Source organism: Lepidochelys olivacea (genome assembly GCF_965140295.1).
Source record: "Lepidochelys olivacea isolate rLepOli2 genome assembly, chromosome: 12".
Taxonomy (NCBI): Eukaryota; Metazoa; Chordata; order Testudines; family Cheloniidae; genus Lepidochelys; species Lepidochelys olivacea.
Window position 1 is genome coordinate 35,412,831 of NC_140422.1, and position 71,518 is coordinate 35,484,348.

The 71,518-nt window shown below is 45.3% G+C and overlaps 2 protein-coding genes and 1 long non-coding RNA gene across 3 annotated transcripts; all 3 read left to right on the forward strand.

The window, feature by feature from the left end:
• Nucleotides 1–9,623: 9,623 nt before the first annotated feature.
• Nucleotides 9,624–43,424, forward strand: LOC311529061 (uncharacterized protein). The gene is made up of 12 exons (XM_084644736.1): nt 9,624–10,082; nt 13,272–13,406; nt 16,353–16,477; nt 24,077–24,145; nt 25,743–25,856; nt 27,179–27,294; nt 28,496–28,551; nt 32,132–32,184; nt 34,016–34,143; nt 35,425–35,581; nt 38,170–38,338; nt 42,886–43,424. Exons 1-11 carry the CDS (start codon nt 9,792–9,794, stop codon nt 38,312–38,314), a joined length of 1,389 nt encoding a protein of 462 aa, XP_084500862.1. The 5' UTR covers nt 9,624–9,791; the 3' UTR covers nt 38,315–38,338; nt 42,886–43,424.
• On the forward strand, nt 17,281–18,907 carry LOC311529063 (uncharacterized protein; the record flags this gene model as incomplete). The annotated part of the gene is made up of 2 exons (XM_084644738.1): nt 17,281–17,686; nt 18,275–18,907. 2 exons carry the CDS (start codon nt 17,281–17,283, stop codon nt 18,490–18,492), a joined length of 624 nt encoding a protein of 207 aa, XP_084500864.1. The 3' UTR covers nt 18,493–18,907.
• A 7,388-nt stretch (nt 43,425–50,812) lies between the features above and the next one.
• On the forward strand, nt 50,813–60,172 carry LOC311529064. The gene is made up of 3 exons (XR_014713760.1): nt 50,813–50,914; nt 54,732–54,808; nt 59,744–60,172. It is a non-coding gene; the product is annotated as an uncharacterized lncRNA (long non-coding RNA).
• The last annotated feature ends 11,346 nt before the right edge of the window (nt 60,173–71,518 follow it).

Here is a 71,518-nt window from a genome sequence, read left to right on the forward strand (position 1 = left end):
ACTCCATTCTTCTGCCTCCTTATAAGCAGTAACAGTGGTGTCATGACCTTGCTTAGATTCTCTGACAAGTCTTGTTAGTTGGAACTGATTTTCATGTGATACCATATTGATAATTAAATCATTCAGAAACAAGGTCTTCAGTTCCTGGAACAAGCAACCTAAGAAATCCAGAAACATATCTGACATCAGTGCATAAAGCAGAACAGTTCAATTCTGTTAGTTTCCAAGACATCTAAATATACTAGTAAGGGTTGGTGTCTATCTTTATGATGTATTGATACATGCATATATGATAGTCCAAAAAGGTGTAGATTTCTGTTAACTAAGAGATACCGAGAGCATTTCAAGCATCAGTAAGACTTGTGAAGCATTCAGGCCTAGGGTAATGGTGACAAAAGACCAATTGTTAGAAAGGAGATCAGTGAACAGTGTTGTATTTGTATAAAGGGCTCAACAGTTTGGCAAATGGCAATAAGTTTGTATTAATATTTTAAGGGAGTATGACCTTATTTCTTAGACCTTTGTATCTGTGGAAACTCAATATACCTGGGAGTTTCATTATTTATGTTTGTGAAGTCCAGAATGTATGTTTTTTTTGGTTACTATTGATTTGTGCATAATTACAAACAAAAATAATCAGAGCTGTTATTCATAGTGCTCTCAGTTATAGATTTTTTTTTTTCCTTCTATAGTGAATCATGGCTGCTCTGACACAGGATATCAGAAAGGTACGATCGTGAACCATTTAATCTTCTGACTTCCTGGAAGAGACTCTCTTTTTAGCCAAGTCTGAAGGTGAGAAGACAACCTTTGTGCTATAATCATCATATGTGGAGTGTATGGTTTAAAGTCAAGTCAGTGTAGCTTCATTGCCTTTAATGGAGCTATGCCAGTGGTTCTCAAAATAGGGTTGCCAGGACTAGCTTAGATTTGCTGGGACCTGGGGCTGAAGCCTGAGTCCCACCGCCCAGGGCCAAAGCATAAGCTCAAGGGCTTCAGCCTTGGGCGGCAGGGCTCAGGTTGCAGGCCCTCTGCCTGGGGCTGAAACCCTAGGGCTTCAGCTTTGCCCCCCCTGCCTGGAGCAGTGGGGCTTGGGCTTTGCCCCGCGGGCAGCGGGGCTCATGCTTAATTCCCCCCTCATGGGGTTGTGTAGTAATTTTTGTTGTCAGAAGGGGGTCGCAGTTCAATGAAGTTTACACTAGCAAAGGATCTAAACCCACATTAAACACTCAATTGTTCCCACTACTGTTTAGTTCTTGTCCTTTCACCTTTGATTTGATGTGTTCCATGCACATCTTCCAGAACAGACAGACTCCTCACATTGTAAGGGTGCCAGAGGATTATTATGTAGTCAGGGCTTGCTGTAGCTCTTAGTGAAGAGGATGACAAGACAATCAGTGACTTGAGCAGGCCCTAATAACGAAGGCTTCACAGGTGGCAATCACTTCTCAGTGGTGATATCCTGGGTCCTGTGCTTTGCCTTATTTGCTACTGTGTAGCAAAAGGTCAAACAAAACTCCCAGGCTCATTTATTTGAAAATAAGAGATCACTCATCCCTGCTCAGCTGCTTACAGGAGCTTGCACCTGCATGTTGACAGAGGGGAAATAGTGCTTCTCCTATTCAGGACCGGGGGGGGAGCCTGATCATAGAAGTTTCGGGTTAGAAGAGACCTCAGGAGATCATCTAGTCCAACCCCCTGCTCAAAGCAGGGCCAACCCCAACTAAATCATCCCAGCCAGGGCTTTGTCACAGGCAAGATAAGTCTTGAGAACTGCTTTAACTTGTGCCCCCTGTTGAGAGGGGCCCTCTGGGGCTTTGAAAGGATGCAGAATTGCAGCTTCATCCTGGCCGTGGCCCTTCCCACACTCTTCCAGACCATTCCAAAATGCCTCCAGGCCCGGGGGGCCACTCTGTGAAAGGGATATTTCATGTGGGGGGCAGGCGGAGAAGGAAGAAGAAACTACATCAGTTAGGCTGTTGCCCGAGGGCTAAAGTGGCCACATGACAACAATTAACAGACTCACACTGCTAACTGCAATTTAAGGGTTGGTCTAAGCTATGCCAGAGGCCACTTTGCCCCCACCCCCCCAGCTCCAGGATTAAGGGAAGTGGAAAGGGGTCTCAGAGCTACTATCTCCCTCTCTCCCTACCTCGGTTAGAAATGTGAGTTTGGCACCACTGCCGATTTGCCTTAGAGAGCTTTTTGTTTCTAGGCTGCCAATTATGACCCCATCTCAGTGACTAAGAATCTGATCTTTTTGTGGGCAAATTGTGTTAAGTATTTTTCTAATCCCAATAAGAATTGGCAATCCCACTCTCACACCCTCTGCAGTGGGGTCTTAAAGTGCTATGGCAGTAGCGGATCAATGTTCATTGGGCTGTGATACCTTCATGGGCCAAGACCCTGCCCAACGTTTATATGGATAAGGGTGGCTGCATTCATTTTTTAGGAGGGAAAGCTTAGTGAAGAAAGATACGAAGGGCCTGGTTCTGTTCTTACACAGGTGTAGAAACGGGAGTAATTCTACTGAAGGCAATGGAGTTACACTGCTGTAAGATCAGCCTAAGAAATAGCAGAATTAGGCCTTCAAAGCTGTTACCATATTCCATGCGAACTGATCTAGTCGTCTCAGCCCAGCACCCATTGGACAGTTGTCCACATCACAGAGCCATCACCACTGGCACCTTTGTTACTCTCACCAGCGGCAGAAAGGTTGGTCCAGTGGTTACAGCATTAACCTATGACTTGGGAGATATGGGCTCAATTCTCTGTTCTTCCACAGTTTAGATCACAGGCAAAAGTCTAAGTCATTTAGCCGCTTAGAGTCTCAGTTCCCCATAGGGATAATGGCACTACCCTACCTCATAAGCAGGTGGATAAGTATATTAAAGATTGTGAGGTACAGATACTATGGTTATGGAAGCCATGTAAGTATGAGTTATAAATTTTATGAAGGACTAAATGGGCTATGGAAACTAAACAAGTATTAAAGGCCCTTTTCAGGTTAAGGTTTAAGCATGTTGGTGGGGCAGCTCTCGGTTTATCTTCAGGTTAGTACAGCAGAAGACCTCAATCTGGCATCTACTGACTCCTTCATAGAGCAGTGGGTGCTGTGTGGGGTTTTCTGCTTAGTGTCCCCATCTGGTGCCCTGGTTTTAACCCGCACTCCCATTCCTGGTTTCTTTCTTCCATTTGCTGTCCCAAGAAATTAGTTGTGTCTGGTTCTGTGGTCCCTCCCGCAGGTGATGGGGCAGGCCTTTAATTTTAGATGGGCTCTGCCCACCTTTCCAGAACATCAATAGCAAGCACTCTTTACCAGCAGTCATTTCACCCCATCTGCTCAGAAAAATTATTATAGTTCTTTAAGAAAATGATCCAGAAAAAAAGAGGGGGGAAGCTAGACCCTTCAGAAATGTTAAATGTTCCATGACGCAGAGAAATTCTTCATGGATTTGAGACATTTAGTGTGTTTGAGGGAGTTGAGAGTCTTACCGGTTAAAAAAGAATAAAAACAGCAGCCTTAGCTTGAGCTATCATTCCTAAAAGAGTTGTCTTGAACGACATTGCTGGTGTCCATCCTGGAAATGGAGCTAGACCCAAACTGGAATCTGTCATTTGAACCCTATTGAACGTCGGAGGTTTCGATCAAATGGAATCCACGTCCCAAACACCACGGATTTGGGATTTCCAAAGTCAAAAATCCAGCTGCTGAGACTTTATAAGATAAATAACAAAGCATGGCCTCTTCTGCCTATCTCTGCTCAAAGATCAGAGATACAATAGACCAGGTAAACATAGAACTAGTAGTGGCTGAAAGCATTCCCAGGTTTATAAGAAAGGTAACAGGGTTACACTGACCTGGTTTGATCCTGCAGCAACCCCGCCTCAGTTCCCCCTCAGGTTCCTTGAAAACACCACTAGAGGCTCTCTTATGACCAATAATACCATTGCCTGGAGCTGGTTTGTTATCATAACTAGTTCAAAGTAATCCACAAAGTCCCAAAATGAACTTCAACACAACATGGGAGTTCATACTCAGCTCTGGCATCTTCAGTAGATGCTGGGGCTCCTCTTCAGTCCCAATCTGTTCTTGTTGAGCAATATATGTTGGCTAGCATATAAATAATGTGCATTATCTGCACCATAGATTTACATTGAGTACCAATGAGAACCCTTGAGTACAAATCTTGTAAGTGATATAGCCTAAACTGGCCTATACCATAATCCTGTTCACTTATGCCAAGTGTTCCATAACTCCTTGCATTTGCTGAAGTAAGCATTTGGCATAAGCAGATAGGAAACTTGCAAAAAAAATAATTAAGATTCATGGACATAGTTTGGGGGACACAGGAGGGGCACTGCCCCCCCAAAAGTGCAAGTAGGTACAGAATTTGCAAGGAAGTACCTTCATGGACCAGCACCTGGAATGTTAGTATCCAAGACAAAGATAAGGAGGAAAAGAACAAGTTAGGGAACTGGAACAAACTGATAGGCTAGATTTTAGTGACATGTAAAGAAATGTGTCACTTGTAAAATAATATAAATAATACCAGCTGAAATGCGTAACTTGGGGAGCACACCTTCTGGATAAGATGAATGCAACATCCCTGCACAGGACTGCTCTTCAGAGACTAGCATCATGTAGAACTTTTTTCTCTTGTATCATATTAATACACCTGACTGACATTGGTTATTTGGTCTCTTGAGTATATTACATAGTCAAACAACAAACCAACATGTGATCATACAATTGACTATACAATTTATCAACACTCTTCTTCAAGCAGCATCTCCCAGCCCATACTAGCTACTCTTCCATCAGTCCCTCTCAGGCCTTCCTGCCAGTACCTGGAATCCTTTCTTTCCCCAGAAGAGGATCCAAAACTCTCCTTGGGCCATTTCCTGTCTGTCAGAGAAGCCATCAGTAAACCCACTTTGCTACTTTTTACCAAGCAACAACTCCCACTCCTTCTATATTGGCAGGCTTCCCCAGGCCTGTCTTATCTACAACCAGAAGCCTGATTGGGTCACATGACCTTAATTTTTCTCACCTGGGGAGGAGGGATTTTTTTTTTTTTTTGAAACAGAAAAGAAGTTTATTGGTAACACTTACAAAATTACCAAAGGAAACAACTATGCAACAAAACAACGCTAACAGAAGGTATAACACAGCAGCTTTCAGGAGGGAGAAGTGTTCAGGCTAGCCTAGGCCCAGAGCGGGGGGGCTTCCTTGACACTCGTGGTCTTCCACCCTCCTGAGTTACCTGGTGGCCTAGAGCGGGGGGGCTTCCTCGACACTCGTGGTCTTCCACCCCCTCGAGTTACCTAGTGCTGCGCCCAGTGTCACCGATCCTCCCTCTCCTGAGAGTGCCCGGTAAGATGGGCATGGCTGTGGGGTGGGCAGTTTAGGGGTGGGGGGGGTGGACACCCATGTATTATAGGACGCCTCCTAGATGACAGGAATGATGGTATCCACAGCGGCAAAGGCTGGGGCTGGCGTCTCTCGCTCTTCCCCTCAATCAAAGGGTCAGACGGAGGGAACCGGACGGGGTCACCGAGCAGAGAACCCTGGACAGTGCCCACCGCTCCTCGAAAGCGTCAAGGGAGTCGGTGGACGCCGCCCTGGGGAAGAGGGATTGGCTGTGTCACAGGTGAGGCTGAAACTCATATCCCCTTAAAGAGCCAGCCGCCTTGTGACAATAAAGAATGCCCCCCCAGCTTTGCACTGAGACAGCAGTTTGACAAACCTTCCTCTGATCTACCTGGCTGACTGAAGGCCATAAACCCAACTCCTAAATAGACTGTGAACAATGGTGGGAAAGGAGGTGACCTTCAGCCCAGAATTGTGTGCAGCACCCGGTGCAATGGGGCCCCAGAGCTGATTGGCAGGCAGGGTGTTGCTGTAATGATATCACCTGGCCTGCACATATCAGAACAGGGGGTCTCTTGCCAGGCACCAAAAAAATTGCTCTGCCCCCTCTAAGGCAAGTCCCCCTTAGATTCTGGGGAGAGCTGCACTGGCAGGAGGCCCAGCTGCTGAGAGTCAGATCTGTTGATGTAGCAGGAGTGAGATCTCTGGGCCTGGTTTTGCTCTCTTGCCCATTCTCTAGGCTTCACGCCCTCTGCTCTGCAGAGCCGAGCTGAACTCGCCATTCCTGGTCCTCTGGTTCCTGGAGCTGTCACAGGACGAACTTAATAAAGCCAGGGGTTTCAGGCTATGAGATCACCTTCCAGTTCTGTGCTTAAGTGCATGGAGCCTGGTGTGTGTCTGTTCACACAATAGGTTACCCCTTGGACCTTTTGTTTGGGGCTGTTTCCCTTCATCTCCTCCCATGAGATGTGTGCTCCTGGCCCTGCTGCCTGGGGATGCTTGTTTCTGTTCCTAGGAGGGGTTAAAGAGGGCTCCCCTGCTCTTGTCTCCTAGCCTGCCCTACCTCTCCCTGCTGCTGTGGGTATTATGAAATCCCTCTTGTGAATGTTTACAGCTTGGCCTCTGTAGGCAGCTGCTAGCTGCGTATGTAGCAGTAAAAGAAAAAAAAAAAGACAATAAAGAACGCACGAGAGGAATTCTGCTCTACGTCCTCCAAATGACACTTTCACAAGCACCACCAGACTCTGGGTCCACTGTTTTATGTATCTCAATAACAAGATAGTACTATTGTACCAGCAAAGCTAACCAGGACAGCTTCAACTTAACTGACAGAGAAGCTCTTATGACATTGGGAAATCATGCCTGAGGTCCAGGCAGCCAGAGAAGCCTGGAATTCCCCTTCTAAATTCCTGCATATGCATGCATATTCTTTCTGGGAAGTGCACTGAGATCTGCAAGAATTCCCTCTGGAAAAATAGTTCTAACACTGACATCAAGCATCTGGGAACAAATAAAATAGCTAAGCAGCCCCATAAGGGAGATGAGTAAAATAAACCACGAAATACCATGTATTTCAACGCTGTATTTTTCACTCCATGCATCAGATGAAGTGGGTTTTAGCCCTCGAAAGCTTATGCTCAAATAGATGTGCTAGTCTCTAAGGTGCCACAAGGACTCCTCATTGTCTTTGCTGATACAGACTAACACGGAAATCTGTGCATCTGGTAGGTGCCTGCAAGGTGGAGCTAGAGTTCAGGAAAAGCTGCTGACCATGAATGGACTAGTGTTAGGATTGGGGCTGGTTGGTAGCCCCAGGCTAGGGTCTGGGGTGGATGATGGCCCCAACCTAAGGTTAGGCTTAGGGCCAGTTGGTGATATCAGGCTAGGGATGGAACCTATTAGTGGCCACAAGTTAGGTTTATGTGTGGGGCTGGTGGGTAGCCCTGGACTACAGTTCAGGCTGGATGGTGGCCCCAGGTTAGGGCTAAGGTTGGGGCCAGCTGGTAGCCCCAGGCTATGGCTGGAGACCAATGGTTATCCTAGGCTAGGGTTAATGTTGAGAGTAGACCCCCCAGTTCATACCAGCTCCTGCGAATTTGGAAGGGGAGAGAAGGGGGCATGAAGGAGAGAGAGAGTAGCTTTCCAAGCATTAAGGAAAGTAAAAAAGAAAGAGAAACCAGCAGGGAATTCAATCCAAATCCAAAAGCTGCCAAGAGTGGGCAGGGCTGGGTTTTAGGACTCCTTGGTAGTGGTGAGTAGCTGCAGAGGGACGTTGTGAGCTAGGATTTAGTATCGAGGGGTTGGAGGACTCTGCACAAGGAAAAGGGACAGGAGACTATAGTTGGGACCAAGTGTGTAACAAGAGGGTGAAGTGGAGCCAGTGGCTGAGGCCACTGCGAGTGTAGCCATGTGCATGCAGTGGTACTAGGGAATATCCAGGAGCTGGATCCTGCAGTGAAGTAAGTGTGTGTGTGTGTAGCCAGGGGCTGGATCGCGCAGCAGGGTGTGTGTGTGTGTGTGTAGCCAGGGGCTGGATCATGCAGTGAAGTGTTGTGTGTTGGTATGTGTAGCTGGATCATGCAGCGGGAAGTGTGTGTATAGCTAGGGGCTGGATCCTGCAGTGAAGCGGGCGTGTGTGTGTGTGTAGCTGGATCGTACAGCGAGGAGTGTGTGTGTGTAGCTGGATCGTGCAGCGGGGAGTGTGTGTGTGTGTATAGCCAGGGGCTGGATCCTAAAGTGAAGTGTGTGCCTGGGCGGGGAGGGGGGGGCGTGTAGCTGGATCGTGCAGCGGGGAGTGTGTGTGTGTAGCCAGGAGCTGGACCCTGCAGTAAAGTGTGTGTGTGTGTGTTTGTGTAGCTGGATCGCGCAGCGGGGAGTGTGTGTGTGTAGCCAGGGGTTGGACCCTGCAGTAAAGTGTGTGTGTGTGTGTTTGTGTAGCTGGATCGTGCAGCGGGGAGTGTGTGTGTGTAGCCAGGAGCTGGACCCTGCAGTAAAGTGTGTGTGTGTGTGTGTGTAGCTGGATCGCGCAGCGGGGAGTGTGTGTGTGTAGCCAGGGGTTGGACCCTGCAGTAAAGTGTGTGTGTGTGTGTGTTTGTGTAGCTGGATCGTGCAGCGGGGAGTGTGTGTGTGTGTAGCCAGGAGCTGGACCCTGCAGTAAAGTGTGTGTGTGTGTGTGTGTGTAGCTGGATCGCGCAGCGGGGAGTGTGTGTGTGTAGCCAGGGGTTGGACCCTGCAGTAAAGTGGTGTGTGTGTGTTTGTGTAGCTGGATTGCGCAGCGGGGAGTGTGTGTGTGTAGCCAGGGGTTGGACCCTGCAGTAAAGTCTGTGTGTGTGTGTTTGTGTAGCTGGATCGTGCAGCGGGGAGTGTGTGTGTGTGTAGCCAGGAGCTGGACCCTGCAGTAAAGTGTGTGTGTGTGTGTGTGTGTAGCTGGATCGCGCAGCGGGGAGTGTGTGTGTGTAGCCAGGGGTTGGACCCTGCAGTAAAGTGGTGTGTGTGTGTTTGTGTAGCTGGATTGCGCAGCGGGGAGTGTGTGTGTGTAGCCAGGAGCTGGACCCTGCGGTAAAGTGGTGTGTGTGTGTTTGTGTAGCTGGATCGCGCAGCGGGGAGTGTGTGTGTGTAGCCAGGAGCTGGACCCTGCAGTAAAGTCTGTGTGTGTGTGTGTGTTTGTGTAGCTGGATCGCGCAGCGGGGAGTGTGTGTGTGTGTGTAGCCAGGAGCTGGACCCTGCGGTAAAGTGGTGTGTGTGTGTTTGTGTAGCTGGATCGCGCAGCGGGGAGTGTGTGTGTGTGTAGCCAGGAGCTGGACCCTGCAGTAAAGTGTGTGTGTGTGTGTGTGTGTAGCTGGATCGCGCAGCGGGGAGTGTGTGTGTGTAGCCAGGGGTTGGACCCTGCAGTAAAGTGGTGTGTGTGTGTTTGTGTAGCTGGATTGCGCAGCGGGGAGTGTGTGTGTGTAGCCAGGGGTTGGACCCTGCAGTAAAGTCTGTGTGTGTGTGTTTGTGTAGCTGGATCGTGCAGCGGGGAGTGTGTGTGTGTGTAGCCAGGAGCTGGACCCTGCAGTAAAGTGTGTGTGTGTGTGTGTGTGTAGCTGGATCGCGCAGCGGGGAGTGTGTGTGTGTAGCCAGGGGTTGGACCCTGCAGTAAAGTGGTGTGTGTGTGTTTGTGTAGCTGGATTGCGCAGCGGGGAGTGTGTGTGTGTAGCCAGGAGCTGGACCCTGCGGTAAAGTGGTGTGTGTGTGTTTGTGTAGCTGGATCGCGCAGCGGGGAGTGTGTGTGTGTAGCCAGGAGCTGGACCCTGCAGTAAAGTCTGTGTGTGTGTGTGTGTTTGTGTAGCTGGATCGCGCAGCGGGGAGTGTGTGACACACACACACAGGCTCAGAAGCTGCCCTAGGAGGAGGGACCCAGCGCTGGATCCCCGGGACAATGCCCGACCTCCTCAGCCTGCTGCCGGCCGCGCTGTGCCTTTTCCTGGCCGGGTGGCTGCTGCGGCTCCAGCGCTGCCCCGCGGCCGGGCCGGGCGGCAGCTGCCGCCGCTACTCGGTGCCCGGGCGCGGCTTCCACCTGAAGAAATGGGCCCTGTCGGGGATTCTCTTCTTCGCCTTCCGCCGGCGCCGGAGAGAGCGCGGCGGCGGCGCCGCCCGGCGGGAGCCGATGGGCTCAGGAGCCGGCCAGGGGGCGCTGGAGCGGCTGCAGGGACTGGTCTGCCATGCCCATGTGAGTGCGACCCCTATATCCCCGCCTGCGAGGGGGTCCCCAGGGGGCTGGAGCTCGGCACCTCCCCGGGGATCGGGGGAGATGCGCAGGACTGGGACCAGCGCCTCCTCCCGGCAGATTTGTGGCTGGTGTGAGGCCCCATAGCTGCCTTTATACACCTGGGATCCCCACTAGTCTCTGGCCCGGTTCGGGCAAAGACGTTAACCATCCAGCTTTGGGTGTAGCCATTTTAGGCAAAACCATGTTGGTCATTACCTGAGTCCTGCTCCTCTGCTTCCCTCTGATTGTGTCACCCTCTTGTCTGCCCTGGGGTTGCAAGTTCCCCCCGGCAGGGATGCTTCTGTGTGTCTCTGCAGTGGGCAGCTGATCTCAGCTGGGGCTCCCCAACGCTTCTGTAATACAGATAATAAATGTTATGAAACCACTATTGCAGGAACTCCAACCAGAATAACATTGCAGGGCCAAGAAGCTAGAGGTGAGAAAGTGCAGGCAAGCTGGCAAGGAGGAAGGTGCAAAATAGCTAAAGATATAGGGCCACATCTTCATCTGGTGTAAATGGGCATCGCTTCATTGAAGTCAAGATGATTTACACCAGCTGAGGATTTGGCCACTGTCATTTTTTGGACAAACTTCTACCAATTTGCGACATTTTCTAAAGGTTTTGAGGAATCCAGAATTTCCTCTCTTTTTTCAAGCTGATTATCATCACATTGGCATTGTGTGTGGTTTTGATGGGCAGGGATGGTGTCCCTAGCCTCTGTTTGCCAGAAGCTGGGAATGGGCGATGGGATGGATCACTTGATCTACCTGTTCTGTTCATTCCCTCTGGGGCACCTGGCATTGGCCACTGTTGGAAGACAGCATACTGAGCTAGATGGACCTCTGGTCTGACCCAGTATGGCAGTTCTTATGTTTTGTTTTATTTTATTTTTTAAATAAAAGGCTATTTTTAAAGCTGGTGTTTGAGGCCCCGGGACACAAAGCAAGTCATGAAAATTGTAATAAGTGATATTGGATATGCGTCTTAAAGTAGGGCTGGAAGAACCCTTTGTGTTTTTTCCCATTCCAGTTCTGTGAAAGCCCTTTCTGTGGCAAGGACAGAGATCGCCTTCCAAAACTGTAGTCACTCTATGACCGGACAACACTCCTACAACAGAGTGGTCCGAAAAGTGGTTCAAACTGTAAGCTTCACCTGTCACCCAGCTTTGCCCTTTTCCTCTCGGACTGAGAGCAATGGAACACCTCTTCTAGAATGCTTCCAGAAAATCCCAGCAATGGTCCCGAAACTCTCTCTGCAAATATCTATTTTGACAGTCCAATGCACTCTGCTTTGCTCAATATAGGACCCAATTATCAAACTTGGCTACCTCAAGTCAGGCACATACATACATGCATATTTAGGTGCTTAGATGGGCATTTAGTCACCTGAAGTAAATATTTTTGGGCATTAGTCTGAGTACATTTTTCAGAGGCAGGAGTTTATCCACACCCAAAATGCACACAGAAGTCAGGTTATGCATGTGCAAACCTGATTTTTGAAACTGCATCTGGTGAGGGGTTGCACAATTTGTGCATTTATACAGCTGAATTTGAAAATTTGGGTCTAAGCACATAATAGAAGCATTAACATTGATCATTTGGACCCTTAACTAGCTGATTGGATTTTACTGAAATTAAATTCTAGCTTCCCTGTAAAACTGAATATTTTGCATACAGTTTTGAGCTACTGTCTCAACTTGACTCTGGGATAACAAGTAAAGCACCTGGATTTGGAACCACTTCACACTGGGGTTACTAGCAGTGCTATTTGCCAGCTGGGCCGATGTAAAGTCAGTCTGGGTTGTGACTCCAAATGCTTGGAGACATCAGGCATGCTAAAACACAGGAAGCACAAGAAGGCTTATGACGAGGCCTCCTTCGTGCTACAATAACACATACAATAAATAACCATTTGGACTTGAAATGTGTCAAAAATCATCAAAACAAAAAGTTTTGATGTTTCTAAAACAAAATTTCCCCAGCATTTTGGGCTGGATAAAAATTCTGAAAACTTGTCTTTTTTTGGTCTCAGTTTGGAACAAAGCAAAATGCCAAAATGTCAATTTTTTTGGCGAGTCATAAATTCCATCTTCTGGCCAGCTCCAGGTGACCACTCCCCACTCACCAGGCTACATCAGAGGAAAGGCACAAATGCCAAGTTGCTAAGAAAAGGAGTACTTGTGGCACCTTAGAGGCTAACAAATTTATTAGTCCTCCTTTTCTTTTTACGGATACAGACTAACACGGCTGCTACTCTGAAAAGTTGCTAAGAGGGAGGCTTTGTGTCCCAGATTGTGATATGGAAGTAATCAATGTTAAAAGGAATGCAAATGTGGTTGCCGATGCTCTGTGCAGGAAATATGTCAATAGTCAAGCACCCTAGTTACACCCATTTCTTTTAGGGGGAGATCTGACAGTATTCATTGCAAAACTAGCAATCTGGTTGATTTAGGACAATATCAGGCTTGTTCCAACAGACCACAATGCCAGGGTTTTCAGTCATGTTTTCCTTCTCCTACAGTTTCCTCTCATTGTTTCTCAACTCCCAAGTCAGCAAAAAGGAAAAAAAATAATGATCAAGGTCTAAAGAGCAAATAAATGGAACCATTGCACAATCAGTTGTTAAAGTAATTGCTGTGGAATGCAGAGATTATTTTTTGTCCATTTCTTAAAGAGACGTGTGGCCATACAAATATTAAAAGAGGAAGAAGTATTGACAGCTGATTAAAAATAGTGGACTGGGAGTGCACCCACTGACCAAGTATGACCTTTTGAAAATCTATTAACCTCTTGGCAGCCCTGTATAAATAGAAATGAGAATACTTACCTATTTGCCTGAAGTATTGAGAGGCTTAATATAATACATTGCTATTTTTAAAACACTTTGAGATGCTTGGTTGGAAGGGACTTGGGGGCGGGGATTGCAGGTGTTGACTAAAAGCAGTCTCTGGATCAAGTCCACTAGTGTCATTCTACAAAGGACTCACATTAGGAAAAAAGAATATCCTACATCCTTTGAGTAGAGGGGAAACTTAGCTGGGCTGATGATTTTTGACATGCATAATCACTCTTCCCCACATACCTCGCTTCCCGTTTTTTCTCGTTCTTTCTCTCAATGCTAAAGCATTTTTTCCCATTACCTTTCTGTAGGCCCTGGATTCAGTTTACTTCACTGGGTTTACAGAAACCGACAAGACTTTTGTGATCACTCGTCTTGGAAGACGTCCAAATGGGCTCTGTGAAATGTGGCTCTTCCTCCGAGTGGATGGAATTGGAGAGTTTGAAGTAAGTGGAGGGTGAGAGCAAAGTAAGAGGCTGGAGTTTTGGGGTAACATTCAAGGGTGATGTTCATTACCCATCTGGAATTTAATACTGAGGTATGACCCCAAGATTATTATTCTATTACCAGTGGTAATGCCTAACGACCAACCCAGAATGGGGTTCCATTGTACCAGGCACTGGACAAATGGAGAGTTGACAGTCCTTTGCCCCCAAAAGTTGGCAATTTAAATAGACAAGACAGACAGGGTGAAAGGTGGGGTGTAACGTACAAGCACAGTGAATAATGTGATGGTCGATGTAGTGGCCACTATGGATCCCTGAGAGACTGCTCAAAGAATGGACAAAAAGTAACTGAAGCAGAGGGGCTAAAGTTTTCTGCCTCTTCATAAACATCAACATCCGGAATTGTGTGCAAGACAGCAATGCTATGACTAAGGTCAATTACAGGTACCGTGTCTGTCCCTTTCTTCCCCCTCACCCTGTTCCAGTCTCTTTCCCCATCCTCTTTTTTCTCCATCATCCTTCAGCAGCAAAGGAGGTCTTACTAGGTCAGTTATGCCTCTGCTCCACAGTAGCTTTTTTTTCCAGTGGCTCTGGGAATAGCAGCGTGAAGCAAAATACAATCATGATCCTAGTTCATCCATTACTGGGTCATAAATGATTCACTCAGCTGTAGGGCACTACGCAGGAGGACAAGGAAAATGCACTCTTTCCATGTTCCTGCATTGAATGTAGCTGTTGCCATGCCCCTGAAGTAGTGTGTGATTGTGGATTAGTGAGAGAGGTTTGAACTAATGTCTTTGGTGGAGTTGACCTTTTTACTGTTCACAAATTTCCCACAAACTGCTTGTGAATTTTAAAATTGTGCTTGTAAGATTCCTAGGAACATATTTGTGCAATGAGCTGCATGCTCCTATTTAATCTGAGAGGTTGCTGACCTAAATCACATGGTAAGGTTACCGTTCTGTCATTGGGCAATTTACATTTTATAAACAAGTGCTTGAAATACGTGAGGTGTTGAATATTTCAGCTAAAGGACAAGGAACATTTTAGGGAGACACATGTAGGGCTACTTATTTCTTGCTAAAAACCATTAAATCTATTCCTAGGTGTGTGTTTGGGTTGGTTTTTGGTTTTGTAAATGACTGGATTCTTTCCTGACTGTGGAATAGAGAAAAATATAACAGATTTTTTGACTGTCTAGTAGACTACATATTTTAGTTTCTTTTGAGTATTTCTGGAACAAATGCCTTTATGCATTCCACATAAAGAATTATATGCACATGAATAAAAGTTCTTCTCTAAACATTAACAGGACTAAAAAGCAACAGTCCAAATGTTTGCAGAAAACCAAACAAGTTAGGAGCTAAATACACTTACTATTTTCATTATAGTAACACTGAGAACCACCAAGAGCTAGAAGAGCTTACAGTCTAAATAGATGAGATGGACACAGGGTTAGAGCAAGGAAGTATTATCATCCCCATTTTGCAAACTTGGAACTGAGGCAGAGGGAGATTAAGTAGTTGAAGTGAATTGAATCACAAGTGAGATTTAGCAAACAAGCCAATACATTTTCCCACTGTTTGCCGAGCTGCAGTGAGGGAGATGTATGTATAACCTGGACTCACTGCTCTGAGTTTAGCAGTTGCTAGGCCGTTAGGTTTCATTATCTGTTACCTGGCTAGTATTACCTGCAGTAAATACCTGGTGATTTGAACAGGATGGTATTTCAGACTCCGTTATGGGAGATGAAACTGAAGTCTTAAAACAGTGATTGAAAACTGCTGAGTGTTAGAATGAGTAGGTGCAATTGACTCATGGCTGGGACCATGTGTGTGCAATTGACAGAAACCCCAGTCTTTTGTAAAGCCAAAATATTGCATATAAAGCTATTTTTACGTGAGAGAGTGACAAGGGGAGGGACTCACAACAGATACAAATCCCATTGACACCAAGAGGTGTTACTTATGTGCGGTAACTGCAGAATAAGGTCCCTGGGTTGGTAAGGATTCTCCTTGATGTGTTCTGAAGGAGTAACTTCAAATAATAACAATTTCTTTACCAGCTGCATGGTCCTCTACAGCTCCTGCCATCTGCAACATTCCCCTTCCTTTACCACTGCCGCAACATCACCTCTTTCCAAATTTCATGATAAAACTATTTTTTCTCCCTTTCCCATGCTATTTAATTTTTCTGTACCCCTCTATTATCAACTCCCATGAGTGCATGCCTTAGAGTGGATTCACCATCTATTGCTTTTTTACAGCACTACTCCCTCTAACTTATATGATATATGCTGTCATATATTTAACCCTGTAAAACCTTTCATAATGCAGTTTACCTTTAAAAAGTTCTGCAGAATAACTGCATAGGGTGAAATCATCTCTCCATTGACATCAATAGGAGGTTTTTGTAACATTCTTTGAGATCTAGTGGTGAAAAGCACTATACAAAAGCTAGGTATTATTATTTCACCATTGACTTCAATGGGGCCAGGATTTCCTCCATTAAGTTTACAACTGTGAGCAGTCCCATTGAAGTCTACATAGGGAAATTGACTGGCAGAATGATAGGAATAATGATGGATGGATGAGGGAATAAAAGTGGTTTTATCCTGGTATAATCACGCCGGTCAATTTTCCCATGTAGACAAACCCTAAGAGCAATGTGGTAGTAATGGTTACTGTTGACAGTGTTTGCATCATGAGGTCCTAGAATAGTAATTTACGATTTCATTCCATTTACCACTTGTGCTGTCTGCAGTAATTACTTGATATTCATCAACTCAGGTGTTTTGCATGCAGTTTTCTCCTCTGTGAAATATGTGGAATCAAAAAGCTATCGCTGTCAATGTTTCTCCCACAACAAATGAATAAATTATGACCCCCACCTCTGCTTTATCCCCACATTTTAATTCAATGAATGTTTTATTGAATTGTCTCTTAGCACCCAGTACATCCGGACATGATGGTGCGCGATGAATCTGAAAAATGCTGGCGTGCCGAAGGGCTGATGATTGAGTGCTTAGAGCCACACAGACACTGGAAAATAACATTCAATGGACGACTCAGGTATTATCATGTCACCTCTGGGGGGAGATGATTGCTAAGATACTGGATTCTGACTCAGGAAAACTGGGTCCGTTCTCAGATCTGCCAGGGACTTTGCTGTGTCACCTTGGAAAAGTCATTTAATCTCTTTCTGCTTCAGTTCCCATCTGTTAAATGGAGATGATGATAATGCATCTCTTTTATCACCTTTTGTCTGTATTATCTATTTAGGTAAGTTACTTATGTGGTCAGAGAGTGCCCTTCACAATAGGACCTGGCTCTGTTCAGTTAGCCCTGGTCTACACTAGGACTTTAGGTCGAATTTAGCAGCGTTAAATCGATGTAAACCTGCACCCGTCCACACAATGAAGCCCTTTATTTCGACTTAAAGGGCTCTTAAAATCGATTTCCTTACTCCACCCCTGACAAGTGGATTAGCGCTTAAATCGACATTGCCGGCTCGAATTTGGGGTACTGTGGACACAATTCGATGGTATTGGCCTCCGGGAGCTATCCCAGAGTGCTCCATTATGACCGCTCTGGACAGCACTCTCAACTCAGATGCACTGGCCAGGTAGACAGGAAAAGAACTGCGAACTTTTGAATCTCATTTCCTGTTTGGCCAGCGTGGAAAGCTGCAGGTGACCATGCAGAGCTCATCAGCACAGGTGACCATGATGGAGTCCCAGAATCGCAAAAGAGCTCCAGCATGGACCGAACGGGAGGTACGGGATCTGATCGCTGTTTGGGGAGAGGAATCCGTGCTATCAGAACTCCGTTCCAGTTTTCGAAATGCCAAAACCTTTGTCAAAATCTCCCAGGGCATGAAGGACAGAGGCCATAACAGGGACCCGAAGCAGTGCCGCGTGAAACTGAAGGAGCTGAGGCAAGCCTACCAGAAAACCAGAGAGGCGAACAGCCGCTCTGGGTCAGAGCCCCAAACATGCTGCTTCTATGATGAGCTGCATGCCATTTTAGGGGGTTCAGCCACCACTTCCCCAGCTGTGTTGTTTGACTCCTTCAATGGAGATGGAGGCAATATGGAAGCAGGTTTTGGGGACGAAGAAGATGATGATGAGGAGGAGGTTGTAGATAGCTCACAGCAAGCAAGCGGAGAAACCGGTTTTCCCGACAGCCAGGAACTGTTTCTCACCCTAGACCTGGAGCCAGTACCCCCCGAACCCACCCAAGGCTGCCTCCTGGACCCAGCAGGCGGAGAAGGGACCTCTGGTGAGTGTACCTTTTAAAATACTATACATGGTTTAAAAGCAAGCATGTGAAAGGATTACTTTGCCCTGGCATTTGCGGTTCTCCTAGATGTAGTCCTAAAGCCTTTGCAAAAGGTTTCTGGGGAGGGAAGCCTTATTGCATCCTTCATGGTAGGACACTTTACCACTCCAGGCCAGTAACACGTACTCGGGAATCATTGTAGAACAAAGCATTGCAGTGTATGTTTGCTGGCATTCAAACAACATCCGTTCTTTATCTCTCTGTGTTATCCTCAGGAGAGTGAGATATAATTCATGGTCACCTGGTTGAAATAGAGTGCTTTTCTTCAGGGGACACTCAGAGGAGCCCATTCCTGCTGGGCTGTTTGCCTGTGGCTAAACAGAAATGTTCCCCGCTGTTAGCCACAGGGAGGGGGGAAGGTTGAGGGGGTAGTCACGCGGTGGGAGGAGGCAAAATGCGACCTTGTAACGAAAGCACATGTGCTATGTATGTAATGTTAACAGCAAGGTTTACCCTGAAAGAGTGTAGCCACTGTTTTATAAAATGTGTCTTTTTAAATACCGCTGTCCCTTTTTTTTTCTCCACCAGCTGCATGTGTTTCAATGATCACAGGATCTTCTCCTTCCCAGAGGCTAGTGAAGATTAGAAAGAAAAAAAACCGCACTCGCGATGAAATGTTCTCCGAGCTCATGCTGTCCTCCCACACTGACAGAGCACAGACGAATGCGTGGAGGCAAATAATGTCAGAGTGCAGGAAAGCACAAAATGACCGGGAGGAGAGGTGGCGGGCTGAAGAGAGTAAGTGACGGGCTGAAGAGAGTAAGTGGCGGGCTGAAGACAGGGCTGAAGCTCAAATGTGGCGGCAGCGTGATGAGAGGAGGCAGGATTCAATGCTGAGGCTGCTGCAGGACCAAACCAGTATGCTCCAGTGTATGGTTGAGCTGCAGCAAAGGCAGCTGGAGCACAGACTGCCACTGCAGCCCCTCTGTAACCAACCGCCCTCCTCCCCAAGTTCCATAGCCTACACACCCAGATGCCCAAGAGCGCGGTGGGGGGGCCTCCGGCCAACCAGCCACTCCACCACAGAGGATTGCCCCAAAAAAAGAAGGCTGTCATTCAATAAATTTTAAAGTTGTAAACTTTTAAAGTGCTGTGCTTAAAGTGCTGTGTGGCATTTTCCTTCCCTCCTCCACCACCCCTCCTGGGCTACCTTGGTAGTCATCCCCCTATTTGTGTGATGAATGAATAAAGAATGCATGAATGTGAAGCAACAATGACTTTATTGCCTCTGCAAGTGGTGATTGAAGGGAGGAGGGGCGGGTGGTTAGCTTACAGGGAAGTAGAGTGAACCAAGGGGCGGGGGGTTTCATCAAGGAGAAACAAACAGAACTTTCACACCGTAGCCTGGCCAGTCATGAAACTGGTTTTCAAAGCTTCTCTGATGCGCACCGCGCCCTCCTGTGCTCTTCTAACCGCCCTGGTGTCTGGCTGCGCGTAACCAGCAGCCAGGCGATTTGCCTCAACCTCCCACCCCGCCATAAACGTCTCCCCCTTACTCTCACAGATATTGTGGAGCACACAGCAAGCAGTAATAACAGTGGGAATATTGGTTTCGCTGAGGTCTAAGCGAGTCAGTAAACTGCACCAGCGTGCCTTTAAACGTCCAAATGCACATTCTACCACCATTCTGCACTTGCTCAGCCTGTAGTTGAACAGCTCCTGACTACTGTCCAGGCTGCCTGTGTACGGCTTCATGAGCCATGGCATTAAGGGGTAGGCTGGGTCCCCAAGGATACATATAGGCATTTCAACATCCCCAACAGTTATTTTCTGGTCTGGGAATAAAGTCCCTTCCTGCAGCTTTTGAAACAGACCAGAGTTCCTGAAGATGCAAGCGTCATGTACCTTTCCCGGCCATCCCACGTTGATGTTGGTGAAACGTCCCTTGTGATCCACCAGAGCTTGCAGCACTATCGAAAAGTACCCCTTGCGGTTTATGTACTCGGCGGCTTGGTGCTCCGGTGCCAAGATAGGGATATGGGTTCCGTCTATAGCCCCACCACAGTTAGGGAATCCCATTGCAGCAAAGCCATCCACTATGACCTGCACATTTCCCAGGGTCACTACCCTTGATATCAGCAGATCTTTGATTGCGTGGGCTACTTGAATCACAGCAGCCTCCACAGTAGATTTGCCCACTCCAAATTGATTCCCAACTGACCGGTAGCTGTCTGGCGTTGCAAGCTTCCACAGGGCTATCGCCACTCGCTTCTCAACTGTGAGGGCTGCTCTCATCTTGGTATTCATGGGCCTCAGGGCAGGGGAAAGCAAGTCACAAAGTTCCATGAAAGTGCCCTTTCTCATGCGAAAGTTTCGCAGCCACTGGGAATCGTCCCAGACCTGCAACACTATGCGGTCCCACCAGTCTGTGCTTGTTTCCCGAGCCCAGAATCGGCGTTCCACAGCATGAACATGCCCCATTAGCACCATGATGCATGCATTGCCAGGGCCCATGCTTTCAGAGAAATCTGTGTCCATGTCCTGATCACTCACGTGACCGCGCTGACGTCGCCTCCTCGCCCGGTATCGCTTTGCCAGGTTCTGGTGCTGCATATACTGCTGGATAATGCGTGTGGTGTTTAATGTGCTCCTAATTGCCAAAGTGAGCTGAGCGGCCTCCATGCTTGCCTTGGTATGGCATCCGCACAGAAAAAAGGCGCGGAATGATTGTCTGCCGTTGCTCTGACGGAGGGAGGGGCGACTGACGACACGGCTTACAGGGTTGGCTTCAGGGAGCTAAAATCAACAAAGGGGGTGTCTTTACATCAAGGAGTATTTCAGGCAGGACTTCACGGAGGGTTCCAATAAGAAATGGTGCACCTAAGTTATCGTTCTTATTGGAACAAGGAGGTTAGCCTGGCCTCTGATTGATACATGGCTAGATTTACCTCGCTGCACCTTCTCTGTGAGTGACTGCAGTGTGATCTAGAGGAATGAGTCCCCTAGACAGGGGAGGAGGCAAATAAGTACAAAACAAATCTGGTCTATTTCTTGTTCTGACCCACTCCATCTCTCTTTTACATCTTTGGCTGGCAGCAGACGGTGCAGAAGGACTGCATGCCATCCACATCTCATGGCTGCTCGGCAGAAGATGGTACAGTACGACTGCTAGCAGTCCGTATCGCCTGCCCGCTCACCATAAGACGGTTCAATAGGACTGACTGCAGGACTAAAGAGAATGACCTGGTCAAGTCACTCCAAATTTAGTCCCTGCGCCCATGTCTGCCCAGGCGCTCCCAGCCGACGTGGCCAGGAGCACCTCGGACGCGACGAGGACGACTACCAGTCGTATTGCACCGTCTGCTGCCAGAAGGCAATGGGTTGCTGCTACTGTGCAGCAAAGCCGTACCGCGTCTGCCAGCACCCAGGAGACATAGGGTGACGGTTACCTGAGCGGGCTCCATGCTTGCCGTGGTATGGCGTCTGCACAGGTAACTCAGGAAAAAAGGCGCAAAATGATTGTCTGCCCTTGCTTTCACGGAGGGAGGGAGGGAACGGGGGCCTGACGATACGTACCCAGAACCACCCGCGACAATGTTTTAGCCCCATCAGAGTGCTCCATTGTGACTGCTCTGGACAGCACTCTCAGATGCCCGATTGTTTGCTGTTGCTCTGACGCCGGGAGGGGCGACTGAGGACACGGCTTACAGGGTTGGCTTCAGGGAGCTAAAATCAACAAAGGGGGTGTCTTTACATCTAGGAGTATTTCAGGCAGGACTTCACGGAGGGTTCCAATAAGAAATGGTGCACCTAAGTTATCGTTCTTATTGGAACAAGAAGGTTAGCCTGGCCTCTGATTGATACATGGCTAGATTTACTTCGCTGCACCTTCTCTGTGAGTGACTGCAGTGTGATCTAGAGGAATGAGTCCCCTAGACAGGGGAGGGGGGGAAGCAAATGAGTACAAAACAAATCTGGTCTATTTCTTGTTTTGATCCACTCCATCTCTCTTTTACATCTTTGGCTGGCAGCAGACGGTGCAGAAGGACTGCATGCCATCCACATCTCATGGCTGCTCGGCAGAAGATGGTACAGTACGACTGCTAGCAGTCCGTATCGCCTGCCCGCTCACCATAAGACGGTTCAATAGGACTGACTGCAGGACTAAAGAGAATGACCTGCTCAAGTCACTCCAAATTTAGTCCCTGCGCCCATGTCTGCCCAGGCGCTCCCAGCCGACGTGGCCAGGAGCACCTCGGACATGACGATGACGGCTACCAGTCGTACTGTACCGTCTGCTGCCACAAGGCAAGGGGTTGCTGCTACTGTGTAGCAATGCCGTACTGCGTCTGCCAGCACCCAGGAGACATAGGGTGACGGTTACCTGAGCGGGCTCCATGCTTGCCGTGGTATGGCGTCTGCACAGGTAACTCAGGAAAAAAGGCGCGAAATGATTGTCTGCCCTTGCTTTCACGGAGGGAGGGAGGGAACGGGGGCCTGACGATATGTACCCAGAACCACCCGCGACAATGTTTTAGCCCCATCAGGCATTGGGATCTCAACCCAGAATTCCAATGGGCAGCGGAGACTGCGGGAACTGTGGGATAGCTACCCACAGTGCAACGCTCCGGAAGTCGACTCTAGCCTCAGTACTGTGGAAGCGCTCCGCCGAGTTAATGCACTTAATGCACTTAGAGCATTTTCTGTGGGGACACACACACTCGAATATATAAAACCGATTTCTAAAAAAACGACTTCTATAAATTCGACCTTATTCCGTAGTGTAGACATACCCCTAGAATGGTTACATGGGATAAATCGTGCAACTACAAAAGAGATTTCAGGACAAGTTGTGTACAGGCACTTACAATAGCCTTTTCCCTGAGCCTCAGCTAAACTCTGCGGAAACACAGGCTAGAGTGCTGTCTGGTCAGGATAATTTAGAAAGCATAGCACAGAGTTCGAAACAGTGAATTCCATTTCTGATTATCACCTTCAAGTCCTATTCAAAGACAGCACCATACCACCCAATAGCTTACTGTACAAATGTTTACATTTAATACAAACAGCTCAAGCATTTTACCCAGTACTTGAAAATATATTTAAATAATTTTCTATTAGGTAATAAGCCTAGCAGTGTATTCTTCTGATATCAACTTTAACAAACTCTGCTGTTGATATCATGCAAGTAGAGTTTGTAACATCTGCATCACAATGAAGGGTTTCAGCCTAACATTTACATTTTACTTTAGCACACGTGCACTCATTCTTTCCCCTCTGATCTTCTTCAGAGACAACTTCTGGTGTGATCTAAAAAGTATAGTGTCAATGATAAAAATTTCAGGCAACAGCAAGAACTGAAGTGTCTCTTATCTTGTCCATATCCAAACACTTCTGCCTAGCCAGGAAACAGGAAAAAATGTGGTCTGGGGGAGATCCTTCTGCTAGCGTACTCAGTCCTTTGGTGACAGATGACTTGCTCTCTTGAGATTGTGTTTCAGATGGGAAATCTGTACCTAAAATATGACAGGTTTTGAGGCTATGGTTGAAATGTTCAAAAGCGTGTAAGTGACTTAGGAGCCTAACTCTAATTTTTGACAGAGATTTAGGCTCTTGGAGCCAGATTTTCACCGGTGTTTAGGTGCCTCAAGATGGAGATAGGCCCCAACTGGAATTCACAAAAGCACTTGAGCGTGTTAGTTGCCTATTTGCATCTTTAGGCTCCCAAATAGCTGTGAGGATCTGGGCCTAGGTGTCTGACTTTCATGGACTACATGCGTAAGTCACTTTTGAAAATGGAGCTAAGGCTCCTAAGTCACTTGGGGGTTCTTGAAAATTTTACTCCAAGCCACAACACCAGACACATATTTTGGCTTTGCATTATCATTTAGCCAAGTCCCCGGAGAACATCTTGTAGCAATTATATAGAATAATTCTCCATCCTCCACAAGATCAGATTGGCTCAACTCTCACAATGAGGATATGACTTGCAGAAGTGCCAGCCTATAAAAGTTGGCTACCTATGTTGGCTTCACAAAAGCTGTCAAGCATGCTTAGTACCTATAACACTTCTCTTTAGATTTTTCTGGTTTGCCTGCCCTGCCCAGATACAGAAACAGGTGATTTTAACAAAGCCCTTCCTCCCTCTCCATTGCTACTTTCCTATTCGTTGGACTTAAACTAATTAAATGTTGCGATATAAAAGCATATGGGTTACACAACAGCTCAGTAAATGAAAAGGGAGAAGTGGAGGAGGTCAGACTAGATGATCATAATGGACCCTTCTGACCTAAATATCTATGAATCTCTGAAAAAAAATGTAAGGAATGTTGGTAAATGATGCTGCTGATATAGAAACAAGGCAAGATAACAACACATTTCATCTTCCAGAAAGGGACCATATCGGCATCAGTGGAATGAAGAGGAGGGCGAACTTGTCCACGTTAAATTCTCTTTCCAGTAAGAGCATGGCAGTTTGATGGATCCATTTATTTTGTCAGAGTATAAATAAGAAGTTGTGGGCCAGATCTTGACCCGTTATAATTCTGCTTAAGTTGGGCGTGGACCTTGTTTTGTCCTTCAACTCAGGGTGAATTTCTTCCTGTACATATAAAAAAATTTCCAGTTAAATTACTAAAATCATTTATTGAGGATTGGCCTGATAAATACAAATCTATTACCTAATCATTGCCCGAGTGTTCTGTTAAGTGATTTGTCATTTTATTAACTCACTACAGCAAAAACTTTACTTATATTTTGGAAATTTTAATTTAAAGGAAAGCTGCTATATGCTTAATTGTCAAAGTTAGGCCTTCTTTAAAAAGTTTTATAGTCCCATAGGGCATCTAGGTGCCACTATTTATATATTTTCTGTATTTGTGCAGAAGAGGTGGGTAAAAAAAAAAAAGAGTAATGAACAACCATAGTTTATAGTAAGGCTGCTGTGGCTATAACCATCTAGTTAGGAAAGAGAATACAAGCTAACTAAAATGGAGCCACAGTCTGCTTTTGCCTATCTATGGACTTGGAATTTTGCATGCATATCCAAGGACGGGATTTGACGCATAGCGTCAATGATAGAAATATATACACAAGGCATTAAACTGAGCAGCTCCGTGATGGATTGTGTAAGAAACAGATCCAATGTCTGCATCATAGCAAGGGTCAAAACTGGAGGGGAAAGGAATGTTTTAGTCTAGAGTTAGAAGCACATTTTTATAGGTCCCTCAAACCCCCCCACAACTTTCCATCTCCCTTAAGCAATCTGTAAACTGGGAAGAATCAAGCTTATTAAAGATGATCTTGAGTAATATTCAGAATATTTTTTAGTTTATTAAGATTATATTTTCAGAACTATTTTTTTCTAAGGGCTGTAGTCTCCAGAGTACTTTGATTATACACACAGAGCCAACTCTTCATGTAACGGCCTGCAGCTTTGATATGCTGTTGTCACTTCCCAGCAGCATAGAAACTACAGGCAGATATAACTGTGTCTTCACTGTGGACTTTTGCCAGCACATACATGTCAGTCAGGGATAGCATATCTTCATACCCCAGACCATCATGGCTTTTTTGTAGTGTAGAGTTGGCCTGTGTTTGATTTGTGGTTCCCTATTCCTCCTGATCTATAGGGAGTGGCTACTCACTTTCCATCCAAATTAATAGTCTGCTGACAAAAGTACATGGCATTTGTGCTACAACATGGGGCGTGTAAGTTACAATAGACCACGAGAGAAAACGAGGCAGCAGTATCGCAGATTAGAATCTTTTGCTATCCCCACTGCCAAGCCAACTTGATGAGTAATTAGCTGACATGTCCTGCGCTGCTACACAATAATTGCACCTTTGCATCATGGTTTCTCCACTGTTCCCGTGTTCATTTTCCTAGAGAACAGAAATATCTAGAAATATTGTAAAAATCAGAAGATTCCAAGCATGAGAAATACGAAGGCACAAATCCTGCCGATAAACTGAAGCTTTGTCTGAGTCATGATTGCAGGGTTTGACTCAATACAAACTGAAAACTGATGAGATTTTCCTTTCTCTTCTTTTGTAGCTGGACTTCCTTTTCAGATATATTTGACTTTAACCTTGACAGCCACCCTAAAGTGTTTGCACATGCCATTGCTTTGGAAAAGTGGAGTGCAGAATTCTTCCGAAGAGTCAAAAAGTGAGAGACAGTTTTAACTCTTCTGGGGTTGATGGTAACTTTTGCTTTCCTAGCCCAGCTAATATTACCAGCTAGTTTTGCTGCAGACCAATTCATAATAAAACTGATCAGATACAGTCAACTTCTGTGTAAGTTTCTGCCTTTGTTCTGAAGGTTGTGTGTATTTTTTATTATTTTATAAGAAAATAATTTCTTTTAAATCTGTATATTAAAAAACTTTGTTCCTCACAGCTACCTCCTGGCCTAGATGAATACATAAGGTACATTTTTATTGTAATATGCGGTCGTCACCCGTAAGGAGTCAGCATTTGCCAACAGTTGGTACGCACATAATTTAGAGCCCGATCCTGGTATGCATTTGTGCAGGTACCGGTACTCACATGGGATCCCATTGACTTTAGTGGGGCTTCATGTGAGTGCAGGGATCTGCCCTTTGTAAGAACAGGGCCTTAGGTGGCAAGTTCATTGGGGCAAGGACCATTTCATCCTTGGTGTTTTTTTACAACATCTAGCACAGTGGGATTCTGATCCTGATTTGACCCTTTTTCTCCACTGCCTGGCATCTGGTGTAGGCAACTGTGTGTCTGTGAAATGAGTAAAAAATGCTACCGTCTCTTCCCACTTTGTGCAGGTGTAAATTACTATAGAATTACACTGAGGCAATGTCTAGGGCGTGTGATTCGCCTGCTCGTGGGCGCAAACACTCGCCCTAGCTCCCCAGAGTATAGATAGCAATGTAGCCGTAGGAACAGCAGTGGAGGCTTGGCTGAGCCCGGCCAAGTACAGACTTGCCTGCAACGGGTGCTCAGCTCAGCCGTGCCGCTGCGGTCCATGCTACTGTCCATTTATACCCAGGCGCGTACATGAGCAGGGGAATCACAACCCTCGCTCGCACCGTAGACACAGCTGATAAGGCAGAGAAGAACAGGCCTAAGAACATTGTCTCCCTGGTTCTAAAGACAGGGAAAAACAGTGAGATCGTTGTTGACGGATGCTGACTTTTAAGTGACAACTACTGGACTGTCACTTTTGTAGGGAAAAAAGAGGGCACTTATTTTAGGAGGGGAAGAACTTCTTCTCGCCTCAGGGTGTCTTTTCGTGTGGCCTATTTATAGGCTGAACGGTTCTTAGCAATATTCTTAAAACTCAAAAATATGTCTGACAACTTGCAGCTGGGATCCAGATGTTCTGAAATCTGTGTGTCTTTCATAACAGAATCAACCCTTTTCTGACTGGGGTTCGGGGAGTGTGTTTGAATAAGAAGCTTTGTTTCTTAGCTGCAGGATCTTTACCACCCTCCTCCTCCCCTTTTTTTTTTCCAGAGATGGGGAACAACATTCTCGTTATGAACAATGGGGCCAGTCTATAGGAGAAATTGAAATTGAAGGTCATGAGAAGAAAGAGGTTTCTATGAGAGGTGTTCGGAGCCATTCTTATGGTAACAATATCCTGAACGATTCAATTATGTGGCAGCCTAGAGGTTATCGCTTTGGCTATTAAGTATTGCAGCATGACCCCTCTTAAGTGTGACTTGTAAAATGACCTGTTTCATGATTAGATCTAAAATTGTTTAACAAAAAACGTTTTGCAGCTGAATTTATGATATGCAATGATCAGAATCTTCCCACTGCAAGCTCATTCATGATTTCTCACTTTAAATACCAAACAAAGCTCGTGCTGGAAGAACACTCTGTCTTGTGACCTCCCAGCTGCATTCCTTTAGCAAAGGGTGTGCCTAAAACTTCATCCCTCTCCATGGCCCATATGACTGAGAGACAATTTGAGAGGCTGAAGACTCCTTCTTTGTCCAACCCCACAGTCGGAGCCAGCTGACAGCTCTGAAATGGTGCTAATGTCTGGCTAAGGGGCCCACTAGGGTCGAAGATTCCTTCCAGCCTTGCATGTAAGCAGTGTGTGCTCATGGGATGGAGGGGCCATGAGTGGGGTACATAAGGCCCTACAACCTCCCCCCACACAGGTGTTGTTTGTGGAGAACTCACTCTGAGCCTCCCTGATTCACAGGCCTCCCTACCTCCCTCCACTTCAGCAAGGGCGTCTGCTTCCTCTAGGCAGCATTAGCCTCTGTGGTTCCTGCACAATGGGGAAAGGGGTTTAGGATCCATGGAAACCCTTACCATAGCTGCAGGCCTGTCCCCAGCATTGGTTAGGTCAGTACAGAGTAAGGGGGCTACACTGGCCTATTGATACTAACACAGTTAAGTATTTGACTTAGTTCTAAAGAGCTTTCCTAGTTACAGCAAAGAAGAGTCTATCCTGTGGGGGTCATGCCACTACCTAGCATTTCTATCCTCTGAGCTGCACTGGGCAGGCAGATACCTACAGCCATATAGCCCTGCTTGCTAGCTTGGGGCCGTGAACAAGTTAAAGGGGAATGTTTGGCCACTAGTTATTATTGTAGCTAATTAACATTAGTCAGGTCTAAAATTAAATCCTTAATAGGAACAGTTTCATTGATATTTCTCCCTATAGGCATTTTTATAACCATAGTACGTGATTGCCTGGTAGAGCATTTCTCTGGCTCAAGATAAGGAAGCCAGATACCTTTATATAAATGCTTGTACTTAAAGTGCTCAAGAAAGGTAAACTTTCAAGCACATATTCTCAATTTTTTCCCCCAGGCATCCGAAACTGGGCTGAGATTTACCGATATGTCATGATTTTGATGCATTGTGAGGTAGGTCTTATCGTGCCTTTCAGCGCTCTAGAGATCAAATGCAAACTTCACTCGACTTGTAGGATATGTCTGAACATCCAGAAGCAATATCCTAGGAGGAAGTCAAATACCATAACAGCCACATCTTTAGACCCTGCCTTTTAGCAAGTTGTCTCGTTGCCAAACCTATCATTAACACTCACTGAACTAGTTCTCAGTAGCACGTGCTTCCTGGACTCTGACCTCGTTAAGCATTTCTGAGATATTTGTTTATACAATGAACACACAAGAAGATTAATGGTAAATGATCAACTTGAGATAGTGACATTGTGCAATTTGCTAGGTGCAGGGGTGGGCAGTTGCCATCCTCTGAGACATCAGATAATGGTTCAGATCCTCTGGTCTGTCTGAGTTGTGCTTGGCACAGAACGCCTTCCACCCCCCATCCCTCCCTCCCACTTCAAGCCATTTTTAAGTTCCTTCCATTTGGTCTGACCAGTCCCATGCCTTGGTACAAATTTGAGCACTGCTCTAATTTATGCTTGGATGTCACAACCCCAAGGGACTGCTCCTGCAGCTGGGGATTGCCAGGTACAGGGATGCCCCAGCCACACACCCTTTCCTCTGGGATTGCCAACTCCTCCTCCTTTCCCTGCCCCTTCCACCTCGATTTGAGGGTGTGGCACAAAGTTACTGTGCAGGATTCCCACCTGGGGATTCCCATTGTAGAAGGGAAATCTACAGGGGATTGGAGCTGCACGCTTTACAATAACTTTGGAGCTTCCGAGTGTGCTACTGAGAATGAGTTCTCAGAGTGTCGTTGGTGGGTCCTGCAGCATTAGTTGCTTTCTCTAGAAAAGTTCATGCATGAGGACTCTAAGGAAGTGGCTGTTAATCCTTTTTGAAGGTTATATTTCATTTCCTCTAAGGGTGTGCGTCTAGGTGAAAAAAACCACTCTTGCCATTTTCCATGCCTAGGGAAACTGCTTCTAAAACATCTGTTTGTTTCCTCTCATGTTTCACTCAAAACTTTATACATCTTTATACATCCGATTCTGATTTGCAACTTCTCTGTTATCAGGAGCTTCACCACAGTCCCACCCCTGAAATAGCAGGAGGGAGGTTTTATAAAATGTCCTTGTATACGGAATCCCCCCAGAGTGCACTTAAATTTATTTCCCTAGCTTCTCAATTTCTCATTCCTCCTTTGCCAGACATCTTGTTTTGATCTGGCTGTGGGTCCCTGCAACACACTGCCCATCTCTGCGGGTGACTTCTGGGGACAGATCCTCAGCTCCTGTAAATTGGCACGGCTCCTTTGATGTCAATGAACTTGGAGTTACCCTGATTTAGGCCAGCTGAGGGTTTGCAATGTTCGAAGTCAGCTCCAAAATAAAAGTCTCTGCAAATATTTCCATACTGTTTGCTCAGCTCTCTTTCCCAGGCTACATTTGTTGTGGCTATGCTGAGGGAATGTGCGGAAACAGCCTGGTATGAGCAGCTGGCCTGGTGGAATTATTACCGAGGGGAATCCAAGCTTGGGCATCTTGCCAGGCAAAGGCTTCTCAGAAGGCATCTCCTGTGTTGATACAGGTGTAGGGAATTCCAAAATGTCAGCATCCAGAGATAAACTCCCAAGCAAATGAACAGAATGAGAGGGCTCAATCCTACCTGGCCAACATCACTGCATGCCTTGTAAAATCTTGTATGCATGAATGAGCATCTGCCTTGAGTAAACATGCAGCATTGTGCAGATGTGTCATAGGGTAGGACCGAAGAACCGGATTATAGGTTCTTATCACCAGGTGATACCCCCACAGCAATTTGTTTACAGTTACGGAGGGTATGCCTACACTGAACACCTCCCCATCCTCCCTGCAGTGAGTCTCAGAGCCTGGATGAACTGACTCATGCTATGGGGCTTAAAATAGCAGTGTAGACATTCCTACTCTGGCTGGAGTTCACACGCTGAAACCAAGTGAGGGTCCAGGCTCCAGCCCCATAGCGTGAGCCCAAGGCAGTTGAGCTGGACTCTGAGACTTGCTGTCGTGGGTCTATTTTTTGCAGTGTATACATACCCTCAGAAGTTAAAATTATTTCCACCACATCCTTTTGATTAGAAGCGGTCCATGTGTTTGCTCTGATAGGAAGGAGTAAGTGTTTGACTGGAAGAGTGTTGGCATACCCTTCCTTTGTGTGTATATGCAACTCACGATGGGCTGAAATCTACACGATAATTGCAGGAAAGGAACGTACTCTAGAGCAGGGGCGGGCAAACTTTTTGGCCCGAGGGCCACATCGGGGTTGTGAAACGATATGGAGGGCTGGGCAGGGAAGGCTGTGCCTCCGCAAACAGTCTGGCCCCCACCCCCTATCTGCCCCCTTCCACTTCCCTCCCCCTGACTGCCCCCCTCAGAATCCCCGATCCATCCAACCCCACCTGCTCCTTGTCCCCTGACCGCTCCGACCCCTATCCACACCCCCATCCCCTGACAGGCCTCCTGGGACCCTCGACCTATCCAACCCCCCCGCCCCCCACACTCCTTCTCCCCTGACCACCCCCTCCCAGGACCCCCGTCCCTAACTGCCCCCCCCAGGATCCCACCCCCTATCCAACCCCCCCTGCTCCCTGTCGCCCCCCTCCCTGGACCCCCAAGGACCCCACTCCCTATCCAACCCCCCTGCTCCCTGTCTCCTGACTGCCTCCCCTCCCCGAACCTCTACTCCATCCAACCACCCCTGTCCCCTGACTGCCCCCCTGGGACCTCCTGCCCCTTATCCAACCCCCCCACCCTTACCATGCCAGCGGCAGGACTGGCTTATTGGAAATCCTGGGAGGTGGGTGGGCGCAAGCCGCAGCGGCGTCGCTGCAGGGGAGAGGGGACAGCGAGGGAGGGGCTGGGGGCTAGCCTCCCCGGCCAGGAGCTCAGGGGCCAGGCAGGACGGTCCCATGGGCCGGATGTGGCCCGCGGGCCGTAGTTTGCCCACCTCTGCTCTAGAGCCTTAGAATCAAGGTAGGGGCAGGTATGAAAAGAATAAAGGTGCATTTGCTTCTTTATTTAACATTTTCCCTATGTTTTCTCAGACACGTCTAGTCCTTACTTCTGTGTCAGCTTTCATTCCTTACTGCTGCTACTGCCTGTTCTCATCATCTTGCTCCTGCTGGCTGCGTGGTCCTTCTGTGATCCCTTTGGGTATCCTTCTCCCATTCATCTCCAGGGCTTCTTCCATGCAATGCCCTTATGCTAGGCCAAAAATACATAAAACCACATAAAAGCCATTAAACATCACGGCTGCATCCAGGTTAGTCCTTACTGTGTCTGGTTTGAAGTGTCTGCCTCACATTTACTGAATGCTCTTCATGGGAAATATAAAATGTCTGGTACTTAAGATGATATATCAAGAAAGTTTGGCGACATGCAATAGTAAAATGCTGCATACGCGTGGTCTTCCCTGGAATCTCTCATTTTAGGAGATCAGCGGCTTTCTGGAAGAAAAGTGGCAAATAGGAATTATGTTGATTGGTAGCATCATAAACTCAGGGGTCTCATCTGCTCCAAGCAATGAGAATACTTTCCCAGCTCCGCTCTTTTTCTTGCAGGGTGGGACGTCAGCACACTTAACTGTTGTTTCCATACCAGCAACTACAACACAGTAAGTTCAAGCAGTCTGTGGAACTTATACCTGCCTTCTTCTGCACTGGTATGGCCAGGTTTTCTTCCAGACCACAGCCGGGCCTTGGGTTTTGCCCCCAAAGTTTTGTGGCTGCAAATAATCATGGGTCCAGCTTTTGCCTTCAGTTATTTGCAATCTCTATTTAGATCATTCAGCTGTCTAAGTATATGATTTATTGGCAGTTGACCACTTCCAGACATCCAGGTTATTTTATGTGCACTTGCAAGTGAAAGATTGGAGGCAAGCATTCGAAATCTGGCCATTTGTAGTCTGTGTGAGACTAATGCAGCTATTAAGAAGAAAGTACTTATATAGCATCTGAAATCTCAAAGCACTTTACTGACATTAATAAAATCTCACAGCAACTTCATGAATCAGGACACATTATAACCATTTTACTGATGGGCAAATTGAAGTGGAGTGGTTAAGTGAGTTGCCCAGAGGACACAAACAAATCAGGAGTCATTGTGGGGAAATAAATCCAGGGGTCTCAGTCTTTTTACACGGAGGAATCAGTTTACAGCTTAAAGGCAGGCGGTGTAAAGTTTCCGGTGAAATGGGCTAGAGAGTATGTTTTCAACAAGTATCCTCTTGCAATGCTTAGACTCAAACTTTAGAACCCCCCTTCCTGGATTTGATGACTTCTGGATTTTTAGCCTAACATCATCTTTTCTCAGGTTCTTCACAACCCTTTCTAGCCAGCCCCCCAGCTCTGAAGTAAAGTCCATAAAAATTCCCCTTCCCTGAGGTTCATAAGAACTGCCATACTGGGTCAGACTAGTGGGCCATCTAGCACAATATCCTGTCTTTGATAATGGCCAGTACCAGAGCCTCAGAGGGCATGTACAGAACAGGGAAATTTTGGAGAGATCCAGCCCTGTCTTTCCCTCTTGGCTTCTGGCAGTCAGAGCTTCAGGGTCTCCCTGATTATGGGGTTGCATCCCTGACCAACTTAGCTAACAGCCTTTGATGGACCTATTCTCCATGAACTTAGCTAGTTCTTTTTTGAACCCATTTATACTTTTGGCCTCCACAACATCCCCTGGCAATGAGTTCCACAGGTTATTTGTACATTGTGTGAAAAAGTATTTTGTCTTGTTTGCATTAAACCTGCTGCCTATTAATTACATTGTGTGACCCCCGGTTTTTGTGCTGTATCTATTCATTTTTTCCACACCATTCATGAAATTATAGACCTCTATCATATCCCCTTAATCGTTTCTTTTCTAAACTGAACAGCCCTAACTTCTTTAATCTCTCCTCGTATGGAGCCATTCCATACCCTTGATCATCTTTGTTGCCTTTCTCCGAACTTTTTCCTGTTTTACGTTTTGAGATGGGGTGGCCAGGTCTGGACCGTATTCAAGGTGGGGGAACACCATGGATTTATATAGTGGCAATATGGTATTTTCTGTCTTATTTTCTATATCTTCTAATAGCTCGTAACATTGTCAGCCTTTTTGACTACTGACCCTTCTATCCAACTGGCTCTTACATCCCTTCACCGTCTTCCTCTCAAGAGCCTCACTGTAAGTCTTGCCTCTTGCCTACTCTTTGTTCGAGAGAGCAAAGAGATCTTTAATTTCCTTGCTCCCTTTCCCAGCATGCATTACCACCCATCTGCAGTTCCCAGGGTTCCTTTGGGAACCACACATCCTCAGTTCTGTGCTGAATCAGAATTAGGGTGGTACTGCCCTGTAGCCTCCATTAAAGAGCCAGCAGTCTGTTCCATGAAAGAGGTTGTTCATTTTAATTGAGCATCAGGAACAGTGGCCTGCACCAGGCGTGTTCTGTTTTTTCTTTCTCTCAGTCTCACTGTAGGTTATGTTCTTTTCCCCGATGGGAAGAAGGCTGGCATTGACTGGTCCAATGCCTCACTGGCTGAAATGGCTGATGATGGTATTATCAGAGATTTATACCAAGTCAGTTTCACTGCAGGTAAGTTAAAGGAAGTCAGACCATCTTCAGTTTTTTCAGTACTAAACAAAATGCTTTAGAGTCTAGGATATAATTTCACTGAATTATAAGACAGGTACAAGCAAGGGGAATTTTGCAAGATGCGCTAATCGATTGCTGTATTTTCCAGAAAGCTCATGTACAGAATACAAGGAGGGGGAGGCCAAAATCAAACTAACGAGCATGTCCCCACTCCAAACCAACCCAGTCAGCAGAGTTCCTAGTGCTTCTAAAATGTTCTAGGAGTTAGGGCCTTGAGTCAGAGCAAGTAAACGTATGGTTAGAAAAACAAAGTTTCTAGGGCCTAGGTAAGGCTTGTGATGTGGGGGGCCTGCAGTCAGCATGGCTTCTGGTCTCCTCTCTCACTAAGCTCCCTTTTCTTGTTTCTAGGGCCTAACCCCAAGGGTGGGGCAGGGTGCTCCATGATTGCACCCAGACTGTACTGGTTGTAAGTTCCAGACTGTCTCTTCAAAAGGCAGAACACCCTGCTACAAGTCACTATTATAATTGTATTGATCCTATTTTGGTTTAATTGTGTGTGGTTACCTCTCAAAGGATCCAGCTACCAGACTCTTTTTGATCTGCAAAGACGTACAGAGTATGTCTACACAGCAACTGGGCACGCACTTGGGCTTGGGTTGCAGGGCTGTTTCATTGCTGTGTAGACTTCTGGGCTTGGGCTGGAGCCCAGGCTCTAGGACCCTGCAAGGTGGGAGGGTCCCAGAGCTCAGGCTGCAGCCTGAGCCCCATGAGCCTGAGTTGGCTGGCATGGGTCAGCCACGGGTGTCTAGTTGCTGCATAAACATACCCACACATGTGCTTAACTTTAAGCATTGGAGTAGTCACATTGACTTCAGTGAGGCTATTGGAGTGCTTACGTATAAGCACATCTGAAATTCTTTGGTGGCCAGGAGCCTCAGGTAGCTGTACCAGACAGGATTTCAAATCCCCAATTGTGCTGAACATCCCTGTGTTGCTCAGGTTTAACTAGCTGGGAAATGAGTGCGGCAATTTCCAGTCTCCCTTGGTCAAAGCTCACATTTTGGCTTGGGAACCAGCTGCTCGAAAACACCTAGAATGGTGGAGGGCCAAAGAAGCTTTAGAAAAAATGTTCAAAATGTACACAAAATACTTAGAAATGTTTTTTTAAAAAAAGGTTTAGGGATGGGGGAACTGTATGAAATCAACATGAAGCTAGTTTCATCTTTACTAAGTACTCTGTCATATGTTCAAGGAAACCTGCCTACATTTTTCCTTCCCAAGGTGGCCAGTTCTTTGAGGTTCGTGCTATACTTGACAAGCAGGCTCGCCCTGTGGTATATAATGGTTTAACCGGAGAAGGAGTATTCCATGAGTGCATTGCTGATTTCCAACTGAATCAAACAGTCCCAGGCTGGGGCTTGGTTGAATTTTATTACAGGTGAGATCCTGGTATACAGGAGTAGAGAAATTATTCTTATACTGAGAGCCGAGTGGAGACAGAAAACAAATATGCTTTCGAACAAAAGTCACACATGAATTGCCAACCTTGGTGTTCTCTGTTGTTTGCTTTCTGTGAATGTTTCCATAAGCACCGTTTGTTCCAAAGAACATTTTTTCAAAGCAAAACTGTCCTGAATACTTATGCATGTATTCTTGTGTCTATGTGTGCACCACGGGCGTGTGCAGCCATCTTTGAATCTCCTGCTGGCTTTGTGAGTTGGAAGGCCATCCGCTCTGGGAAAATGAAGGAGACTATGTCAAATTGGGTGGCCTCTCGCATTATGTAAATAATGAATCACAAGCATTATCCATTCACAAACAGCACTTTAACCATCTCAAGGCTGAAATTTGTTCAGCGGAAAGATTTGTCAAACAACTGCAAGTAGCAGACAAAGTATGAATAAACTCATCGTTTGTTCATGGATAACTTTGGTCACAGCGCTGGTAAAGCTCCCCCTGCTGGCCATTCACCAGGCTGTTGCTTTGGGCCCACATGCCATGTGGCCTGGGTCTTGAGCAGGGGTGAAAGTAAGTCAGGACACTTACCAGTACGGAGCCAGGGCGGCTCCGGCCCCTGGAAGGGGCGGGGCCTTGGGTGGAAGCGGCGGGGCTGGGGGATCAGCATTCCCCACCCAGTCCTTCCAGGCCGCCTGGCCTGCCCCGCCTGGGGCTCCCATGTTGATTTAAAGGGCCCGGGGCTCCGGCCGCCGCTGCTGGAGCCCCAGGCCCTTTTAAATCGCCAGCCCCAGGGCAGCTGCTCCCTTTGCCCCCCGCCCCTTGGTGGCGGGGATGGCAAAAGGGGCAGGGACGTTAAAGCACTGCAGGGTCCCCGTTGGCGGCCCAGCTGGTACGGACCCTACCAGCAGGGCTGCCGCCAGGGGAGGCAAAAGGGGCAGGGACATTACAGTGCTGCCACTACAGTGCTTTGATGTGGGCTGGGTATGGGCCGGTGCGGGTTCTTACCAGTACCCAGTACTGGCCTGTATTGGCTCACTTTCACCCCTGGTCCTGAGGCACACTCTGGCGGTGCAGCTCCTCCTTTTTGCACTGCCTTCTGAGAGCTGAGAGCCTAGGGTCCAAATGCCTAGACCCAGTGACTTAGGCCAGCTCCCCCAGAATCCCCAGTTGCTTAAGCACACCCTTTCTTACAGCTCCAGCCTTGGGGTCACTCTGGATGACAGTTTACTGCTCCAGGGGCACATCATAGATGAAGCACATAACACCCAGACTCTGCAAAAGGGATTTTAAAACAATTACTCTTTACTTGAGACAGCACAAGAAGTATATAGGTCTAAACTAAACAACACAACATCTCTATGCCATCCCTGCCTCAGTTTCCTTACCATTCTGGAGTGTTCTTCAGGATTTGGAGCAATGTCCTTTCAGGATCCCAAGTCCCTCTCTCCTGCACCTTTCTCATTATGGCTCCTCCTCTGGAACATGGAGTTCTCTCACTCTTCCAACCAGCTTCCTTTGGTTTGGCTGGTCCCATAGTCGAAGAAGACCCCCTCTGCTATGAAAGCATGTTCTTCTGTTCCTCTCCTGCCTAAGCATCCCTTTTCTCTGAGTCCCTCTGGGTTTTTAAATGTGAGCAGTAGCCCCTGGTTTTTGTGTTTTCCTGTTGGGGGATTTTCCGTTCTCCACTCCCCTGCAGATAAACTTGGTTGAACGGGTTTTTCAGCTCAGGCATCCCCCTTAGCTTACCCACTGTTCAGCCAGAGCCCAGCTGTTATGGTTAATCCCTTCTTTTTGTTTACTCTGTGATATGTCAAGGACCCTATCTGCCCACGGTTGACTCACTACACAGTGAGGCCTTTGATGATACAGCAGTTGTATAAAATTAACCAGAATTCATAAACTGTGCATAGACAGATTACTCAAATTGTCACAACTTGTGAACAGGAGAAAAGGATACAGTCACCAAATGCATCCTTCACTGCAAATTGTTCACTCAGCTGTGCTGAAAAGTATGATTATTTCTGATTCCCTGGATAATCCAGTAAAAGATTAAGCCCATGTTTTTGCAAAATTAGTAATGATTCTTGGGACTCAATTTCAAACACCTTAAAGGGTCATGATGTTCAGAGGATGGGTGCTCAGCACTTTCTGAAAACTGGACTCCTTTAAGATATCTAAAACTGGACTCCAATGGAACATCAGTTACTTTTGAAAACTGTGGTCTAAGACTGTTGCCAGGTAACCAGATAGCTCATTAGACTCATAGACTTTGAGGCCAGAAGGGACCACCATGGTCATCTAGACCAGCGGTTCTCCACCTGTGGCCCATGGGCCGCTTGTAGCCCAATCAGCACACAGCTGCGGCTCATGTGACATCCTCAGGGCCGTATAGGTAATATATAGTGTGCATGCGGCCCACAATGGTAAATAGGTTGAGATCCACTGATCTAGCCTAACCTGCGCGGAGTGACATATTTTTGAGAATGTAGTATTCATGACAGAAAGGCTGTCTTACTCCTTGTCTTCCCTACCACTGTGGCATAACATGCATCGTTTCTGTACTTCTAGAGATACACCTGGGCAGCTCATTCCTAATTCTGGCTCTAGGTGGAAGGAGCCGTCCGTTCCTGCCAGCTCCCAATTCTCTGAAGAGCACTCTCAATGCATCGGGGACGTGGCAGGCAAAGGAGCCCAGCTAGGTCAGCTCACATAGTTACAGAAGCAGCTCTGGAACAAGGTGAGTTTCCACAAGGAGCCAGCATCTTTCATAGAATCATAGAATATCAGGGTTGGAAGGGACCTCAGAAGGTCATCTAGTCCAACCCCCTGCTCAAAGCAGGACCAATCCCCAACTAAATCATCCCAGCCAGGGCTTTGTCAAGCCTGACCTTAAAAACTTCCAACGAAGGAGATTCCACCACCTCCCTAGGTAACACATTCCAGTGTTTCACCACCCTCCTAGTGAAAAAGTTTTTCCTAATATCCAACCTAAACCTCCCCCACTGCAACTTGAGACCATTACTCCTTGTTCTGTCATCCACTACCACTGAGAACAGTCTAGAGCCATCCTCTTTGGAACCCCCTTTCAGGTAGTTGAAAGCAGCTATCAAATCCCCCCTCATTCTTCTCTTCCGCAGACTAAACAATCCCAGTTCCCTCAGTCTCTCCTCATAAGTCATGTGTTCCAGTCCCCTAATCATTTTTGTTGCCCTCCGCTGGACGTTTTCCAATTTTTCTACATCCTTCTTGTAGTGTGGGGCCCAAAACTGGACACAGTACTCCAGATGAGACCTCACCAATGTCGAATAGAGTGGAACCTTCAGCTCTCCAGTTTCCAGGCTGTGGAGTTTTGCAGTGACATCTGTGTTTTGTTATAAATGCATGTATGTGACAGGTCTGTCTTAGAAACTTGAGCTATATCGTAGAATCATGGGACTGGAAGAGACCTGGAGAAGTTTGATAATTGGGTCCTATATTGAGCAAAGCAGAGTGCATTGGACTGTCAAAACAGATATTTGGAGAGAGAGTTTCATAGAATCATAGGACTGGAAGGGACCTCGAGAGGTCGTCTAGTCCAGTCCCCTGCACTCATGGCAGGACTAGGTATTATCTAGACCATTCCTGACAGGTGTTTGTCTAACCTGCTCTTAAAAATCTTCAATGATGGAGATTCCACAGCTTCCCTAGGAAATTTATTCCAGTGCTTAACCATCCTGACAGTTAGGAAGTTTTTCCTAAAGTCCAACCTAAACCTCCCTTGCTGCAATTTAAGCCCCTTGCTTCTTGTCCTATCCTCAGAGGTTAAGAAGAACAATTCTTCCTCCTCCTTGTAACAACCTTTTATGTACTTGAAAACTATTATCATGTCCCCTCTCAGTCTTCTCTTTTCCAGACTAAACAAACCCAATTGTTTTCAATCTTCCCTCATAAGTCGTTTTCTAGACCTTTAATCATTTTTGTTGCTCTTCTCTGGACTTCCTCCTGTTTGTCCACATCTTTCCTGAAATGTGGCCCCCAGAACTGGACACAATACTCCAGTTGAGGCCTAATCAGCGTGGAGTAGAGCAGAAGAATTACTTCTCGTGTCTTGCTTACAACACTCCTGCTAATACATCCCAGAATGATGTTTGCTTTTTTTGCAACAGTGTTACACTGTTGACTCATATTTAGCTTGTGGTCCACTATGACCCCCAGATCCCTTTCTGCAGTATTCCTTCCTAGGCAGTCATTTCCCATTTTATATGTGTGCAACTGATTGTTTCTTCCTAAATGGAGTACTTTGCATTTGTCCTTATTGAATTTCATCCTATTTACTTGAGACCATTTCTCCAGTTTGTTCAGATCATTCTGAATTTTACCCTGTCCTCCAAAGCACTTTCAACCCCTTCCATCTTGGTATCATCCACAACCTTTATACTTTAAACTTATCACCTTATTTTCTTCTAGAAGTTTGCAAATTGATTGCTTCATTATTTGCTCCATGATCTTTCCGGATACAGAAGTTAAGCTGACTGGTCTGTAATTACTCAGGTTGTCCTTATTTCCCTTTTTATAGATTGGCACTATATTTGCCCTTTTCCAGTCTTCTGGAATCCCTTCCATATTCCATGACTTTTCAAAGATAATCGCTAATGGCTCAGATATCTCCTCAGTCAGCTCCTTGAGTATTCTAGGATGCATTTCGTCAGGCCCTGGTGACCTGAAGACATCTAATTTGTCTAAGTAATTTTTAACTTGTTCTTTTCCTATTTTAGCCTGTAATCCTACCTCATTTTCACTGGCATTCACTACGTTAGACGTCCAATCACCACCAACCTTCTTGGTGAAAACTGAAGCAAAGAAGTCATTAAGCACCTCTGCCATTTCCAAATTTTCTGTTATTATTCTGCCCCCGCCCCCAATGAGTAATGGGCCTACCCTGTCCTTGATTTTCCTCTTGCTTCTAATGTATTTGTAGAATGTTTTCTTGTTACCAGTGGTGAGCTGGAGCCGGTTCTCACCGGTTCGCTGGAACCGGTTATTAAATTTAGAAGCCCTTTTAGAACCTGTTGTCCTGCGATGGACAGTCGGTTCTAAAAGGGCTTCTAAATTTAACAACTGGCCAAAAGTGGTGCCTTAGGCGCCGACTCCGTGGGTGCTCCGGGGCTGGAGCACCCACGGGGAAAATTTGGTGGGTGCAGAGCACCCACCGGCAGCTCCCTGCCGGCCCCAGCTCACCTCTGCTCCGCCTCCACCTCCTCCCCTGAACGCACCGCCCCTCTCTGCTTCTCCGCCCACCCCGCCCCGGTTTCCCGCGAATCAGCTGTTCACGCAGAAAGCTGGGGAGGGCTGAGAAACAGGCCACGGCTTCACACTCAGGCTGAGGGTGGCAGAGGTGGAGCAGAGGGGAGCTCGGGCGGGGGAGTGGGGATGCGAGGAGGTCCGCCCGCCGCACAGCATGTAACCCGGGGGGGGGCGGTGCAGGGGAACCGCTCCCCGCCCCAGCTCACCTCTGCCACCCTCAGCCTGAGCAGGAAGCCGCCGCCTGCTTCTCAGCCCTCCCAGGCTTCCCACGCGAACAGCTGATTTGCGGGAAGTGGGGGCCGGGGGGGCAGAGAAGCAGAGCGGGGCGGCGCGTTCAGGGGCAGAGGTGGAGGTGGAGGCAGAGCAGAGGCAGAGCTCTGCACCCACCAAATTTTCCCCGTGGGTGCTCCAGCCCTGGAGCACACACGGAGTCGGTGCGTAAGGTGCCACTTTCGATGTGATCAGTGGGGAGAGCGGCTGCTCCCCCTGCTCCCCGCCAGCTACGCTACCCCACCCCTAGGAGCCAGAGGGACCTGCTGGATGCTTCCTGGGAGCTGCCCGGCAGGTGCCTCTGGCTCTTAGGGGCAGGGCGGGGTGGGCACCCACTACGGTGGCCCACAAGATCCTCCTGCCCAGTTCTGGGGGCAGTCAGGGGACAGGGGAGGGAGGTGGATGGGGCTGGGGTCCCAGGGGCGGGGGTGGCCAACGACCCCTCATGGGGTGAGGAGGGAACCGGTTGTTAAGATTTTGGCAGCTCATCACTGCTTGTTACCCCTTTATGTCTCTAGCTAGTTTGATCTCATGTTGTGCCTTGGCCTTTCTAATTTTGTCCCTGCATATTTGTGTTATTTGTTTATATTCATCCTTTGTAATTTGACCAAGATTCCACTTTTTGTAGGACTCTTTTTAGATCATTGAAGATCTCCTGGTTAAGCTAGGGTGGTCTCTTGCCATGCTTCCTATCTTTCCTACGCAGTGGGATCATTTGCTCCTGTACCCTTAATAATGTCTCTTTGAAAAACTGCCAACTGTCTTCAATTGTTCTTCCCCTTAGACTTATTTCCCATGGGATCTTACCTACTAACTCCCTGAGTTTGCTAAAGTCTGCCTTCTTGAAATCCACTGTCTTTATTTTGCTGGTCTCCCTCCTACCACTCCTTTGAATCATGAACTGCATCATTTCATGATAGCTTTCACCCAAGCTGCCTTTCACTTTCAAATTGTTAACCAGTTCCTCCCTCTTTGTCAAAATCAAATCTAGAACAGCCTCTCCGCTGGTAGTTTTCTCCACCTTCTGAAATAAAAAATTGTCTCCAATGCACTCCGAGAACTTGTTGGATAAGCTGTGCCCTGCTGCGTTATTTTCCCAACAGATGTCTGGGTAGTTGAAGTCCCTCATCACCACGAAGTCCTGGGCTTTGGATGATTTTGTTAATTATTTTAAAAAAGCCTCATCCACCTCTCCTTCCTGATTAGGTGGTCTATATAGTAGACCCTTACCATGACATCACCCCTGGTTTTTACCCCTTTTATCCTTACCCAGAAACTTCAGCAAGTCTGTCTCCTATTTCCATCTCAACCTCAGTCTAAGTATATACATTTTTAACCTCCTCTCCTTTTTCCCTGCCTGTCCTTCTATACCAATATTCCAATCATGCGTATTATCCCACCAAGTCTCTGTGCTGCCAACTATGTCATTGTTGTGTTTATTTACTAGCATTTTGAGTTCTTCTTGGTTATTCCCCATACTTCTCGCATCAGTATACAGACATCTAAGATAGTGATTTGATTCCCCCCCCCACTCCCAGTTCTGTCTTGTCTCTCCCTTATCCCTGCTGTAACAACCCAGGCTCCCCCCAGATTCTGACCTTTCTCCCAGGTCTCCATGTTTTTGACCTACCTGTGGGCTTTGGTCACCTGCCCCCTTCGAACCTAGTTTAAAGCCCTCCTCATGAGGTTAGCTAGTCCATATCCAAATATGCTCTTCCCCTTCCCCGATAGGTGGACCCCATCTCTGCTTAGCAGTCCTTCTTCCTGGAACAGCATCCCGGGGTCAAGGAAGCCGAAGCTCTCCTGATGACACCATCATCGCAGCCAGGAATTCATCTCCAGGATGTGTCTGTCTCTGCCGAGGCCCCTACCCTTGACCAGAAGGATCAACGAGAACACCACCTGTGCTCCCAATTCCTTCACCCTTACTCCCAGAGCCCTGTAGTCACTTCTGATCTGCTGAGGGTCATACCTCGCAGTATCATTAGTGCCCACATGGATGAGTTGCACGGGGTAGTAGTCGGAGGGCCAGATGATCCTTGACAATCCCTCCGACAATCTCCTTGATTTCTTTGTCCCTAGAAGTCATTACAAAATGGGCACAGAACATTTTGTGGTAAACTACCCAGATTTGTTAGTCTGTCTACAATTGTACCAGAAGCAGAACCAGAAAAAGTAAGAGACGATGACAGCACTTCTTTAAAAGGGATGTCCATCAGTGAACTCAAACCTACAACACCATGTGCAAATATTAAATAGTCCTACCAATACTTCTAATAGAAAGTTTGTGGTTTATATCTAAGAATACAAAAATCTCTTAGAAATAATCTGCATTCTGCTCAGAGCACTGAATGGTTATAATGTGCCATCAAACAGTAGAAATGCAGTGTTATTTATTAGTATCATTCTTGTGAAAGATCCTGGACTGCCAGCCCTATAAAGTGAAGTCCCATGTGTCTGCAGAACAGATACACGGTGCAGCTGCAGTTTAAGTCTTGTCAAAGTGCTTTAACCCCAGTTTAGGTGGGACTGCCACCTGTAGGGCTAAGAGTGTAGTACAGTCTCTATGCATATTCATTTTTAGTTTCTATGCTCAGACTGCGAGTTAGGAGACTATTAGTGCCAAAGATGATGGGGTTTTTTTTTTCTGATATGGATACCTTTCCATTAGAAATTGAGTTGAGATCGCCGCACAGATAAGCAAATTCTTTTGAAGTAGGTCACCAACACTGCACCAGGTGGTAACTAGTCTGGCCCACACACTTTATGTCAATTGCTAAAAAGCTTTGTAGACCATCACCAATGTCTCAGATGATCTAGTTCCCCCTGGGAATAAAGTTCTCTTGTAGTGTTTGTCTGTTTCATTAGAGGGGCTTAAGGGCCTGTGCAGATATCCATTTATAGTAATTTTGGCAACTTTTATATAAGGGAAATTTATTTTCCATTATGCTTGGCTAGTTGTAACAGTGTAGTTTAAAAAACAAACAAACCAGTATACGTCCATGTACTTTTAAGAATAGATTACTTAACAGTTAGTGAAGGTATTCAGCAGCCAAGGCAAAAGCATTATTTTAAAGCCTGAACTTAGTAGCAAATAGACAGTTGTTTAGTAAATGACTTGGGCGGGGGGGGGGGGGGGGGGAGAGTATAATGCATTTGCCGCTGTGATACATTGTAAATTATTTAGGTATATGTTACTGTGCACTAGCTGCCTATCACATACTTAGAAATATGTTAGCTCTTTATAATTCATTGTTGGACAACTTTTAAAATCAGTTGCTTTTTAGAAGAACATAAACCACAGAAATTCTTTATTTATCAACCAAGACCTGGCTAAACAAAGACACAAACATGAATCAGGGTTTTGGGATTGGGTCACATTTAGAAATTGGAACCTTTCCAGCCTGATCTTGAATGAGTAATGCAATAATCATTGTAGTAAATGCTAGTTAGACAGGCTTTAGCCATTAAAAACAGAAAGATCACTAAGCATGAAAAACCATAATGCACAGTTTGCTCTTGTTTAAACATTTGCATGGAACAAACATTCCTGGCATCTGTCTGATGTCTTAGGTTTCACAGTGATATCTTAATTAATCATGCCAATACCTGTTTGGCAACAAAGTTAGATCTCCCCTTTCTTCCAATCATGGGCTTAACAATATACACCTAACATAGATTCTGATCCCTGAGTCTTAATGGCGTTTGTGTTCAAAATTCCTCACTCTCAGCCATTACAGGCTATTACGCCTGGGGGAATTCTGCGCACCCGCAGAGCACAGCATTAATCTGTCTCACATAATTTTATATTTTCCTGCATAAAAACCATTTTGCCTAAGAAGTGCTGCAGTTTCGCCATGTGCCCACCAGAGGCCGCTGTGGTGCCAGAACAGCCAGTTGCGCGTTCATGCCGACTGGTCTAGCGCCACAGCGCCCTCTGGTGGGCGAAAGGGGGATCTGCGGCACTTCCCAGGCAAAATGTATTTTGCTAGGGAAAATACAAAATTCTGTGCCCAGTGCTGCAGATTTCCCCCAGGAGGAGAGCTCATCACAGCACCCTGCCCGCGGAGCCAGGTTTCATAGATTCATAGAAGGTTAGGGTTGGAAGGGACCTCAGGAGGTCATCTAGTCCAACCCCCTGCTTGAAGCAGGACCAATCCCCAATTTTTGCTCCAGATCCCTAAACGGCCCCCTCAAGGATTGAACTCACAACCCTGGGTTTAGCAGGCCAATGCTCAAACCACTGAGCTATTTAGGACAGAGTGGGGTACACAGGGATGCTGGGACTGAGGTTCAGAATGGCTAGTGTGGGGCGGGGGGGACAGACTGGAGCACGGGCTCAGCAGCTAATGGGGTGACAGCGTTAAGCCTGGGGACGGGAGAGGGAGGCTGCAGATGCCCATGGGGAGGAGGGGTGTGGGGACAGGAGCAGATGTGCCTGACTGAATAGGAGAGGTCTGGGGCAGCCAGGGTCTGCATGGGAAAAGCTTTCCAACACCCTAACAATTCCCCCGCCCCAAAGAAAAACCTCCCACCCACACCCAACACCTTCCAGGTTCACTCTAGACTCCTTCCCTCTCCCTCAGCTCCTCTATTACCCCGACTCCCCCAAGCCTTTGCACTGCTTCTGACAGGTGCAGGAAATACAGTTCTGTACTGTAATTTAAATGAATTGCACAAAGTTCTGTATTAATATGCCTAGTAAGGAATCTATTTGTCAAAAAAAATTACCAGAATATTTCTTTTTGGTCTGTATTGTTACAGACATACTTGCTGACAGATATTTTGAAAGATACTACCAAAATAATTGTAACTGGCATGATTATATTGTATAATATCGACAACTAAAATATGCAGAATTTTCAAATATTGTGTACAGAATTTTTAATTTTTTGCCGCAGAATTCCCCCAGGAATAAGCTATGTAACCAAACAACTGAATCTGACATGAGCATGGCCTCAGGAGACCTGGTTTCTTTTCAAGGCTCTGCCACTGGCCCCACTGGGGGACCTTTGGGCATGTCACTGCATCATTCTGTGCCTCAGTTTGCCCATCTGTAAAATGGGAGCAATGATATGTCCCTCTGTTGGAAAGCCCTTTGAGATCTGATTGAAAGTACTGTATAAGACTACGGTATTATTATTAGAGCTGTATATTCTGTGTCTAGCTTTCTTCTCATGGGGCCCAGAAAGAGAAGTCCTGCAGCTTAGAGCTATCGGTGTTTTAGAAGTCAGAGTGAACTGGCTTTCTTTTGCATTGGAAAATATTGTGTGACATCCAGTCCTAATGACAGCCGTGCTAGACTGATCACGGTTTGACATCACACTGAAGTAAGCTACTTTAAAATCCCATGGGTGAAATCCTGGCCCTACTGAAGCTGATGGGAGTTCACCCTGTGAATGATATTCTGGCTTCATTGAAATCAGTGGCAAAACTCCATTTGACTGTAAATAGGATCAGGATTTCGTGCTGAAGCTTCCTTCATACTCTGAGATCACTTACAGCCTTTAACTCTTCTACATACAACCATGTGGTTACTGATAGTTCCCAGATAACAAAAGTAACATTGGGAAACACTGATTTTGTGATAGTTTAGAGAAAGTGCTTTTGGGTCACTGTCTCATGGTATAGGACTGTATCATGCCTTAGTTTTCTAAGTAGAACTCTTCATTGAACTGTGTAAGGAAACATGCCTTAAATGACTTTACATTTGATCTGAGACAAGAAATTCTATTCAACAGTCTACTTTCAGTTCTCTTACACAGAACCGTATAAAGCAGAGGTTCTCAAAGTGGGGTTGTGACCCCTCAGGGAGTTGTGAGGTTATTACATGGGGGGTTGTGAGCTGTCAGCCTCCTCCCAAACCCCACTTTGTCTCCAGCATTTATAATGGTGTTAAATATATAAAAAAGTGGTTTTAATTTATAAGGGGGGTCGCACTCAGAGGCTCGCTATGTGAAAGGGGTCACCAGTACAAAAGTTTGAGAACCACTGATATAAAGTATATGGCATCAGCTGAGGAAAAAAGTTATAAAATATACTATAGCTAAAGTCATTTTCCCTTAAACTCAGGTCTGCATTTTCAGAAATGTGTACATGCAAAATGTGCTCACAGTTGTGTGTCTAATGTGTAAGTGCAGTTGCCACAATTGTGAGAGCAATGCCGCACACAAATGATTAGGAAGCCATCACTTGCATGCAGAATTACTGAGATTGCTTATTGGCTGATCTATAGTAGTGGATTTTGTATTTAACGGGACCCCCCACTGCACTTCCCAGTTCATCGTCCCTGAAGGTTAGCACTGGAACATCAGATGAAAGACAACCGTGTTCTACAGGAAGCTGTGAAGGAGCACACTCAAGTGGCCTGGATTGCCGGTTCTTTGTGTAACAGTATTCTGGGATCAGAGCAATGCTTCCTCCCGCTTTGTTCCAGAGCGGGGTCTGGATTTTTAGAATTTCCTGTGCTCTCTTAAAAGAAATAGAGTGCAACTTAAATTAAAAAAAAAATATCCAACATTTTTCTTCTACGAATGACTGTCTTAAAGTTAGTATTGGCTGACACATTTCAAGATCCTGTTTACCTGGGCCAAATCATTGGCACAGTGTAAACAGAGAGAAGATTATTTCAATCATTCAAGTTACAACTAGTAATAAATTTGCCACAGTACTGTCCTCTCTCCTATAGGGATCTAACCTGATTATGGGAAACAGTGTGGGGAATATTATAGGCATCTGCCCTGGTTCTGGGATAGTCAGGTCACCATGTGTAAAAGGCATTAAGTTATTCTGCATAACATATTAGGCCCCTTCCAGCTGTTTAACTTAGCGGGCCTTTTTACTTGCAGCCTGGAACTCTTAGCTCTGTACGTTGAAACAGTGCACCTGGCCTTTATGGTTCTCTTTTCTAAGGCAACCTTTGACTGAAAGCTTTGGCGATTAGTCTGATATATCCAGTAAATAGCACTGCTTTTGTTACAAGGAGATTATTTAAGAAACAAATTCTTTGGGTCTCTGGGAATCTGCACTAGAGTCCCATCGAAGCCCATCGACAAACTCCCAATAACTTCAAAGAGACAAAGATTTGGTCATTGGGGGATAAAAAATACATCTGTAAATATGGGGTTAAATTCTGGCCCCACTGAAATCAATGGGAGTTCTGCCATTGACTTCAGTAGGGCCAGGATTTCACCTATGGCTTTTTATGATTATGTATATTTTGGTCAGAATACCAGCCCACCTGTTGCTTGAAGGACTGCTAGTTAAGAGTGAATCGTAGAGCCCAATGGCTGGAATTATAGTTATTGGAGCGGTGTGAATACTACAAAACAATATTCACCAATTCTAGGATTTTCTAAAAATCTTTGTACATCTTGGAAAACAGACAATGTAATATTGTCTGAAACAAGTAGCATTTAATACCATTAATATAATGACACTGGAAACACAAACAAACTATTTCCCCATGTTTATTTCCCCCCCACACCCCCCACTGCTCTTCAGACATTCTTGTTAACTGCTGGCAATGGCCCACCTTGATTATCACTACAAAAAGTTTTCTCCCCCCCACCCCCCACTGGTAATAGCTCATCTTAAGTGATCACTCTCCTTACAGTGTGTATGATAACATCCATTTTTTCATGTTCTGTGTGTATATAAATCTCCCTACTGTATTTTCCACTGACTGCATCTGATGAAGTGAGCTGTCGCTGACGAAAGCTTATGCTCAAATAAATTGGTTAGTCTCTAAGGTGCCACAAGTCCTCCTTTTCTTTTTGCGAATACAGACTAACTTGGCTACTACTCTGAAACATATTATGAATCAGTTTCTATTTAGAAGAAGTTTATCAAAGAGGTAATTTTAGAAAGTGGATGCAAGTATCATACTGTTACACATCACATTTTGTTCCTATATTTAACTATAAAGTGAGTATTCATTTTAATTTCAGGAACATCTGTTCCTCTGAGGTTGTTTTTATCATCACATCTGTTTATTGTGTCTGTCTTGTACCTTTTCTAATCTTTCTCCTATAGGATATAAACAATTTTTTTTAAAAGAAAGAGAAATGGGAATACGATCAAGCATCACTGAAAAGATGAAATGTTTGCAGTGGCTATTTTTGGTTCATAATTATAGCCATTGATATGGGAGGGTTATTTTACCTTGACGTCCTTATTATTATTTTCCCCTCAGTAAAATAAAACCAGGAAACCTTCAGGAGCTTTGCAAAAGATAAAAACAGACAACAGACTCATCAAACCTTTATCCCCTCCTCCTTCCTCTTTTGTTCTTGAAACTGATGTGCAGTATGGTTGGGAACCATCTGATGGGACGCTGGGGAACTATCAGCTACAAAATGTTAGTGCTCAATTCTGTATTCCCTTTGCAGACTTGGAAGGCCAGGTGGGCAGTGGGACCTGCATGGTTCCCCTGTGCAAGAAGGTAAGATTTAGGGGGTCCGTGCCCCCTGCATTCCAGGCAGCACAGTCCAATGGGGGGCCCCTGTGTCCTCAATGCTGACAGTGAATTTGGGGGTTGGAATAGAAAATCCATGCTTCTGTGCCTGGGAGTTCACATAGATCCATGACTTTGCAGGCTCACATGGATCCATGATTTAGTACTTTTGAGTAGCAGGCCCATGGAGAGACTCAGGTGCTCAGCACCTCTCAAGCTGGGCCCGTAGATGGGGGATGTTATGAATTACTAGTACATTTTCTTAACTAAGAAGACAAGGATAAAGGAGGAACGTTCAGGGAGGCACAGTGGGACTCGGGCCAGCCGCCACAGGGGATGGGGAGGGAGCACCACCCAGCCCTGCTCCGTTCCGGCCCTGCTCCCAGCCCTGGCTCAGTGGGGGGTAAAACGGGAACACAGGCAGGGGTGAGGGGGGTGCAACCCTGAAAAATTTGGGGACCACTGATTTAATGCTTTTTGAAGGTGCTGGAGAATGACCTCTTGGGATCAAGAGTTCAAAATCCATTCAGTCATTCAAGCTTGGCAGCTAGAGTAGCAGTATGATTGACTTCTCTGGGATCTACTCACTTGCTGATAATTAACTTTCAGTGCTCAAGGTGGGGTGAAAGTAGGAGTGATGGGATTAAATTTAGCAGATGGAAATCTAGGATGAATTCAGGAAAAAAACATAATCCTAACTAGGACACCTGTTAGTCAAAGGGAATGGGAAAAAATAATGGATTTTTTTCAGTTTGGCCACCGTACCAGAAAAATCAACTATTCAGCCAGCTCTAGGGGGAATCTCCATTGCCTGAGTTATTTAAATCTAGATTGGGTAGGTCTTGGGGATACACTGTTGTGGAAAATGCTGCACTGTGGGGAAGTGGTCTCGAGGCGTGAATAGGTTTGATCCTTGTGATTCTGCAAAACAGCTGAGGCTGAAGACGGTTATTGGTTGATAATCCCGACCTGAGCTCTCTAGCTAGGAAAACATATGGGTTCCATTTGCTTGCAGAGGGCCTCAGATAAATGGAAACTAGCAGCTATGCATGAATGCTTACTGATGCTCTAATACTTATGTGGTGTTTTACTCACAAACTCCCTAGGCCCAATCCGGTGTGTTGCTCAGCTCCTGGTCTGTGTGATGGTCTCGTTTACTTTTCCCCCAGGTGTGTGAGGGGATACAGAACTGCCGGGCCTCACTCTACTCATTTGCGGCCGTACGGTATCACTGGCAATGAGGCCAACTGATCCCGGCGCACATGGGAGTCGTCATCCAGTGAATGGTGCCAGCCGATGCAGCAGGTCAGCCACTCGTGTGTCCTCTGGAGCCCCTTCCTCAGGTCTTTTACTCCCTGCTGGGCTTTATGTACTGTTGCAGTAGCCTCTGAGGTCTCTTTGCACCCCATGGAGGTGCTTGGCTGGTGGCTCTGCACAGCCACACATCCGCTGGCCTTGCCTTGCTCTCCCCACAAGCCACCATCCCAGACCAACACCCATGAAGCTCAGGGTCACAGCATGCAGCTGGTGTGGATCCCACCTTTTGTGCTCCTCCTTCCCACTCTGCAGGTGAACTGACCTGATTTCCCTGCTTTTCATGCTGTTCTCACGCCCCAGAGCTGGAAGTATGTGGGGGAAAGACTCTGAGGACCAGGACTTGGGTGCATTTGTGTCTAGTACAGGCGGAGCTGGTAGCATTGTCTGTTATTAAGGTTGCCTGCCGCATCCCATTAGAAGATCCTGTTTTTAGCTGCTTATCACTTTTTGCCAAAATGGAACCATTTGGGCTGAAATTATCCATGCTGGGTATCTGCCTCAGGCTGACATTATTTGTTTATTTATCTATTTATTTTTAAGGGTCAGCCAGAAAGGTTCATCTGTTTCTGAGAACGAGGTCAGGGAAAAATAGATTGCTTTGCCTATTTTATAGAAATTCTGGTGACTTTTTCTTTGAAAAGCCGTTGTGCCCCTGTGCTTTGAAGAATGGACTTGACATCTGCTTTGGAGAAGGCCTGGTCTTTGTCTCAGGGATGTGCCTTTAGCCACCTCTGTGAAAATCTACCAGGTTATAAGCCTTTGAAAACTCAGTGAAGCCTTGCTAGAGCTTCATAGCTAGATTCCCTGAAGTGTCCATCCATTCTGAGCTTGCTCCAGCCTGGGACTGAGCAGGACTTTCCCTGCAATTGCTGCTGTGGGCTGATCCAGGCCGAAGTTGGGCACCAGAACTAAAAGCAGGGAGCCTGTCGCCCATGTGCTCTCAGTGACCCCTCTGCGGGGCCCAAGCAATATGGAGGAGGAAGCTGCCTGATTTTTGAACGCAAAGGAGACAAGAGCGAGACCTGGAGTGGGGGTTAGGGGAGTAGATTTGGACGAAGAGCTGTGGGGGGAGACTGTGGTTGGAAGCTGGTGGGGGGTGGGGTGAAGAGGGATACAGGGACTGGGAGTTGGGTGATGGAGAAGGAAATGGGACTGTCACCCATTGGGGAGGAGACTGGAACTGGATGAAGAGCTGGGGGAGACGGGTTGGCTGGGCAAGGAGCTGAGGGGTGAGGAAGAGAAGTGAGAAGAGAAGCATGAACTTCACCATTCCTCTGCTGTCAACAGATATCTGTGACTCCCACTGGCAAAGTGTCTCATCCCTCTACTCCACAAAGAGGATGACAAACGACTACTGCTATCAGTTACGCTGTTAACTCATGTGGCAGAGATCTGTGTAGTGAAGCTGACAGTTCCAACCTGCTGATGATCTATGAGGTGTTAATAGGATTCCACATAATGGAACTTCTATTTCTCCAGTTTGAGTTTCTTTGAACACATTGGAAACTGCATGCAAAAAACCTACATTAAAACAACGTTATTCAGGTTGCAAAATCAAGCACTCAGAAGTTAGGAAATGCTAGAATTAAGGTTGCTGTTACAGCTTCAGTTTGGCCCTTGGGTGTGTCTACGTTATGATACAGCCTTTAATTACATCAGGGGTTCTCAAACTGGGGGTCGGGACCCCTGAGGGGGTCGCGAGGTCATTACACGGGGGGTCATGAGCTGTCAACTTCCACCTCAAACCCCGCTTGCCTCCAGCATTTATAATGGTGTTAAATATATTAAAAAGTGTGTTTAATTTATTAGGGGGGTCGCACTCAGAGGCTGTTTATGTGAAAGGGGTCACCAGTAAAAAAGTTTGAGTCCCACTGAATTACATGATCACATTTTCCACAGGACCCCGCCTCATTCAGTGCCTAGGATGGAGCTACCGTGAGGCTCCATCAGGTCTGTGCAGTGAATGAGGCTATTGTCTGTAGGGACCCCTTCTTCATTTGTTACTGAAATTGGAATGTGTGCAATGAACAAGGCAAGGCACTTCAGGAAGAGGAAGGATAGCCACCTGGTCAAAGCTGCCCTAGAAAATTGGATTCTATCCCTGCCTGTGCCACAGAGTTCCTGAGGGATTCTATTGAAGTCACTGACACCAAACTTTTCAGAGGTGGTCATTAACTGAGTCAAGTATCACGGGGTAGCTGTGTTAGTCTGTATCCACAAAAACAACAAGGAGTCCAACGGCACCATACAGACTAACAGATTTATTGGAGCATAAGCTTTCGTGGGTAAAAACCTGAAGAAGTGAGGTTTTTACCCATGAAAGCTTATTAACTGAGTGTTTCTCATTTTCTGGGTGCCTGCCTTGAGGGATCCGATTTGAAGAAGTGTTGAGTACTCACAACTGCAACTGAAATCACTGGGAGCTGTGCATTGAACCAATTAAGTCCTCTATAATGCTAAGTACTCTGCAGTATCAGGTCCTTGGCATCTCTGATCGGGCACCCCAAATTAGTGCATACTTTTGAACTTAATTTCTCTGTGCCTCAGCTCATCATCTATACCCCCTCCTCTCACTGGGGTGTTGGGAAAGTAAATTAATGTATGTTTGAGAAGCACTCAGGTGAGCATCATAGGAAAGCCCACGAGGAATTAAGTAATTCTGTATTCAGAGTAGGGTTTGAATAGCGTGCAGTCAATAAAGCATGGGACCACATCTTGAACAATGAGGATAAAACAAAATACTGAAGAGCTGCTCATTAAGTGTACATTGTGCATAAATCAAGGTTCTTTTTCTTGTGGAAAAAATACTATGTGATCAAGTAATTAAGAATGTATCATGATACATACAGAGAAGGAAGCCAAACTGAGGTTTCACAGGCAACTTTAATTCTGGTATTTCCTAACTTCTGAATGCTAGACTTTGCAAACTTTAATGCTCTTTTAACATAATTTTTTGTGGATGATATATATATTACAGCTGGGCAAAATTTTTCAACCTGAACTTTCTGCAAAAAATACAGATGCAGTGACACTGATACGTTTCATGAATTCAAGTTAATAAAACCAAAATGTTTGGTTCAGGAAAAAAAGTACTGAAAAATCAAAATGTTTCATTTTGACAATTTTGAAATGAAACATTTTGATTTTTCTATTTGAGACAACTTTTCATTTTGAAATTCCTTTTAAATTTATTTTAAAAAATGTTTAAATTCACTTAAAAATCAAAACATTTCATTCAACCTGAAATATTTTTTTACTCTTCATTTAGTTGAAAATTTTGAAATTTTTTGTTTTCAGTTAGACCCCCAAAATCCATTATTCATCCATCTTTCTCTCTCTCTCTCTCTCTCTCAAACACCATCAGAGACAAGGTAAAGGATAATTTTCAGTGAAGTTGAGTGAATAATTCACAGACGATATTTTTCTGATGGTTTTTAATTTATTTTCCTTTTCTCAGAACATCCACAAGCAAATTAGTTTCCTCAGATTTATTCAGTAGTCAAAGTCATTCAACACCCTTTTTTTGCTCTGTGGCTCGATAGATAAACAATTTATTGTGACTATTAAATACTTGAGATCTGAGTTGTGTTGCTTAGTTGTGATGGTTAGAAGTCACATGATACTGTTTCTGGAGTGGATAACATACAACTTGGAAATGTGCCAGCCAAGGATCATTTGTCCCAGTAAAACTCTATCTTTCCAATGTGAGAGGAGAGTGAACATAAATTGACAGTCACAGAAAATGTTATTTTCAATTAGTATTTGGCAGTCGCTTATTTTGTCCCACATAAAATGTCCTTTCCAGGAGTGCTGTTCACTTGCGACCCAGTTCCTGGACATCCCGGGAAGATGGTTATCAGTGCAAGCTGTGGACTTGGGGAGGTTAGTGAGAATCTTTGATGTATTAAAAATCACTTTAGAGTAAGTGTGAGAAGAAAGGAGAAAGAGGAAATAAGATATTTCGATTGTAAATTGTACCTCTGCCCTTTGCACATGGGGTTGGTTTGGTAGGTCTGCTTCATAGCCATTCAGCACTTTGAATATTAGCACCTGCCTGTGTTGACCTCCTTTCTAATTCATGTTGGTTATTCCTTGAGAACTGATAAATATGTTTGTTATGTACAACCACAGTAGGGACACAGGACTGGAAGGGATCTCCTGGGTCATCGAGTCATCAGTGCTCTACTATGGCAGGCAACCCCGTCCTATAATCGTGTTCATAAACTTAACAAGCTCTATCTTAAAACTAGTTTTGGTTTTTCCCCCCACTACTCCAATTGCAAGGGTTGTGCCAGAACCTCACTTCTCTGATGGTTAGAAACCTTCTTCTAATTTCCAGTGTGGATTTATTCAGGGCCAGTTTATAGCCATTTGCTTTTGTTGTTAATGTTGTCTTTAAGTTTAAATAGCTATTCTCCCTGTGTGGTGTTTATCTCCCGATGTATCAATAGAGACTAATCGTATCCCCTCTCAGTCTCTCTTTTGGTAGGCTAATGCAGCTTGTTCATTCCAAATATGGGTTCTTTCTTCTAATCCACTTTGAGGGGAAGCTTTCTGAGCCAAATCCCCCCTCCCAGGGAAACATACTCCATAGCCTTGGTGAGTTTGAAGTCTTCAAGTTGCTGAGTTTTATTCCACTTGAGGAGAAGTTTTGGGTTGTATGGAGAGGATAGGGGATGTGTCCAGGAACTCATGAGGAACCTGAAGATCTGGAGTTCAGTCTGGTTTCTTCACTTTGTATCTGAAGATTTCCCAGCTTTGCCCCTCCCAGCAGCCCTACACTATCCCCCAGACCCAGATTGCTTCTGCAGGGTGCTGTTCAAGGGGCTGGTGTACGTTTCTGCTGGTGAAGTGGAAGAGGGTAATATGCAATGTAGGTTCCACTCCAATCCGTCAGCTTTTGGGACCTATAATCCTGCTCTCTTGTCATGCTGGGGAGATGAGAATGGAAACCTCTTTTGAGTTAAATTTTTAAAATAGTAATAAGGGGTCAGAAAACTGTAATTAAGTTCAAAACATAGGGTTTTGTTTGCCAGGTGCTGAAGCACACGAAGCAGTCTTTTGCTTGAGTTTAAGAGCAAAGAATTCACATCTCCAGGGTTGTTCCATAATCTACAAATTACTTTACAACGATCTGTGTGTCCAGAACACATGGCAGAACTGTGTTATGTTTAAAATAAATCACCTACCAAAACCTTCATTTAAACCATTCAAAGTTGTCCCTTTTCATTGCTCCTTTCTCAGTGGAAAATTAATCTTAGGAAGTGATACTGCTGCCCAATAAAACAGAAATTCCAAAAGCATGAAGGTTGTCATGCTGAACATTCAGGATTTTGACAGGAAGCAATAAAACGGAGGAAACTCACGGCTAGAAGTGAAATGTACCATACAGCCTGCACAAGTCTAGCACAGAGGGATACAGCCAGAGTCTGGACATTGAGGGTATGTCTACACTGCAGCTGAGATTGAGCCTTCCAGCCCAGGTAGACAGACCCGTGCTAGCTCTGCTGGAGCTAGTGAGCTAAAAATAGCAATGTGGACATTGCGTCATGCGTGGCGGCTCAGGCTAGCCACCCACGTCCAAGCCCACCCAACCCCCGGGTCAGAACTTGAGTGGCTACCTTGAGCTGCTGTCCATGCCACAACTTCCACACTAATAGTTTTAGTGCAGTAGCTTTGAGCAGACCTGGCCTGTGTTGTCTACCCAGGCTAAGAGGCAGGCTCCCAGCTGCAGTGGAGACATACCCTGGGGGACCTGGAGAGATGCAGTCAATGGGCCAACTCCTGGAAGTATCAAATATTTGCAACTCCCACTGGAGCAGTACGTGGGCTGCCTAGATTTGCTAAATTTAAAGACACAGACACTTTTAAAGATGGACCAGGATGGGACTGGTATTCTAAGCATTTCCAGTCAATCACTCCCTAGCTAGTTACCTGATTTGGAAAATGGTTTCACTGTGTTATACATCTAGACCTTTATTTCCCTTTAACTTTTCTGCTGGTGTCAGCCATTACTTATTACCTGCATTTAGGTGATTGTCTTTTGTATATCTGCAGTAGATATAGTCTTACTAGGAATGCCCTACGTGTATTTCCATTGCAAGGTAGAAAGCTGTAGCAAACTCTTTTGCTGCATTTTGGTTTTAGCCTCGACAGTTCCTAAAGCCAAATAACCGACTTAGTGAATCCCAGAGACCTCCACAGGGAGGAATAAGTTATCACAAACTGTACTGCATGACTGAATTTTCTCCAGAAAAAAAGAGGAATTATTCAGGAAATAGATTATTCTCAATAAAGCTGTCTAAAAGCTGAGTTCTCTGTCCAACAATGAAATTAATCAAAAACAGTCCAAATGAGTAAAAAATACCAATTTATCAGAATCCAGATGTCTCTGGAGTCCCTCACATTTCCCATTAAAAATTCAGTTAATTCTTTCTTGATCTGAAGTTCTCCTCACAGAACCATATAGATCTATGTTTAAGCTAAAGCATTAAAACACAAATAGAATTCTAGAATTCAGAGCATGAATCACTCTCTCTGAAAGATCTGTTTTGGGGGCTTCATGAATTTACCCGTGCAGATGCCTTATCCTTTCACAGTTGGGATGTTGGTATTTGCATTGTCTTTAGCACTTATGCAAGAGACACGAGAGAAATATTGCAGTGCAATATTTCAGTGCAAGTGCAGTTCATTCTCATCTGGCTATAAAATTTAATATAGATCATAAAACCAAAGGGAGGAGGAAAAGCCAAACCTGTGGAGCATCTAAAGAGCACTGAAGCTTTCTCACTAGAATTAAATCCCTTTTGGAGCAATTTACCTAACAAGCTTTTTAATCCAGTTATAAATAACACCACAGTCTGAGACAAAGAACTGCAAAGGGGTCTGCTCAGTTTACAAGGCATTTGTGTTATAGACTTACAGAAAGCAGCAGTGAATGTGCTCTCTCTAATCCAAGGGGGAGGTGAAATTCTGAAAGTAGCTGGGCAAACTTATCTCAAATATTTATCTTGTTTTCCAGTAATAATAGAGCTTTGTGCTCCTACTCTCCTCACCTCAGCCTTGTTCTCCTAAAGTGCTCAGTAGCTCTGCAAATCAGGACACGTTTAATTCAGGTGCCTAAATATGGAGCTAGATGCCTAACCTCAACCACCCAAGTTAGAACATACAGTCGGTGTCTTTATAGAAGCACACAGGAGGCAGTTCAAAAATGAGTCCGTTTTGATGAATGTGGAGATGGAAATATATGGGGACTAGAACTGCCTACTGCAGGGTTTCTTGCACCTTCCTCTGAAGCAGCTGGACTGGTCTCCATCAGAGACAGGATACTGGGCTAGATAGACCACAGGGCTGATCCAGTCTGCCAATGTCTGTACTTCCATGGGCGTTACGAGTATAACTACCATAAACTCAGAGTACAGAGAGTTCTGCTCAGAATGAATTTTCAGATGTGTGTACCTTGCTAATCTTTATTGGATTGTGCTGGTTTGTGATTGCTGCAGTGATCAGTGAAAGTTATTAGTACATACCTCTGTAAATTGTCATCGGCAATCTCTTCATATGGAAGTTGGCAGTGATACCACAAGGTGGTGCTGTTCAGAGTTTTTCTTTTGTAAAGGAATGAAGCGATTGGGATGACAGAATGACTCATCAGCTCTACTCTTTTCTTTGTTGTTCTCCCTCCTTTTCCTTCTCCCTTCTTTGTTTGCCTTACTCTTCCCCTGGCCTGCTTGGCATTTCTCCCTTTCTACCCATGTAGGAACACCACCTCCCCGAATGACTTTAGCTACAAATAATCGAAGAATTCTTCTGTTGACATAGCTGCGTCTACACTGGGGGTTTTGTTGGCATAGCAATGTCGCCAGGGGGTGTTTTTTCACACCCCTGATCAACATAGCTATTCTGGTATAAATTTTAAATATAAACCAGGCCTACCATGGCAACACCCCAACTACTTATAATGTCTGTGGTTTGAATCAAACTTTTAGTAGAGCTTTGGTTAGACCCTGTTTCTGTGTGGAATATCTTCCACAGCTTCATTAGTCGGGCAACTGAGCACATATATTACTGGGCTTCACTCAGTGTTGCTTTTGGCTTTTCCTTTAAAAATAAAAAAAATATCAATCAGAAAACGCTTTAATGCAATGTTATGATTAAGACTTTAATTGCACCAAGTCTGGAAATTCGAGGTCATGATTTTCATAACAACAACTTAGCTAAGTTGTACATAAAGGAGCCTCAGTCCAAGCTTCTAATTTTGCACCTGCGATTTTGTGCCTGCAGTGAATTGTGGGTGCAAATAATAGCATTTAGATGTCTGGCTACCTGATCTGGAGGCATAATCAAGCAGTTAGATGTCTAAATGCTATCAGCTGTTCCTGAAATGCATTGCGGACAAAGGAAATGTGGGTACAAAATTAGATGCCATATTAAAAATATTTGGCTGATACTGTATTTTAAAGCATATACAGTCATAATAAATCCATGCAAAGAAGCTGAGTTAGGGGATGTTGTGGAAATTATAATTGTGTGTTTCCTAACTTTAACATTAGTAAAATCTCAGTCATAATGTTGCATGAATGTAGATCTTTCATTTGTATATTGGTTTCTACACTGGTTTTATAGGTAAGACTACAAGGAGTAGGCCCTTAAGAGAATACTTTTAGCCTTATTTCAGTAATCATGATAACAAAAGCTAAATGTTAAAAGCTAAATGTTTGTTTAGATAAGGAAATGCTCACTTTTAATTCCCACAGTAAAAGAATCGATAGCTTTTAATGACATGCTTCTTTCAGTTCTTCTTTTCGATATCTCTAGGGGCTGCTGGTTGTTCTGCATCCATTATGGCATCAAAACAAATGTTACTGCAAGGAAATCTGTCCCAAGCCTTGAAAAACAAAGTTAAAGAACAAAATATGAAGAAGCCTGAGGCTAAATTTGTCTAGGTGGGGTGATGTTTACCGTTGCTGAGATGCGGGAACCCAAAGTGACTTTGCATAGTCTTTATTAATGAATGTCTGTAATATTTTCAGTGTACCTCGCTGCAAAAAATTTAGGGACAACTGGTTTACTAATAACCCAGGCCTAAATGATGTATTGCATTACATGACAGGACAGCAGGTCACAATGTGGATATAAGAGACTCTAGAGACCTCTTGTGGACAACACAGATTTCTTTCTTCTTACACTATATGTCTGTGTATTAATGAAATGCTGCATCTCATTTATAAGATCCTGTCTGATTTTTTTTTTTACCTGTGTTCCATATGAATTTGTGGGTCTCTGCTTTCCCATGCTTTATTTTTCCCTTTCATGGCATATCGTTCATCTTCTGAATTGTCATTGGCTGTGATAATTATTTTAATTTCTGGGCAAGTTATGACTGTTTTATTTCCCTTTTAACAAAAGATGGCATTTAAAGCAGAACTCCTTGGGTGCAGCTTTTTGTTCTGTCTTTATATGGCCCCTTGCACAATGGGGTCATGGTCCATGACTAGGCCTCCAAGGCACTGGAACAATACACGTAATTAATAAGAATCTCTCTCTCTCTGGTGTTCCAGGCGCTGTAATTGCAAGGGAGCATGGGCTGCCCTGTATTATGAAATGTAAGGGTACAACCTCCTATTTTAAATCAGGTTGGTTTCCATATTCCTTCATTTATACTTTTTCTTGTTAGACAATAGCAGCTTTACTGCCTCTGAAGAAGTGGTGTTTCCCATTGTCACGGCATAGGTCCATCCCATCAGGCGGTGTCGGGTTGTGGGGGAATTAAAATAGAGCTAGGGTGGCCAATGTGGCCTAATTTCCCTAGTTGCCATAGCAGCCCTGGCTCCTAAGGCAGCGTGGCAAAATGATCAGGGTCAGTGCAGCAGCCCTTCAGTGATGGACAGCACGGACAGATGGCCCGAGTCAGTAGGACACCCATCTAGGTAGGGCGGTGTGGCCTAGCAGTCAGAGTCAATAGAGCGACCCTCTGTGGCAGGGCAGTGTGGCCCGGTGGCCGGAGTCAATAGAACCACCCTTTGAGGCAGGGCAGTGTGACTTAGTGGCCAGAGGGTGGTGGGCTGCCATCCAGGGGTGGGCAGTGGCTGGGGTAGGAGGATCCGGGCCCTCCCTACTCCACCAGGTCTCAGCCCAGGGTCTTATCTGTGGTGGGGTTATCCGCCTCTGACTCAGTGGGGAGTTGCTACAAGTACACTCAGTGCCTGTATGCCCGTGACCATGGACCAGCTGAGTGAATGGCGGGACTTTCCATTCTCCCCTCGGCCAAAAAAAAGACACTCCCTCTCTAAGACTCCATTTTAAACATCAATACAGTTACGTACTGCCCCTCTGATGTAGTTAGTTGACACCCTCTGACGTAGCCGGTTACCGCCCATCACCTTATACATCTCTATTCATCACACTGTCATCCTGACCTTATCTTTAGGGCGGGTCAGCGTGTTCCTGTTCTCTTTAGGGAATGCGCTGGTATCGAGGTGTTCTAGTACCACACTTCTGGAATGTGTTTCTGTGAGTGCTCTGTGCCTAGCACCTCTTAGGAAGGTGTGGTTTTGCAATATCAGCCCTGTTCTTGCCAGATTCTCTGAGCAGGGCCTGCCTCTAGCTCCCAGCCTGATTTTTCTTTATATCAGCAAAGTTTTGACCGCCACTTTAGCCAAGGCCTCAGGCCGCTGATACAAGGGCTTATATTTTAGGCCCTCTTCCTACCCGTCCTCCCACAGCTAGTAGTCTTGGGGATTCCGCACTCTCGCCGTGGTCTGCGGTGTCAGGCATCTGGGGGTTGGCTGGCCTACATCCTGGAGCACTGGCAGTCTCTTTGCAGGAGCCTGCAACACACTTCCGTTCCCTTTGCAGTCAGCCCAGACTGAGATGAGCTGCTCCCTTTTATATCCTGGTTCTAGCTGAAGCATGCTCAGCAGGGAGGGGGGGACATGACCTCCTTGGCCCACAGAGAGTGCTTAAGCCTTGCTGAATCAGTGCAGGGTAGGTACACTCTGTCACACGCATGTTACACTAACTCTGTTCCTCTTCACAACAGTGGAACAGAGCTACAAAGAAATGGTGTTTTTTTCCCTCCCATAGAAAATTTGATGAAAATACAAACAATGCTTTTTGTTTTGTTGACATTTTTCTATAATTTTTTTGGATTTACTTCAAAGAAACAAAAATCTGGAAATTATTATTTTTATTTATTTATTTACATATTAATTTGGAAACTGGGAATTGAAAAAAATCAGCCAACCCAGGCAAAACTTGTAGGGTTTACTGAAAATTTTCATTTGACCAGCTGAAAGTTTTCATTTGCTGAGAACCAAAATACTTTCAAAAAGGTTTAGTTACTGAGTATTTGTGGTGACTTTCGATGAAAAACCCTAAAAATATCATTGAAAAGGAACCTCTGAAATATTTTTCACAAAAAATTGCTTTTTTGTCAAAACACAAATTTCTAAGAATTTCCACCAACTCTACCATTCAATAAAAGCCATGGTCTCAAGAAGGTTAGCTTGAGTATGTGGAGTGAATGCTTCCTAGATATCTTTGAATAGTCTATGGCTAGATTCATGGCCACTCTGTTTTTGGTGCAAAATTATTGTTAACCTTGATTGTTAGCCTAGATCTGGGGAAACAGGAAGTGGACATATAACTAACTTCCTCACACTAACCCAGCCCTGTGCACTGCTTGGCCAGACTGGAGAATCTGGACCTATATCACTAAATATTGTTTGCATATCATCTTTGTAGATGTATGCTGACAGACAGATCTGCATATGCATATATACAGACACCATTTTTACCAAGGTAGGTGTAGCTGATATGTGAATTTCAAGATTTACTACACCGCATCTATATAGGTTCAACAAAAGAAAATAAATATATCTTTTAAAGTGCATTCTTTCCTTTGGGCAGGCAGGCTTGTCCATCTGATCCTACTTGCACTGGTTATTTCTGCAGGATAAGTTATACCTTTATATGGGAGGGAAAGGAGCAACTTGCTGCTCGGGACAGTTTCCTCCTGTTTTCCCATGTGTGTCTCCCCATTTGGTCACCCTCCCTTGGCCTGTCTTCCATGGGTCATAGTTAATATTGACATTTCCATCTGGGAGAATGGTGAGAAGGAAATTAAGTGAAGGAGAAAAAGTCTTTTCCCCCTAGCTTTGCAGTAAAATCCTATTTTGTGTGCTACAGAGAAAGCCCATTGCTTTATTCCAAGCAGGTATAACTGAGGTTGATGTGCTGTTCCCAGTCCTCACCCCAGGGCATTCTCCTGGAGACTGAAAGCAGAACACGGTCCTTTGTATTTAATCAAAGTTGGCTGGCTTTTTTAAAAATAGTGGGTTAATTCTAGGTCTTGTCAAAACTTTTCTGTCAACCCAAAAACTTTGCAATTTTGAACCATAAATTTTCTGGTTTTGGCAACCAAAAACCTACAAAAGTCAGGGGTTGGTTTATTGATGAAAGTGATTTTGTGGTTTTAGTCAAAATTTTCTGGAGAGAATCCTGCCCCATCGACCCACATTTTCAGACCAACTCTGATCAACTCAAGGCTTTGTTTTATGGGAGACAAAGTGATACTGGATGGATTCAAAGGAATGGTGCAGAAAATCAAGGCATAAGACTGGTCACAGAAAGAAAAAGCCTACCCATAGAAAATACTAGTGGCAATTTGCAACAGCGTCTGGTCTTTTGGGAAAATGGTATCATTTGCGCAGTAAATTTATTGATCACTTATGAATGTTAGTGGACAAGTTACAATTCTTCCTGTTGAGCTAAAGATTAGGTTATCCAACTAGGGAACATAAAAATATATAGGTTTCAGAGTAACAGCCGTGTTAGTCTGTATTCGCAAAAAGAAAAGGAGTACTTGTGGCACCTTAGAGACTAACCAATTTATTTGAGCATGAGCTTTCGTGAGCTACAGCTCACTTCATCGGATGCATACCGTGGAAACTGCAGCAGACTTTATATACACACAGAGAATATGAAACAATACCTCCTCCCAGCCCACTGTCCTGCTGGTAATAGCTTATCTAAAGTGATCATCTGGTTGGGCCATTTCCAGCACAAATCCAGGTTTTCTCACCCTCCACCCCCCCCCCCCACAAATTCACTCTCCTGCTGGTGATAGCCCATCCAAAGTGACAACTCTTTACACAATGTGCATGATAATCAAGTTGGGCCATTTCCTGCACAAATCCAGGTTCTCTCACCCCCTCACCCCCCTCCCAAAAACCACACACACAAACTCACTATCCTGCTGGTAATAGCTCATCCAAACTGACCACTCTCCAAGTTTAAATCCAAGTTAAACCAGAACATCTGGGGGGGGGGGGTAGGAAAAAACAAGGGGAAATAGGCTACCTTGCATAATGACTTAGCCACTCCCAGTCTCTATTTAAGCCTAAATTAATAGTATCCAATTTGCAAATGAATTCCAATTCAGCAGTTTCTCGCTGGAGTCTGGATTTGAAGTTTTTTTGTTTTAAGATAGCGACCTTCATGTCTGTGATTGCGTGACCAGAGAGATTGAAGTGTTCTCCGACTGGTTTATGAATGTTATAATTCTTGACATCTGATTTGTGTCCATTTATTCTTTTACGTAGAGACTGTCCAGTTTGACCAATGTACATGGCAGAGGGGCATTGCTGGCACATGATGGCATATATCACATTGGTGGATGTGCAGGTGAACGAGCCTCTGATAGTGTGGCTGATGTTATTAGGCCCTGTGATGGTGTCCCCTGAATAGATATGTGGGCACAATTGGCAACGGGCTTTGCTGCAAGGATAAGTTCCTGGGTTAGTGGTTCTGTTGTGTGGTATGTGGTTGTTGGTGAGTATTTGCTTCAGGTTGCGGGGCTGTCTGTAGGCAAGGACTGGCCTGTCTCCCAAGATTTGTGAGAGTGTTGGGTCATCCTTTAGGATAGGTTGTAGATCCTTAATAATGCGTTGGAGGGGTTTTAGTTGGGGGCTGAAGGTGACGGCTAGTGGTGTTCTGTTATTTTCTTTGTTAGGCCTGTCCTGTAGTAGGTAACTTCTGGGAACTCTTCTGGCTCTATCAATCTGTTTCTTTACTTCTGCAGGTGGGTATTGTAGTTGTAAGAAAGCTTGACAGAGATCTTGTAGGTGTTCGTCTCTGTCTGAGGGGTTGGAGCAAATGCGGTTGTATCGCAGAGCTTGGCTGTAGACGATGGATCGTGTGGTGTGGTCAGGGTGAAAGCTGGAGGCATGCAGGTAGGAATAGCGGTCAGTAGGTTTCCGGTATAGGGTGGTGTTTATGTGACCATTGTTTATTAGCACTGTAGTGTCCAGGAAGTGGATCTCTTGTGTGGACTGGACCAGGTTGAGGTTGGTGGTGGGATGGAAATTGTTGAAATCATGGTGGAATTCCTCAAGGGCTTCTTTTCCATGGATCCAGATGATGAAGATGTCATCAATATAGCGCAAGTAGAGTAGGGGCTTTAGGGGACGAGAGCTGAGGAAGCGTTGTTCTAAATCAGCCATAAAAATGTTGGCATAGTGACCATTCACATGGCAGGAATACCAAATAAAAAACAATGGATTCTCCTAGTGATCATTTTGTGAACAATGGATAATATTTTTTCTCCCAAACTATTCACTAAAGATTTATGAACGAAGAACACATTAGCAAAAACAATGCCCACTTCACAAGTAATTTGAGTAAATTGTTAGCTTAAAATAGTTCACCCATTGAGAGCTAAAGCAAAGAACAATGAGTGAAACTGAAATACTTTCCCACATAGCCTATGGAACTCAATGCCACAAGATGTCATTGTGGCCAAGACGTCAGCAGGATTCAGAAAAGGATTGGACATTTATAAACATAACAAGACTATCTAGAGTCACAATAGTAAGGATTTTAAAAATAACTAACAGCCTTGGAAGGGATAGAAACACTTCTGGCTTCAGGGTAGAGTCCAGACTCTAACTACTGGAGTTGGGGAGGGAACTTTCCCTGGGGAAGCTATTCCATAATCACCTACTGCAGAGTTCTTTGTTCCTTTCTCTGAAGCAGCTGGTGTTCTGGATTAGGTGCACCCTGGTCTGATCTAGTCTGGACTTTCCTTCTAGGCATTTGTATGCAAGTTTTATTAAGTCAGTGGAAGCCTGTCACTCCCATTCAAGAGCAGAACTTTGCCTAGCATGAATGTAGCTATTCAATCCCCATATATCCTGCCATATTTTTCCTAGGAAGGACTTTAAATATTTGTCTTCGAAACTGGATGTCTTTCTGGGAGATATGCCTTTGTCAAACAAAACATGCACTCAATTTAGGAGTAATGAGATGATTTTCTCTGGCCATTATTATACCAGAGATCAGAATAGATGATCTAACGGTCCCATCTGGCCTTAATCTATAAATCTATATGATTTGATCCAGTTTGTGAATTAAGAATAAAAATAAATTTATATGTACCATGTAACACAACGTATCCCAGGGCAGGATATGTCCTTGTGTGGGGACTTCTCCACCACCACTGAGTCAGCATTAACCAACCTGAACAAGCTATTATATAATTACCAGATTTTACAGCCGTCAAAGTTCTGTCCTTTGTACAGCAGCATCCAGGAGACTAAGATTAGGGAAACCTGAGTCCATTGAAACAGTTATTTTTTGTTCTGTGCTGAATATTATGTGAAGGTTAGAGAAACCTGCTTTCTCTCTCTCTCTCTCTCTCTCTCTCTCTCTCTCCTCAGATGGGGTTGCTCTGTCAACTTGTCCATCAGGGTACTTTTAACATTGTGCTGTTGGGTTTTTAAAAAATTCTTTAGCCTGTACGGTCTGTGAACTGTTGAGGAACCCCACAATAAAGTCAGAGGATGCTGGGTATTTTTAAGACAGCTCAGACACAGTCCCTAGCGATATATTTTTTCCCCCAGTACAGTCTTGGATTCTGGCCATAGTCAAAGCCAAATATGGACCTGGAATCTGAAGTCCTGTCCTACTTTTGCTCTGTCTTTTTTTCCAAAGCTTTCTCATTTCACTTTGACAAATCACCAAGAAATATGACTCTGAATATTATTTTTAGTGGTACAGCTTATCGGCCAATTAGGATTTTAATTTAAAAATACAAGAGCCTATCTCTCCGTTCACAGTTATTCTGTCCGATAAAAAACAATTGTTTGGTTACAGACTACACGAATCTATGTTATCAGGACTCATGAACTATCTTATTTGCTTTGTGATATGAATGTTTAAACATATTTTTAAATTTTTGGGGGTCTCTTACTTTTATGTGCCATGAAAACCTTCATGATCTCAGCAGGCTATTTTCCTGTTGTTAAGCCCTGAACCCTAATCTGAAGGAAACAAGCCCAGCTCCTCTTATTTTCAAACAGATAAGATTTGTGAGGTTATTAATCACAGGTTCAAATGCTACAGTGGGAATAGAAAGTGATATACAGTTTTATATAAAACTTGTCAACATTCATTACAGAGTTGGACCATCAGTCCAGTGGGAGCTTTAGACAGTCATTATGTGTCTGGTGTATGATAAAGAGCGATTTAACTGCATAAACAACCATGACATCATGCTGAACTTACATGTGCTTTCATCTGCCTCCTAACAATACAATATCTTTTTAGTGCATTGCATTATGCTTTGATTCTCGGATGGGGGAGTTGTCTCTTCTCCTGTGTATCCTTTTATCTACCCACCCTTTTGATAATAGAATAAAATACTATTTTTCTCTAAAATCTTTTTGTCATTTTGTTCAAGTTTATAGGGATAGACATTCAGCTGCTATAAATTAGCATAGTTCCAGTGAAGTCAGGTTAGAACAGTTGAGGGCCTGGCCTGTCAAGTGGTCTCTTGGCCTGTCCATATGCTGAAAAACATCCACCTCTCCCACTGCTAGTAAAACGGAAATTGTCCCAGCAACGACAACATAGAACATCTATCTCCATATAGCAGTAATTCTGGATAGTGTCCAACCTACTGAAAGAAAACATATTTGTATTTTCAGTGCACATTGTTATTATTATTCCTTAGGGATCTAGTCATGGGCCATGCCCCATTGTCCTAGGTGCTGGACAAATACAGAGCCAAAAGACAGTCCCTGCCCCAAAGAATTTACAATCTTAGTATTACCTGATTCAACCCTTCTGCTCAGACGGGGTCTCAGATTCACCTGTTTCATGGGTGAACTAAACTTAAAGTTAATGAAGCCACTGGATCACTTGACAATTGCTGGCACAGTACAATTTATAACGGGACAGATTTCTTCTTTTGGCGTCACAATAAGCGTGAACAGCCTTCGGCTAAAGGTGCTGTCATCAGTCAGTATAACACTGCTATTATGGTGATGACGTAGTTTAAAACATTCATATATAACCTGTCAAAGTCTTTTCAGTGGCCATTTATTCTGAGGCCCCGTTCTCAGATGAGTTAGTAACAGTGCTCTAAGACTTTTAGTATTACTTATTTAGGACTGGCTCGCAGCATCTAAGAGTGTGCGAGGTGCCTTGCAGGAGCACAGAGTATATGAGCTTTCACATGTGCACTAATTTCTACAACACAGCTTCCGTTTGAACCATTTCTGGGACCGACCCCCTCCTTTGAAGCACTGTGGGATCAGGGTAAAGGGTTCTGGGCTTGTAGTTGATGGACAGCTGTTCTGAGTAGCTGAGGAAAAAAATCACAGTGTGAACAAAAACCTGAGAAGCCTTGTTCTAAGGGGTAAAAGACGTGAAGTCATTTAGTAAGCCACAGGCAGGCCCTTGGCTGCACTTAGGTAGGATTAGCTCCGGCCTCTGGAAAAAAATAGCCTCTGAACCAGATGGAAATGTGCAGCGGGTAGAGAGATTACACAGTGTGGATGATAAATACAGCTTCGTTCACGCATCAGCACTGCAGCCTCAATAAACAACAAACTGATGCTACTACAATGTGAACCCAGAGGAGAAAAAAAAGTCTGTCCCCTCCCATAACAAAACCTTGGCCAATGCCAGAAAACAGAGGAGCGACCCCAGAAGAGGTCCTCTCAAAAGAACGGCAATCAGCTTTCAAAGACTTTCCCTTTATCCTATCCAACCTCCCCACGCCACACAGGGGAGAGTGCTGAACAATGGCATCTCCAACAGAGGCAGTTGTGCATTTACAGATACAAAAAGGTTCCTATTTCACAGAAGAGGAAGGATGGTCAAGTGGCCTGCCTCCCTACTGCCTGGGACTCAGGAGATGAGAGTTCTTGGTCTTGGTCTACCACAGACTTTCTTGTGAATCTTGGCCTCTCTGTGCCTTGTTGTCCCTCCTGTACAATGGGGATGACAGCACTGCTCAACCACACAGGGCTGTTGTGTAGCTAATCACATTAAAAAGACGATGAGGCTCTCAGATACTATGGTAATGAGAGAGCCAGATAAGTAGCATAGACAGGATCCCAGCCCTCATCTAGAGATAGACAGCTATCAGTGGGAACAATAATACACTTTGGATCTTGTTAACATACTGTTGTAGCTCATTTCCAATGACTACACCACCATTCATGGTTTACCTTCATAACCACTGTACCCAAGGCAGAGCTGCCTGGAACACTCTACAGGGCTCTTCTGCTTTACGGGTTCTGAGAGTGACGTTTCTTTGCTCCTCCTTGTGGTTGATACTCTTTGCTGCACCAAGCCAAGCGCAGAGATGGGCCTGTGATTGCTGCTTTCAGGTTGGCTGGGTTGACAGAACCAATGTGAAGACTCTTGGCCAGCACGTTGGGTTTTGCCTTGGCAGCTGCTCCTAGTGCTTAGTAGCGTGGTTGAGCTTTTATCCTTGCTGTGTGCTGGAGGGAGAATCGGGGTGGGATAGGGTGGGGTTGGAGTAGTGGGGGTCTCCACAGCAGGCTGAACATACTGTGCTTCTGAACTCAGTAGGGGAAACGGCACTGGGCTGCATACAAGCGAGAAGAATCCTACCTGATGTGATTCAGTGACTTCACTCTACCGCAGGAGTGACCCATCCACCTGCCAAGATGGAAACAAATACATCCGAGTTTTAAATTCCTGGAAGGGAGAAATGTATTTGCTTATTATTTTACCAACCGGCTCAAGAATGCTTATTTTTTTACTCTCTTAACACAAACAGAGCTCAGAAAGCAGAGCTGGGAGTGGAGCCGAATTCATTTTGAATGCTGATGACTGGAGCCCCAGGGATCATGTGAAACAGGCAGTGCTATTCCCAAGTTCCTGAATGCTACAAAGCGGCCGTGATGGAACCAATAATAATAGAAAATAGAATGTGGGCGTTTGGCAATGTTTGGGATTACAAAAGGGAAGCCCAAAAGAAAGTTATACTCTGTTGTGAATTTAGGCTGAGATGTTTAAAGGGGCCCAAGTTAATTTACAGGACAATTAAAGAGTCCCTGACATGTCGTGGGGGTTGCAGCATGCCATTGAATCGATGTACGTTGATACTGTATCATGATCTGATAACACAATGCCCTTATGCATATATGTAACCATTTGACGAAGATGAGTTAGTTGTCATTTTGGAGCCACTCCAAGATTGATCTCAATGAAGTCAGATACAATTCTCTCTCTTTCCCGCCTCCTCCACCCCTTTGTGTTCCACTGTCATGGACTTTTTCATTTACTGAATCAGAATGGATACAGAAGTGCCGCGATATGGTGAGAGGGGATTTCCCCAGTACTGTTAGTTCCATCAGAGCCTAGGTGCAACGGAAATCTCATGAAATACCCTTTCCCCACTATTTTCTCAGATCTATTCTGCAGACCCAAGAGGTGTAAGTAGCTGAGATGGCCATCCATACTGAACATCTATACCTTTTGAGTTTCTGCCATCCCTGGCATATTCTCAAGTAAGCCTGCTGTGGGAACATAGCTAGATATCTGTGCAAATATTTCATATCATACTAGGCGCCTGCCTTTCTCCCAATTCTCCAGCTGGGTTGACTAAGGTACAAAGAGGTCATTGATCCAGTGACTAATTGATTTGGGCTGAATTAGAAGCACCCACAATGATCTGAATGTTCTACGGTGAAATCCTGGCCCCACTGATGTTGGTGGGAATGGGCATCAAGATTTCATCCCCAGGTTTTTGCTGTCATGATACAAACACTCAGGAGTGGGTCCAGGAAAGAAACAGATGTAGAGAGACTCCACAAAAAGTCAGTTCCACTCTTTGTGCCTTTTTAAAGTTTCTCATGCTCTGAAACAGATTTATATAAGGGAAGCATGAGAGCGCTACGGCTAATTCCATAGCTGGTTATTAGTATGTATCTGTATTTTTAATGTTGCCTTAGGGATTTATTCTGCATATGGAATCAGGAAGGGTGGAATAGGTCCTTTATTTCTTGGGCTAAAAACGTTCTGGTTTCCTAAGTCCCAAGAAATGAACTGAGTTTCTTTCCCTTATTAATAGCACATTGCCAGACTGTGTCCAGCTATTCCAGGAGCACGTCGGGGAGCCAGGACCCCTCCCTCTTTGCGCTCCAGTGTAACCTCTAGGTGTAATTGCAGCCCTTGTAGTCTCTGGAGTGCAGGTATTGCTCCCTCTATCCACCCCACCCTCCCAGGTGCAAGAAACCCCAAAGTAGGTGAGGAGGCAGGGGACGGAGGTGG

What these genes read in the sequence shown, in the direction of transcription:
- LOC311529061 (XM_084644736.1), top strand. Translation starts at nt 9,792, where the DNA reads ATGCCCGACCTCCTCAGCCTGCTGCCGGCCGCGCTGTGCCTTTTCCTG. An exon ending in CACGTTAAATTCTCTTTCCA is followed by an intron (nt 24,146 to 25,742) that starts GTAAGAGCATGG and finishes CTTCTTTTGTAG; the next exon opens with CTGGACTTCCTTTTCAGATA. An exon ending in TGATTTTGATGCATTGTGAG is followed by an intron (nt 28,552 to 32,131) that starts GTAGGTCTTATC and finishes TTTTTCTTGCAG; the next exon opens with GGTGGGACGTCAGCACACTT.